Here is a 58,065-nt window from a genome sequence, read left to right as displayed (position 1 = left end):
AACAACAACCATCATGTTTTCTCTCTCTAAAAACCCAAAACCGCCACACCTCCTTCTCTCGTTTGCAGCCGCAAACCACCATCTGCCACCGCCACCCTACACAGCACCAGAGATCAGAGGCGGTAACAGAATAAAAATATTAGAGGGGGCAAAATTAAAAATTCCATGAACTATAAATATAAAAGGGGTCAAAATGTTAAAAAGCTATAAAAAAAATTTAAAATCGTTGAAAATTTTTAAAATACATGACAAAATCTAAATTTTGAAGGGGGAGGGGGGCAATTGCCCCCTTTGCCCCCCCCCCCCCCCCCCCCCCATGTGGTACCACCCCTGCCAGAGATCTCATCCACCACCACCCGTCACCATTAAAACCGCCAGGGACAAATTAAAAAATACGTAAGTTTTCAAAGGAAAGAATCTTCTTTTTACCCATTGGAATTGTGTCACACCCCTAAATCCGGGGGCGTGACGTTCATGAGATCACAACACAAGATATAGCGAACGACCACAAAACGCGTCGTTTTTGAAATACATTTAGAAATAACATTGTTTGACAAAGTTGACAATACAATACTTGAAACGAAATTCATTATTTGAAAACATCAGATTATTATTAAACAATATAATAAAGATAGAGACTTTAGCAAATTGATAAGTCAATTCCTAAGGTCTGAGCTATGGGGCAGCTTCCTATAATGCATGCAAATAGAAAGCTTTCCAAGTCATAGCAAATCGTCTAACTACCTGAAATACATGCTAATGAGTGTCAACATAAAGTTGGTGAGTTCCATAAGTTTTTATATAAAAGTAAGTATTATGAACCACAAGAATTTACGTAGCCATTGTCTAATTACAACGCTAAAGAAAAAGTACGTATACATTGAACTAAGCTCACGTAACGAAACTCGACAGTGGTGTGCCTCAAGTAAGTACTTGTTCAGAGTACTCAAGTTTTCCAAATATATAACATCCGTTCGACCCTGCAGGTCAAGTTGGAGCTACCAACCCGGACGGGGAGTGTCAATCCCAAATAGTACTATTCAATATATCTATGTTTAAGTCCATAACTAATCGTTTGATGATAGTGAGGCCTTAAGTGAACAGTGCGACTTAGTACAATCTATGCATACGGTTTTTAAAGTACTTGCGTTCATCGTAAAAGTAAAGAGCATGCATTTCACCCCAAAAATAAATAAGTAAACTGGGGCTATGAAAACTCACCGTGAAAAGTAGAGAATGTGATAAAATGCAAAAGATATCCGAAGCGTGACGTTAACCTAATGCACAAACAAATATATATTTCCTCTTAATAATGTGTATCAATCAAAGTTATTAATTTGGTCATTATTTGAATAAAAGGTTGATATATCTAATGTCTAGTTAATTTGTATAATGTTGATAAGAGGGAATTGTATTTTTTTTTTTTAAATTGTTAAGTATACTTTTATATGTGATAATAGCTTTTGTTAGAATTTTTATTATGGTGGACTCTTATAAAAAAAAAATTAATAATTTGTGAGTAGATTATGTTTAGGAAATGTCGACGGCTTCATATACGAGAATTCAATTTCGCTTAAATGATGATGTTTTGTGTGAAGAGTTTTTATAAATTTTGTACCCAAACCAGGTAGTATGAATAGTTTGTATAAGATTTTTAAACAATGTAATAAATATATTGTTTATCATTTTTGTAAAACATTTATATGCATATACTAGTATTTATATCCACGAGAGCATACATAAGTGTCGATATTTCAACACCATTGAGTAGGTATGCCATGTATAAAATACACTCGTGTACTTGGACCCTGACTGTTGCATATCGACCCCTATTAGTTAGGGATTTTTGATAACAAGTGTTGGGTTATCCTTATGTACACTGAGTTGCTTTTTGTATATACACATCCCAATCCAGCCGTCACTTCACTTTCCAAAAGAGATTTTAGGTTTTTTTTTAAATATTTGTTACTGCCGAGACATTTCCGTTTCTAGGGAGTATCGATTTTGTCGCCAACTTTCTAAAAAAAAACAATTGGGATAAGAAGTATCCTCATTAAAAGTATGTCGCTTATTTTAATTTAACGCCCTCCATATCCCAACCATTCTTTTTTAGTATCTAGACCACTACCACTTTTTGCAGCGACCCTCGCTGCAAAAAGTGAAAAAAATGCGGACCCCCATGTCTATAATGGTAAATATGGCAGAATAAAAACGGGCCCCCTCTCTAAGTCGCTGCAAAAAGTCTGGTCGGGTTACCAAAAAGTGGTCGGATTACCAGGCGCCTAATTTAAATATAAAACTAGGTGACCAAAATATAGTTCCTTCCATTAAAGCTAGTTAAGTAAGCTGAACATATTTCCTTGTCCCCCACCTTCCCCCATAACAACTGATAAAAATAAAGAGTATGATCAAACTCCTCCATATATACGTGGCTTTAAATTATGATTTTATGGAATATTTATTATTAAACTTTCACAAGACTTCCATTAGACTATAGACAAAAAGAACATGACCCAATCTGTATACTTTTTCCTTTCCTCATAGACAAATCTTTCTATAGCGTCATGGACAACAATTTTCTATTTCCTTTATAACTAGTAGTAATAATAAGACTTTTGATATATATAGTTTAGGGCGATAGAAAACTACAGACTCATATATAAACTTTGATTAATTGAAATATGTGAACAATACGTATTCCATTTTTTTATACAACTTTTCAAGTAAAAAGTCATGGATTAAAATACCTTAATATATAATATTATGAGAAAAGAAAATATATGTTTTTTTTTTATGGGTCTTGTATGGAAGGTAAAATAAGTAAGTAGAAAAGATAAACTGCCTGAATATAAAAGGGTGTTGTTGGGGATGTGGTGGAGACTTGGTGGAGTCCTGGTGGTGGTGTGGCGGCTGTCCGTTGTGGTCCTGGCGGGGCTGTCAGAATTCAGTGGGGAAGAGAGTATAGATAGAGTGAAAGTGTTTTTGTGTTTTGTGATAAAGTAAGGGGGACCATTATGGCAGTATGTATACATACATAATATAGTTGGTTAGTTTCTAGTGGGGTTGAGTATGGTATGGGATGTATATGTAATATAGTATGGACTTTTATTTTAATTTATTAATTTATTTGTGTACGTATTTATATTTGTTAAAAGATCCTTGTTTATACTTCACAATAATAGTCCTAGACATGTAGAATTTAGATGGGTTTAGTTATCAAGTGGGTTTGGACTTGGGTGGTAAAATGGACAGAACATTTTGGGAAATTTATAGACTAGTAATAATGGTCATCATTTTATATACACACTTAGACGTAGTACGTATTTAGTTATGTGTTTTGATTTTTAATAACTAGTATTTAGTGTCCTATAATGTTATTAGAAGTTGTAATTGCAATATTAAGTAAATTAATTATTTCTTATTTAGTCATTATATGTTATTATTTTCTTTCAAATAATTGACATGCCTATAGTACGGTATGTCTTAAGTCTTAGTGATCTATTAATAATTACTAATATGGACTAAATGTATTCATATTAAAACGCATGGGCATATAATGGTACATTTATCTAAATGGATGCATATAATAATTTATTTTCTAATTATAATGGACCTGAAATTTGGTGGTTGTCACAAATTGGGTTATATATCAGGTTTTGATTATGAAAATCTTTTGGGGAGGAAAATTAGAGAGAGAAATATATATACAAAGTTTTTAGATCTCAAAAATAAAATAATGTAAAGATAAACAAACAAAAACAACCTCTGTGAAAGATTTAATGGAACTTCATTAACGGACGTTAAAATGAGAGGTGTGTAATGAAGAAAAAAGTTACTTTACGAAAATGTAATGACAAAATGAAATAAATGTTCCGAGGGTATATAGTGAAATTAACTCATATATGACTTTAACGCTCATTAGTCAAAATTATTATTTATATAATCAAACGACTTCCATAAATACTAGCATTGTAATGTTTTTTATGGTTTAAAAAATGGTTAAATCCATAAAAAGGTAACATATTTATCTGAAATTCCTAATAAAGGGGATCTATTTAGGTTTTGATTATTAAAAAGAGTGTATTTTCAAATAATACTCAGTAAAGGTAATATCGTTAGTTTTTAACATTAGATATCCGTTAAATGACAACATTAATGTCACGTCATAAAAACAAATCCAGATGGACATCTGAGTGGGCACCATGCCCCCGTACGTTATCATCATCTTCAATTTTGGGTTTTATTCTTTTTTCTTTATTAACTTTGGGCTAAATCATTCATTCTTTCTTTCTTTCTGTATCTTTGCATCAATTTTATTCCTATCTTCTTGATAATATGACTATAAATTTGAATCAAGAAAACCTATTTCAAACTAAAATTTTTTGAATTTCGCAGTCTGTATTTGTGGCTGATATATAGATATAGATCTTGTATCTGATATGTATATCTATAATCTTCTAAGGGTTTGAATCAAGAAACTTGTTTGAAAAAAAAAATAATCAAGAAACTTGTTTGAGTGAAAAACATTGAAGATTTTTAAGATCGCTGATATATAGATACATACTATATACATATAAGCTCTGTATATCATCTAAATAATCTTTCAAGGGTTTCGATCAAGAAACCTAAAGGTGGGCGACTGTACGAGCGATGACATTAATTAACTAATCCAATCAATCTAATTTAAATTAACTAAATTATTCCCCAAACAATTTTTGGATCAGTGAAAATTAAATGTGGCAAGTCGGAGTTAAATTATTCGCCGACGTCAGTTAGTGGGTGGGTTAATTCATGGGTGGCTGCAATCAAATTAGTTCGACTATTTAATTCTTGGTTGCCAAAAATTCTTCTTTCTTTATTGCGGTTAGGTTTGTTTATTCCGGATTCAATAAAGTCTTCGAATGGGTTTGTTCCGGACTATAGATATCACATAGAGACTAGTTGAAGATGATGATGACGTGGATTTTTTTAATGACGTGGCATGTTGCATTGGCACTTAACAGATGCATAACGTTAAAAATTAACGATGTTACCTTTATTGAGTACTGTTTGAAAATGTGCTCCTTTTAATAATCAAAACTTAAATAGATTCCCTTTATTAGGAATTTTGGATAAATATATTACCTTTTTCTGGATTTAACCCTTTAAAAAAACATACTAATATTTTTTATGATTTATATTTATGGAAGTTGGTTTAGTATGTGAGGGATTTTGTACCTAAGTTGGGTGTCTAATACTCACTTTTTCATATATATATCTATATCTATATATACTCTATCTACCAAGAATTATAAAAGAGGGCATAAAAATATTTTTTTAAAAAGCCTAAACCCTTGGATGAAAAAAAATATTGAATTGTGACCTTAGATCAAATAGATGACATCATGTACCTTATTTAGAATCAACATATATTAATATATTAATTAATATTAATTAATACCATATATAAAAGTTAAGTATTATATGTAGTACTTTAATTTATTATATATGTGATTTTCAATTAAGAGATAAGTTTTACTTGTAGTACTTTTTGGTAGATATTTAATAAATTTAAAAATCCATTCATTTAATAAATTATTTTAATTAATAAATGATTATACACCATTATTTTTCAGATTAATTATACGTAAATAAATATCAAAATACATATGATAAATATCACATTATTTATAGCAAAAAATTAAATTATAGCAAAAAGTAGGAGAATTAATATAGCAAAAAAAAATAAATTATAACAAAAGCTATATCACTAACAAGTATTTACTATGATATACTTCGTCCAGATCATACTTTTTTTTAAATGAATTTCGCTTGAAATTTTGTGTCGCGATTCGACAGCAGAAGTTTAGCATACGTTGATTTAACTGGGTCCACATTAGAGAGCTCTTTTCGAAGTAAAAATGTCAATACCGAATGGTGATGAGAGGAAAACCTCACACTAATCCGCCCGAAGGCACAAGACTAAAAGAGGTAACCCTTACCGCCGTTGCCGCCACCATTACCACCCGTTGCCGCCGCCGCCGCATTGCGCAGATACCCATCTCGTATATATATATATAGCATTGTGAAAGTATATTGCAACGTTAACAAGAGGATTTTCAACATGGTTTGTACAAAAACCAAGTTGTTGTTTGCCTTACATATTGTCCTCTCATCATCAGTCACTTGTACACAATCCGTAAACACCTTGTCTGTAAATCAAACCATTAAGCACGGTGAAACCATCGTTTCACCAAAAGAAACATTCGAACTTGGTTTCTTTAGCACACGTAACTTTACAAATTATTATGTCGGGATTTGGTACAAGAAAATATCCAACAGGACCAGGACTGTTGTATGGGTAGCCAACAGAAACACGCCAATCACAGATAACTCCAGCGAGCTAACTCTCACCATCCATGGAGTTTTAGTGATCCAGGATGCAATGAACAATGAGGTATGGTCCTCCGCAAACTCATCAACGAGGTCGGTGAGGAATCCGCTTGGTCAGCTTCTAGACACCGGAAACTTTATAATTTGTGAAGAAGCTGACACCTTACAAGAAAATCGTATATGGCAAAGCTTTGACTATATGACTGACACTTTACTTCCAGGAATGAAGCATGGCTGGAATTTGGTTACCGGGTTTCAAACTTATTACACATCATGGAAATCCGGCGATGATCCTGCTGCAGGTGAGTTTACTGCATGGTTTGATAAGAAAGGTTATCCTCAGATAATTGTAACAGATGGCGAGGGAGTAACGTTCCGATCTGGTCCATGGAACGGGATCAGGTTTAGTGGAATACAAGCACTGAAACATAACAAAGTTTTCAGCTTTGAGTTTGTTCTAAACCAAAAAGAATTTTACTTCCAATATAATCTTTTAACTGATTCAGCTTACACAAGATTGGTGCTGCAGCCTAGTGGCAATTTGGAGCGTTTGTTATGGATTGATAGCAAACAAGAATGGAATATTTTTTGGGCACTAGAGAAGGATCACTGTGACCATTACAATGTGTGTGGCCCATTTGGGAGCTGCGACATTAACAACAACCCTGTTTGTGATTGTTTGAAGGGTTTCGAACCCATTTCTCCAGAACAGTGGAGGGTTAATGATTGGTCACTAGGCTGTCGCCGTACGACCCCTTTAAATTGTGGGCCTGGGGAAGGATTTAAGAAGTACTCGAATTTGAAGTTACCCGACACTCAATGGTCATGGTATAACCAGTCCATTACTATTGAAGAATGTCGAAGGATGTGTAAAAGCAATTGTTCCTGTACTGCTTACACAAAGTCGAATATCTCTGGGACTGGAAGTGGTTGCTTGCTATGGTTTGGCGACCTAATTGATATCAGAAGTTTTGACGACAATGGGGACAGTCTTTACATACGATTTCCATCTTCAGAGCTAGGTAAATAAAAAAAAACATAGTTTATTTAATATCTGACTATATATGCATGTCTAATAAACTTATGTTTTAACATACACTCAACAGAAAGCCCAGGTGCTGGGAGACGAGTACGTGTTATTGTCCCTATAGCCTCTGCAGTTCTGGTTTTACTAGTCATGTTATATCTGCTTTATCGGTCTAAAAGGATCAGGCAAAAGCAAGAAGGTAGGAGCTGAGGTTGATATGTTTTATCTCCTAAGAATGAAAGCAAATAGCTTTAGGAAACAGGTCAAATTGTTTCCAAAAGTGTATTTAGACTGCATAAGACCAATTTATAAAAAGAGAATGACTTCTATTTATTTAAATATTGAGGCCGTTTGTTTTAAAGATTTTAAAGAAATTTGGCATAAAAGAAGTTAGAATTTCTTATGTTAACTTTAGATGACAAGAAAGAAAACTCAAATTTCATTCCCCCAAATTCACATAGATCAGTGACCAAACAACCCCTTAGAGATATAACCTATTATTTATAATTTATTTCTGAATAAAATGTATTTCTGGTTAACCAATACAACTTATGTTTTCCAACCCCATAAACAAAAAAAAGTTATTGCCTTGACCCGTTACCCTAACTACCCACCCAATTTGCCACTTCAGTGTATAAGCATTAGTAATCCTATTTAATGAAGATAAGCTTATACGCTTTTGCAGATAAAAATGGAAACGAGTCTGGACATGATCATGAAAATAATGACGGTAATGATCTAGAGCTACTACTATTCAGCTTGCCTACATTAATCAAAGCTACCAACAATTTTTCAATGACAAATAAGCTCGGAGAGGGTGGTTTTGGACCAGTTTACAAGGTATGAAATGAACCCATGAACTTGTGTGAAGTACATCTGATGATCATGCATTACAATAAGTTTTTATTTCTATTTTCCTTCTGGAAAGTCAATTATTCACACACATCAGTTTCACATATTTGGCTTTAATGTGACTCGAACTCACAATATACTGTTTGTTTTGGCCACCTCATATACCAGTACGTTGTATGGGTGAGCATGGGTGGATTTAGGTTGGATTATCGGGAATACCGAAAAACTGAATGGCCCTTGTGGTGTCCTTTGGTCTATGAGATTAACTTTGAAGTTTAATAGAAGGAATTTTATGCCAAAAGCTTAAGAAGTTATATTTCAGGGTGTACTTGAAGACGGACAGGAAATAGCAGTGAAGCGGCTAGCAAAAACATCCAATCAAGGACTTCACGAATTCAAAAATGAAGTCATGTTCATATCTAAATTGCAACACCGAAATCTCGTCAAGCTCCTGGGATGCTGCATCAAGGGAGCTGAAAAGATGTTGATATATGAATACATGCCAAATAAAGGACTTGACACCTTCATATTCGGTAAATGCAATTATAAATCAGTAATAAGGGATAATAATATGAAATAACAAGATATTTTTCCATTTGTTTATTTTTCTTTACCATTTCACTTCTTTCTTTTTTTGGGTTATCCGATATATAAAATTATCTCTTTAAACTCATTATAGTAATATGAGAATTTTCTAAACCTTACCATTTTTTATTTTATACAAATCATTTTGAGAACCTATATTGTATGGAATTATCATCATAAGGTAAATTTTGGCACGTCTAACATAATCTAAGAAGAATTTATCGTTGCATTCGGTATTTGAGTTGCACACTATCGTTAAGAGAGATACAACTGAAAAGTTTGTTAGCTAACTGGAAAAAAAAGGGCTAAAATTCCAAAGATTTACAGATAATACTCAAAGCAAACTACTTGATTGGTCTGCACATTACCGCATTATCAACGGAATTGCTCGTGGGCTTCTTTATCTTCACCAGGACTCTCGGCTCAGAATCATCCATAGAGATCTCAAAGTTAGTAATATTTTGCTTGACTCGGATATGAACCCAAAGATATCAGATTTTGGCATGGCTAGAAGCTTTGGAGGAAATCAAATGGAGGCAAACACAAACAGGATAGTTGGAACATAGTGAGATTCATTGACCCTAACCACATTCCACACTGATTTTTTATACTAATCGCTCACATCAACTTAATTTTCTGCAGTGGCTACATGTCTCCCGAATATGCAGGGAACGGTATCTTTTCAGTAAAATCTGATGTATATAGCTTTGGTGTTTTAATGCTGGAACTTGTGTGTGGAGAGAAAAACAGAGGATTCGTCCACAAAGAACATAGCAACGGCCTTATTGGACATGTAAAGTGCAAATAAAGTTGGTTAACTAAGCAAAAAATGAGAACCCCCCGCGTTTTTTGAAATTTTCAATACAACAAAATAATGATTATATTTGTTCTGTGTTCTTGATAGGCATGGGTACTCCATCAAGAAGGCAGATCCCTGGAACTAGTTGCCGATTGTTTACGTGAATCAATCAATGCATCTCAAGTTCTGCGATCAATCCATGTGGGTTTGCTGTGTGTTCAACGTCGACCAGAAGACAGACCGACTATGACTTCTGTGATTATGATGTTAGGGGGCGAGAGCCCATTGCCTTCGCCCGAGAAACCAGGTTTCTTCATAGAAAAAGTTACAGAGGATGCCACACATTCTTCAAGCTCACATGGAACAAGTTCTACAAATGAACTTAGCATTACAATGTTGGATGGTAGATAATGACTCTTTTATTTCGCATAGCTTTCCAATTGATTTCATTATATGGTCTAGTCCACAAATGTCCTTCAGAGTATCGTCTTTTTTGTAAACTATCTATATAACATTCGTGATCTTTGACTTAGTTGACTTGTAATTGAACGTAAATGAAAATGAACGATTTTATTGGCTTATATGGATTATCAAATGTTTTGTCATATAGTAACGTAACGTTAAGTCTAATTGTGTTTACGGTCTTGTTTTAGCGTTTAAATGGTTAACGTTTAGCTATTTGTCGAATTTAGTGGAGCGGAAGCCATTTTGGAAGCCCCCTAGGCCGGCCCCCATCTCACACTCCCACACCCATTCTCACATTTTCCCCTCCTTATCCTTTCCCTATCCATCTCTCTCACCTCTCATTTACTCTTCCTTTCTTCTGTGTTGGTAATGGCGTATGGAAGAGGAAACTGTCCCTTTTGTTTAGTATTTTGCAAAAAAAAAAATTTTGAACGGAAAGTATTTTGCATATATGTGTTGGGTGGTTTTATCTTCTCCTACCAGGCGCCACTTTCCAGGAGGATCCTAGGTTCGAGTCTTGCCAAAGGCAATTTTGAGATAATCAGGGGATTATTAAGTGGTTGAGATTCACCTGGACACTCGCCGGACTGGGGATTAGTGGGTACTAAATGGTGCATGGGATTAGGGGGTTCCATCCAATTACCATTTTTTAGTTTTACCTTCTCCTAACCCAAAGTCATCCCACATCGGTTGGACAAGGAGTTGTTCTCCTTATAAGAGGGTGGACTCCTCTTCCTCACAGGATGCATTTTAAACCCGTGCGCTGGTGGCTCTGCTGTTTGAAGCGGACAATATATATATCCTCGTGGCGGTGTTGCTCTCGTAAGGTGGCACTGTGGCACTTAGTTTCTGCTGCCGTTTGCGTCAACTGTGTGGTGTCATAACTTTTTTTTATGCACACCTGTTTTCCCTGTGCTGTCCATTAAATGTAAGTAGTGTTGGATATTGATGTGTAATTGATAAGAACAAAACCAATCCAAGTCGGCTGTTAAGTTACAATGAAAAGCAAAACGAGTAATGCATGATGCCGTTATCTTCTGGGTTTTCTACCTAGCTACACATTTAATCAAGCTCAATGAAATACAAACTAGATCTACCTGTCCAATTAGATAAATTGGTCCAAAAACCCACTGCTGCTCTTATATTATAACGTTGCTGATCATGTGTATAGGTTGGAGTCCATCACCATTTTATATTCATAGCATACAACACAAATTGCTAATGGTTAATTATGGAAAATTCGTTCATCTATGATCGAGCTTATATGAGATGAATAGAGAGTGTAAGTCTAGGGTGACGACTCAAACATTTAGTATGAGTTATTGATCCAAATTGGAGTAAGTAAAGAGTTAGATTAATTAATTAGGGTAAGACTTGAGCTGCAATAACAATCCTATCGAAGATAATTAGGGTAAGACTTGAGCTGTTATTGAGTAAATTACATAAACCGTCTACGTACTGTTCGTTTATCTTTTCACTGTCGGTAGAAAAATTTACAAAAACCATCCCTATATGAATAAACTAATAACACAAACCATCCTTCACCAAGCTTTAATGACTAAATTACCCTTTAATATTTTAGTAGTTACTTATAAATTATATTTTAAAATCTTTTTACATATTATAAAATTTTCTTTTCTTCTTTCCATCTACTAAAACATTTTTTTCATCACCTTCTTTCTTACAAAAGCTTTCATTTTCAATATTATTTCTAATTATAATTATTGTAAATCCAAGAAAAAACCACAATATATTATTTATTTAAGAAAAGAAAGCTATATGATTTGATTAACAGAAGCTAATGTTATATAATTAATAGAATCAAATAGAAAGAAAAAAAAAAGAATCTTAGCTGAATAAAAAGGTCATGTTAAATTTATAAAACTCGACTATATTTTTGGGTTTGTAAATGAATGACTCATTTTATAATATCTAAAAGAGAATTAAAAATGTAAGTAATTATTAAAATATGGAAAGGAGGATATATCAGTCATCTAAATTGTATAAGGATGGTTTGTGTAAATATTTTTAGCAACAGCAGGGCTGGTTTATGTAATTTACTTTAAAAAATGGGAAAATCTTAAATGTTATTAAAAATATAAAAAACTCAGTCCCTATTTCACACATGTTAAAATAAAAAACCCACCTGTATGTAAGGGCAACTCCTGGTAGACACCGCTTTATTTTCTTTTTAAAATAAAAGTATAATAATGAGAAGAGGGATACGTGTGAATGCCAGCCGCTAAAACAGTGATGACGAGAGAGAGAGGAGCCACCAAAAACTCAAAAAGGAACCCTCACGACTCGCGACGTCGGGTGAGTAGTCGGTTGAGCTGACGTGTGGGTCCTTGGATTTGTCGAAATCAACAGCAGCCCGAAAAGGGCTTTGATTTATATTTACAGCTTGTCAATCCAAAAAGCAGCCACTGTTCGTTTTCTTTAAATTACTCCGTATCTTCTTATTAGGTTAGAATTGTGTTTTCTATAATACTAGTCATATCTTCCTTGATTATTTTTATATTTGTTAGATAAATTATGGACCAAGTCAGATAAAACGCGATGGTTGTAAGTGTTTTAAATTCTAGTTGATACACTAAATAGTTTTTGTCACGCATGCATATATGATTTCTTGTTATCTATTACGAGTATTATATATTAATTAATTTGGTGTATGGTTTTAATGAAATTACGTCAAACGTGACGTAAGAAGATTTTATCACCATTTTCGGTATTTAAGTTGCACTCGATTGTCAAGTGAGACACAGCTGAAATGTTTGTTAGTTATTTAAAAATAAATAGAACAGCTACAAATAGATGAGTAAAAAATAAGGTGTCATTTTAAATCATTACCCATAATAATGGATCATAACGAACACAGAGACTAAACTTCAAATGATTTACAGATGAAACTCAAAGCAAACTACTTGATTGGTCTGCACGTTACCGCATTATAAATGGAATTGCTCGAGGGCTTCTTTATCTTCACCAGGACTCTCGGCTCAGAATCATCCATAGAGATCTCAAACTCAGAAATATTTTGCTTGACTCGGATATGAACCCAAAGATATCAGATTTTGGCATGGCCAGAAGCTTTTGAGGAAATCAGATGGAGGCAAACACAAACAGGATAGTTGGAACATAGTGAGATTCATTGACCCTAACCACATTCCACATTATTTTTGGTACTAATCACTCACATTAACTTAATTTTCTGCAGTGGCTACATGTCTCCAGAATATGCAGGGAACAGCATGTTTTCAATTAAATCTGATGTATATAGCTTTGGTGTTTTAATGCTGGAAATTGTGTACGAGGAGAAAAACAGAGGATTCGTCCACAATGAACATAGCAACAGCCTTATTGGACATGTAAGTGTTTGTGCTGGTAGTTTTAAAGTACTTTGGTTTGTTTTGGGTACTATCTTCGCTTTCACGGGTCAAATAAAGTTGGCAACCTAAGCAAAAATGAGAACCTCCTGCTTTTTCTGGAATTTGTCAATTACACCCTGATAATGCTTATTTTTGTTCTGTGTTCTTGATAGGCATGGGTGCTCCATAAAGAAGGCAGATCCCTGGAACTAGTTGCCAATTGTTTATGTGGATCAATCAATGCATCTCAAGTTCTGCGATCAATCCACGTGGGTTTGTTGTGTGTTCAACATCGACCAGAAGACAGACCGCCAATGACTTCTGTGATTATGATGTTGGGGAGCGAGAGCCCATTGCCTTTGCCCGAGAAACCAGGTTTTTTCATAGAAATTGTTACAGAGGATGCCACACATTCTTCAAGTATGTAATGGTTACATATGTAAACCGTTCATGGTTCTGTTTCACATGTGATTGATTTTTCGGAGATCATTTACTAATTTGTTGATAATGTGGTTTTTGTTACGCTATTTCAAATGTCTGCACTTTTTTCTGTTTGTAAAACATCATAAGAAACAATATATCATGTTCTTAGACTTGTTTTCAGAAACAATAGTCGTCGGATTGTCCACAAGTAATGAAATTAGAAACCCTAAGCACAATATCTTAATTGGTACAGTACCATCTTCTTAGACCATGAATTTGAATGAACAGAAGGATCATAAACACTCATCCTCTGTGAAGTTTAAACTATGCTTTACAATTTAGAAAATGTCGTTCACATGTTTAATCTTGGAACCTGTTTGTGTAAAAGTTATATATAGAAAATGTATATATAAACACAAAAAGAAGGGGCATACACTATCTGGGTTCAAGATATGTGACACTTAAGTGGTTTGATGAACTCCATTCAGGGTTACTGGATGAAGATTCTGCGTCTTGTGGTCTCCTCCTTTCGGTATAAAAACCCGGTTGTATAGGTTCCGGCAATGGAATTTCACTTCCTAGCATAAGAACCACCATGGGCATGTCTGGCCTGTCTTCGGGATACTTTTGCACACACAATAAACCAATATGAATTGCTCGGTTTACTTGAGACTGCACATAGGAACCTTTAAGAATGCCGTCTATAAGTTCCAATTGCTTCCCCTGCTTATACAGCCTCCAAGCCTGACCAATGAGTAGATAGATACAATTATGGAAGAGAGACATAAATGACACGTCTAACTACTAAGTATCTTGAGTGTATTGTAACTTGTAAGTAAAAGGAGTTGAAAGTATTTAACATTTGAAACTTACATGTCCAAGAAGATTGAGATCGTGATTGGCATGACGAAATCCTCGGTTTTTCTTTCCACTTATTATCTCTAGTACTAATACACCAAAGCTAAAGACATCAGATTTGGTGGAGTATATTCCATCAATTGTATACTCGGGTGCCATGTAGCCGCTACATACAGGAAATGAATGGATAAATCAGTTAGATTTTTCTTCTAAGGAAGACAATTATACACACGTCTGTCATTGATAACCATTAGGCCAAAGCTCTCTGGTTCAATAAATAGGTTTATTTGAAGTTATATATGATGATTAAGGATTAATGTTTATAGAAATTCTTACTAAGTTCCCATTACTCTTCTTGTATTGGCCTTAGTGATACTTCCTTCCATACTTCTTGCCAAACCGAAATCTGATATTCTCGGATTCATATCTTTATCTAGTAATATGTTGCTAGCTTTTAAATCTCTATGAATGATTCTAAGTCTGGAGTCTTGATGGAGATAGAGAAGCCCCCTTGCAATCCCAATGATAATACTGTACCGCTTTGACCAGTCTAGTGACTTCCGTTTTCCTTCATCTGTTCAGCATACCAAACACATTATATGATAAGTACGTTACATTCAAATTTCAACTTATGTGACATTAAAACAAAAAAAGAATAAAGAATCAAGGACACAATGTGAAGCTTGGTTATGAGGGTTCAAAAGAAACACACCAAATATGAAAGAATTCAAGCTTTTGTTGGGCATGTATTCATATATCAACATTCTTTCCCCTTCTTCGATGCAACATCCTAAAAGCTTCACAAGGTTTCGGTGCTGTAGTTTAGCAATACATTGAACCTCATTTTGGAACTCGTCTAGTCCTTGTTTTGATTTTTTAGAGTGCCGCTTCACGGCTATTTCTTTCCCTTCCTCTAACATTCCCTGCAAATTATTTGGTTAAAGATGCATATAACTTGGAACCAATCCAATTATAAAGAAACTTGTGTCCATGATATTCATTTGCAGAACATCACAAACAAGAGATGGTAATTCTAGATGAATTTGTAGTAGTAGGATTATAAAAAGATAGACGTGTAGTTTTACCCTGTAGACGGGCCCATAACCACCTTCGCCGAGCTTACAATCATCTGAAAAGTTGTTAGTTGCATTGGCTATTGTGTTGAACTCAAACAATGGCAATTCCCAATCTTCCTTGTCATTCTCAATGCCAAAGTTGCTATCACGAATAACATTGTTGAAGCCTGTAAAGACAAAATTGAGGACCTTAGTACTTGCATGGGTGTTAGCTGTATAGAAAGATTATGGGTCTCGGGTAGGGTGGGGCAAAGATAGATGTCACAGTTTTATCTATTTGCCATATGAATGGTCGATCTGGGTTTGGTTTATCAATCCTGGCCAACTTTTTCGTGTACAAAAAACTATCTGTTTTGACCCATTACCCACCCGCCTGACCCGCCTATAGTTCCACCTCCAATCAAAAGCATTACCTTTCTTCTTATGCTTCCTCCTCCGGTAAACAAACAGGCATATGAAGAGTAGCACAGTTACGCCCACAGATATAGGAATAACTATGATTCTCACTCTTCTCTTTGCTTTAGCTTTCCTGTCTGTTGCATAAATTAAAGTTGACTAATGAGTTGACTAAATTTGGATTATCATATATTTGCATCATATCACATATCTGATACTAAATGAAGTACATATTGCAATATCGACCCATTTTTTTATGAATGTGTCAATCTGGGCTATGATTCATCTTTGATGAGTCAAGAAGGGTACATTGCAACTAGCTTAACAGAACATTGGTGATGGGTAAAAGTAGCCCAGAATGTATTTAAGTTATTCAAAACAAAAAATATTTATCGAAATAATGTAAATTTTCTATATCAAATTTGAAATACTTGCTACTGGGTATTTGTTAACTTATTTCCCATTTTTTACTCAAACACACATTGACCCGTTACCTGACCCGCCCACCCGCCCATTTTACCATTTTTATTGAGATAGGATGAAGTTGTGATCTTACGTAATTCTGAGGCAGCCATTCTTATATAAATATCTTGCCCTTCAGCATAGATTCTGACATCAACCAGATCACCTAACCAATTTAAGCATCCAGTTCCAGTCCTCACATCTATATTTGCATAAGCTGTACAATTACAGTTTCTCATACATACTATCTCACATTCTTCGAGATTCATAGTCTCGTTAAACCATGTCTTTCTCGTATCCGGCAACTTCACATTAGAATGCTTCACGAACCCATCGCCAGCACAGTCCAACTCAACTTTCCTCACACACCCGTTTGACCAATCCGCCCTTGTCCACTCTTCTGGAAATTGAGGCTCAAACCCTCTTAAACACCCACAAGCAGGGGAATCATTAATGTTACAAATACCATATGGACCACATAATCCATACCGGTCACAGTTATCCATCTGCCCAGTCACATAAAGCACCCATTCTTTAGTCCGCTCAACCCAAATAAACCGTTGTATCATGCCAGTTGGACTTAGAATCATCCTAGACACAACAGATTTATTAACAAGCTCATATTTATAATAAAGTTCCTTGTCATCAAACTCAAACCCGAATGTATAAATATCATTCGGTTTTAAATTTGGCATACCACTAAACCTCTTCCCATTCCAAGGCCCAGAATTATACCTCACTTCAGAACCTTTTCTCATAAGAATTTGCGGGTAACCATTAGGATCAAATCGATTTGTATACTCGCCTATAGAAGGATCATCAAAACTTTTCCATGAAGTTAAATACTTATCTACACCTCTAACAAAATCCTTCCCAAACTTCATGCTTGGTAAAAATGTATCACCAGGGTGATCAAAACTTTGCCATAAATAATTTTCGGTATCTACATCATTCTTATCTCTAATCACTAGATTCCCTGTATCTAGAAGCTGTGCTACTTGATCATTTCCTCGTGTTATAGACGAGTTTGATGACCAAATAATTCTATTAGTATGATTTGTAAGCACTAGAGTTCCTTTGTCATTAAGTAGCAACACACCTGAATTATCAAGTATCGGGGTTTCTCTATTGGCGACCCATACAACCGTCATGACTGATATTTTGTTGTACCAAATACCAAAATGCCGGTTTCTTGAGCTAGTCGAGGGGCTGAAAAAGCCCATTTTAAAGGCTTCATCATCTGAAGTAATGGTTTGGCCATCACTTATGCTTTGGTTTGGAGTAATTGTGCTTATGGCAATTGAGGACAAGATGAATGTAAAGATTGTGTAGGCAGATATGAACAAGGAAAGAATTTGCATATTGAAAGGCAGCTAATGAATAGCATTTTCACAAATATTTTGCTTTGTAGTTTATATAGTTGACTTAGTAAAATGGGTATGTCCCATAAATACCCCTTGTTTATTGCAAATATTTCTGATGATTTTTATATGGAGTACAGAGATAGTACAAAGTCAGTGGCTAACTTACATTTGTATGAACCTAAATTAATGTCTATCTTACGTGATCTGGGACATGACAAACGTTTATTGCCCTTTTCGTCATCAACCCGCCTTCTATGATATTTATCGGCAAACTTACTCCCAGCATACTTGTCAGCAAACTTAGTTCCACAATTTTGCCAAGTTTCAATACCTTAATTTACCACAACTTACTTCCATATTTTTAAATATTTCAATCCTTTTATTCTAGCAACTTATAATATGTCAATGGGATTGGTAGCCTATTGGTAAGGTCTTTGACTTGGGGATCCACCTGGGTTCGAGTCTCACAACCTACATTTGTGGAAGTGGATTAATAAGGTTTTTTCGAGAGTCTTGAATTTCATCTCAGACATGCGTGTAATTTAGGAGTAGGAGTAGATTAAAATGTTGTTTAAAAAAGAAAATGTGTATAAATAACAAAAATCATATGTGTATACCACAATACAAAATTTCTAATTGTGTTTGATAGCTATTTGTTATACTAATTTCCGTAATATTGACATTATACATCCTATCAATGGTATGTACCATAACGAGTGGATTGTGGATACCATGTTATTACTTCTAATATATTAAAAACTATCTTAAAATGAAATTGAGTAAGTCCACATATTGCATATTTAGGACCTGAATACCAAGACGGATTTTTTAACTTTTTTTTATCTCTCCAAAAAATTTTACCTAATGAGGTTTTGAATCTTCAATCTCATGATATTACGACACCTTACCAAACGGCAACCTAGGTGGTGGTCAACCCTTTTTGAATTATTATATGTTTATAAATTCTAAATAATCAAATGTGTATGCTATTAGTATGTGATTATTAATTTTATCATTATGGTTGTTTTGTGCTTTGTGACTAATGTGATGCAAAAATATACGAGTATTTGAATGCACATCTTCTCTTAAAGCTGATATAGCGTATAATTTTATGAAAATGATTAATCCTCCTAACTAAATAGCCTAATAATCCTTCTAACTATGAGATGGTGACATGTTGAAAAATCAAGGGGCAAGATTAGGAAAGAGACTTAGTGGATACCACATGTCACATTCTTAATGTATTAGGAGGATTATTAGGCTATTTGGTTAGTAGAATTTATCGTTTTCCATTATTTTATACTTTTATGTCATTGTATGATTTATTAGTAGTACCAAAACAATTGAGTTAAGGTTAATGATAATCTTTTAAAAATGAATTTTTTAAACATACAAAACACATGTTATATAGTGTAGGGGTGTTGAAAAAACCCAAACCCAATTAACCCGACCCGATCTAAATGGATTTGGGTTAAATGGGTTGAGTTATTCAGGTTTCGGGTTAGTTATTCGGATAACCATATCCATATAAATTTAATTGGTTTGGGTTGTGGGTGAAAAAGTTTTATTTCAGGTTAACCCGAACAGCCCGAATAAATTCTCTAGATTTTCTAATTATTATAATTTATAAATATGTTATGGTTACCAATAATACTAACTAACTACTAAATAGTATCTAGTTCTAGTTTCATAAAACCCATCCAAATCCAATGAATCCCATATCTATATACAATTATCGACTTGACATCTTAAGGACTTGACCACTAGAGTATGCTACTACTGCAGCTACTGATGTACCTATAATTGTATATATTTAAAAATCAATTAAAATTATAATTCAAAATTTGTCTTTTAACCATTAGATATTTTTAACTCTTTTCTATGTCTCTACTTCTCTTGCTTATTAGTAGTATTTACTTCTTAGTATAATAGGTAAATACTAACGACCAACTCACCAAGTTTCATCCCATCTTGATTTTTAATTGCTTTGAAAAATTAAAAGGTACTTTCCAATTCCATGAGTTCACTATAATATAGTGTTAAAAATAAAGGCAATTTTTCTAATAAGCGCAAAATTATTGACCCTAAAATAGTAAACGTAAACGTAATAAAAGATGTCACTTGTATGTGACTTGCCTTCTATCGACCGGCCTTTCTGTTTTGCTACTTCTACATATTTGTGTACATATGCTTAATTAGCAATTAATGTGAAGAAGGATGATAAATATATCATAACACGAATGACATTATCTATGTTCAACTAAAGACTTCGATCTCTATAATGATATGGTCAAAAGGTAATAGTCGACCAAAAACAAGATTATGGGTTCCACCAAAACATATAATTGTTTAATCTCCTAAATAACTTTTATTTGTGGTGGTGACAAAAGTGATGATTGTAAAGCCACATTGCATTGTTTTCCATTCACGCGTTTAATTAAGGCCTAAAACTAGATTTTGTTAAGTTCACAAATGTGAACATGAAATTTAAAAAGCTACAAAGCTTGTATTAATGTCAATGCTTGCTTATGATATTGAATGTTTCAAATAAGTTTCCACCACACTAGCTTTATCAAATACTTTGACTTTTCAGAGTTCCGTCATTTGACTTTTCACATCCAACTCATCCAAGTATATAGTAGCATAAAATATGAAAATCATCACAAATTAAAAAAATATATATATATATTGATCTCAGCGTATTATTACATTTTAACAGTAGCATATTTTTCATCCAAAATTTCTAGTGATGTTTCCAACATCTTTTGTAAGGACTTTAATCGACAGATAATGAGTATCGTGGCATAATGTGAAACGTACACTTTATTTTTCAAATAGAAATCCATTGGTATTCATGCACATGACCTACATTGACCGGCACTACATTTGTGAGTATGATTTTACGACCGCATTTATGATAATAGTTTCATAATGACATACATCTCTTCCTTTGCTTGTATCGGCTTAAATTTGACGTAAGATACCAAGATTTGATGTTTGTGATAGTTAATATCGAATTTTATATCCGCCGGATGTGTTATTATAATTAGGAATACTTGGTCTTCCATGATATTATATGGGTATGATTGGTTCCAATTATTGAATAAATTTTTTTTCGTCTGGAGACTCTCTGATAACGAATGTAGCCATTTTTTTCAACTAACACGGTACTCGCGCAATGTAACGGTAGTTGTGGTGGCAACGGTGTGGTGGTGTGGTCGATTGTTGGTGGTGGTGGAAACAGCGTCGAGTGATTTAGATAATTGATGTAAAAGGTAAATGGAGATATTTTAGATAAATGACTGATATTGTAATTTAATTGAACATTATTTTAGATAATTCATTCATAACTTTTAAAGAGCGGGTTGTCTTATTTATCAAATAATATAAAAGTATAGATTAGGTGTATAGGGAATTAAGATTAAGAAATAAGGGTATTTTGAGTATAAAAAAATGTTGAATTTTTTAAAATAAGAAAAGTCAATATGCTTTATAAGGGGTTATATGTACATTTGGCTTTTGGCACGAACGGAGCCTCAAATCAATATAATTTTTAAACTCAAGCTTAACTTTAAACTCAAAGGTTGAGCCGATCTCGGTCTCAATGATTTAATTGCCACTTTCGAATTTGAATGAATTCGATTTTATACCAGGGTAATGAAGTATCTATAAACACCATAAAAATGTGATGCTCAATAAATTTGCCAGTTTCACAGGGTGAGTATATATATAGTACTCGTACTCGAAAGCAAGGGCGGATCAGTTAAGGAGTCTGAAGGGGCCGGGGGCCCAATTTTCAATCGTTCGTGTAACTTTATCGTATTTAATTCCAATTATTTAAAAAAATACAAAATTTTCTTAATGTTATTTTTAGATCCTGGTGATTTTCGGGCCCCTAATTATTTCTCTAGCTCTCGAGCCGGCTTAACTTGATTATAACTATGTACTCAACTTCCTTTTTTAGCCTACTTACGTGGCATAAATGTTTAGAAAAAGTAGATTCGTTTAAGTCCCAAAATCTCACAAATTTATCCGTGGCTTAAAGGTATAGAAAAATTGGATTCCGTTGAGTCCCAAAATCTCATAAATCCTTGTTGTCAACGCTCATGAGATGAGGCCAATGGTTCATTTTCATCTACAGATGATGGGCCCTAGTTGAATACTATATAAAACGGATCTTGGAGATTATATATTTGACATTGCCACGAATTTCAGTCATGTCAATATGCCATGGAGGTCCACCCATGACTTTTAGTTATTAAACGGTTCATTCGGTTCGGTTGTAGAGGCGGTATTAGAAAAAAATTTCAAAGGGGACAAATTTAGAAAACTTATGAAAAAAAAATCTAAAAGGAGGCAAAATGTTAAAAACCTATATAAATTTTTTTAAAATTTATGAAAAATTTAAAAAAAACATGACAAAATTTAAATTTGGAGGGGGGCATTGGACCCCTCCCCCTAGTACCGCCCCTGTTCGGTTGTCAAGTATATAATAGATATAGTTTTCTAAACTTTGTGAAGTTATTTAGACATTACTATTAATTAGTATTAGTAGTTTTAAGTTTTAACTATATGTTAACATGTTTAAAAGTGATATTTTGAATCATTAAATTAATATACTAATCAACAAGCAGTTAAATTGTTTAAAAAAAAGTAGAAAAAAAGAAAAGAAAGGAAAAGCACATGTGATTGGGTCAACCCCAATAACAATCAGAGGATCAATGGGCAAATAACAAAATCAAAAGATCCGCCAGCCTTTGTAAGACTTTTTATAAGCAATCAAGATTTGGCTTATTATTCTTACGGTAGTAAGTAGCCGCGTGTTGCGGCGGTGAGATGGTGGATGATAGGTCATAAGTGTGATATTTAACCGAACGAGTTCCGCTATCAGATTTAAAAGATTTTGAACGAATTGGAGGAATAAATGATTTATGGAGGAGAGAGAAAAAAAATGATTGGTTGAGATTTGAGGAGAGAGAAAGGGTCTTTGGTAATATAAAATTGATAGAAAGGACATTTTGAGAAAGTAAATGTTGAAACTCACAGGAGGAATCTGCTTTTATAATATCGTATAGATATAAATGCTTTTATAATATCGTATAGATATAAATAGTATAGATATAGATATAAATATAGATAGATATAGATATAAATATAGAAGTATAGATTATTCTTATTAAAGCCTTTTTATAAGCACGAATAAGAAAGTTCAAATTATGTAGTCATCTGGTCTCATGAAATTAATTGCTATATTGTGAAAAAGGACTACGTCTACCAATGATGAATACATAATAGTTGGTCGTCGATCAACACCTACTCCAGAAACTTAATTATAAGGGCATCTCGTGATTAATTGGGAATTTGCCAATTTGGACATAGTCTCTTTAGTTCTTTGTGGTATAGCACAATAGATCAAAATATAAGTCTCTTAGATGGGAAGATCGATTTGTGAACAAAATTTACCTTTAACTTGTTTATTCCTAAGGCCTCACCCCGTAAAGCTGACAAACTTATTAATGGACCAACTTATAAACAAAACTCACATAAGTCACGCACGTATATAAAATAGGCCTTCAAATAAACAAGTTAACGTCCGAAATCGTGTATGGATCAAACTTAATTTGCAAACAATCCAACTCATCTATAATACCTATTAGAAGGTCCTAACAAAAGGGTGTGAGGGTGTCCACTCACTTTATAGAAGCTATGTACTATATATGTACGTAACGTACGTGTATTAATTCGTATAATCTTTTTTAATATAAAAGATTACCATTGTCAATTTGTCTTACACCTCCACATGGTATATATGCAAGTGTGCAAGTGCAAGTATATATGCAAACCCCGTTTTCTAAGTAAGTCCTCCACTATGTTTTTTAGGGGTGGCAATTTCAACCATGTGCTTATGAAAGTCTAAGAATGTACTCGTATGTAACTACTCGTATTTTTTTTCCACTCATAGCAAAGTCAATTTCAGTTTTTACCTAAATGATAGAAAAGGCCCTACAACCTTTGCATGGGATAAGGATCGAACCCATGACCTCTGTCTCCAGAGACAAAGGTGTTTATCACTGATCCAACCATCCTGTTTTCATAGCAAAGTCAGTAGAACTGTATTTGAATTTCGTCAAAAATTAACTGCACAAGGGTCAAGGCCCAAGTTCCAAGAAAGCCCATTTGTATCCAAATATGTATAGACATGGTTAAAAAGTTACAGCCCAATTAAAAGGCCCAGTGTATATTACACATTTATGTTTACAAATCGCAGCCCAGGATTTGTTCAAAACAAACGCAGCTGTCATTGTCAATGGCGACAATGATTTGTTTTGTTCAAAAGATATATTCAATCATCAAATATTCAACTTTTTGTTGATTATTTTATTTTTCCATAAATTAATGTCATTGTTCTTTTAGAAATCCCGGACCTTATCCGCATAGAGGTATGATTGAGTATATAAAATGTCATTGTCTGCATTTTCGGATTTATTTTGTTACTTTTTATTCTATATATAAACTATAGGTGTCGGACTGTCGGATGATGTATGTGATCTTTTACATGCTTAGATAGCCTACTTTGTACTAATGGCACAGAGCCTTCGACATCCACTGTACGGACATTGTGAAAGTCGATATGATTCACGCACAATATGTATAGCTAGTAAAATCAAGAATAGGATGCTTGAAAGGAAATTGGTCAACAGCTGACTAATTACTTATTTTTTTTAAAATTAAAAGTGAATTAGATCAATGTTAAAATATATACCCAAGGTGCCAATAGCCCAACTACATATATAGAGGTGACCCAACAATCTGGGTTGTTGGTACGAAGCATTACTAGGAGACTAAAACTATATCTATATAATTATTAAAACAGTAATTAATCGAGCTTTTTAAAAGCGTTCTCAAAACTAAAACTATGTTCAAACATTGCCACGTAAGATTTTAGATTATATGGCATCTCTATGTTTTATAATAATATTTATAATACATAAATAAATAAAATTGATCTTAAAAGATTTGGCAACAAAATTTTTAATCACAATTAATTTTAACTATATTTTAAAAAATAAATAATAGAGAATTATCTAATCTTATATTAACACGTACTAACCAAAAATCATATAGAAGACTATTTATATTTATATCCATAATTACAAATGAATTGTTACTTAATAATATTTAAAAATTATAAATACAAAAACCTCTAAATCACGTACTTTTAATAATTTTCATATTGTATTTTTTTTAACATGTATTTATCTATTACATTAAATTTATGCTAACTAAACTAATTTTATTGGTTATCAATCTCAATATCAAAAATTTTAAACCGCACAACGTGCGAGTAAAAAACCTAGTTACTATATATATGAAAACTAAATGTACGAAAAGACGTGCCACAAATATTTTATGTTTCTATTTTCTGGCAACATTAACCTCTTTCGTTAAAACTCTTGTAATAATGGTCCTGTCGTTAAAATATTTTGCAACATTAACCCCTTTTGTTAAAATTGTTGCGACAATGGTCTATATTACAAAAGCTCTAACCATCTTTACTATTTACTTTTTCTTACATAAATTTACTAAAGTTGTCGCCCTTATATTTTTTTGCCACATATCTTTCATTTCTTTTACTTTTTGCACGAAAGTTTTGTTTTATTTACTTTTTGTACGTTTATTTTTCTAACTTTTGCCAAGAAAGTTTCATTATCTTACTTTCACCACATAACTTTGTTTTTTTAACTTTTTGTCAAGCAATAACCTTTTTACTTTTTGTCACATAACTTTACTTCTTTTACTTTTTGCACCAAAGTTTTGTTTTATTTATTTTTAAACTTTCATCGTTTTCACTTTTGTCACAAAAGTTCTATTCTTTTACATTTTAAGTTTTCACCCTTATACTTTTTGCCATATAACTTTCGTTTCTTTTACTTTTCGCACAAAAGTTTTTTGTTTTACCTTTTTTTTTTAAACTTTTGCCACGAAAGTTTCATTATCTTACTTTTCACCACATAACTTTGTTCTTTAAACTTCATTCAACCAATAACTTTTTGGCTCTTTCATTTCTGTCACACAACTTTTAACTTTTTTACTTTTTATTACATAACTTTAATTCTTTTACTTTTGGCACAAAAGTTTTTTTTTATTTAGCTTTTAAACTTTCATCCTTCTAACTTTTGTCATGAAAGTTTCAATTTCATTACTTTTTATCGCATAAATTTACTAAAATTTTCGTCCTTTTACTTTTTGTCACATCGCTTTCATTTCTTTTACTTTTCACAAGAAAGTTTCGTTTTTTACTTACTTTTTATACTTTTATTTTTTTTAACATTTGCCACGACATTTTACGTGTCGTTATTTTTCCCGATACAAAATCTAGTTATCTATAAATGGAGTATTTATCTAAAAATTATTGCTGTGCAACTGTGCAAGTCTGTTCTGCAGCAAATCCATTGATTAGGTGTTAAGTTCATCTACGCCGTTGAATAACGTTTTGCCTAAAACGAGGATTAACCTTTGCGTGAAGTTGAAAAACATTCTGCAGTGTATTATTAAGATATACAAATGAAGACTTTTATATTAAGAGGATTAATTAGTGTTTATGAAGGTGTTAATTTCTTACAAGCAGTTTTTGAATGATTCAGTGATCAAGTCTAGCCCGTCCTTAATTAGTTTTTTTAAACCATCATATGTAGTTCAGGATCACTGGCACTTAAAAACCATATTACGATGGTGTCGGATTCATTTTAAAGCCTGCTATACTAATTTATCATCTGCGAAACCAGATATATGGCAATATACTAATTACGATGTATGATATACAATTTGCAGTTTGGCATTGAGGAAAAGGATTGGACGCTACTCAGGGAATTCCTCTTGACGCTGTATGTAACTTTTAAGCATTTGGTTATGTTACTCTCTTGGATATATTATCTTTTTAGTTTGTTTGGAAATCAGCAAATATTCCAGTCAACTTGGTCCTTTATATGGAGAAAATTTCAAGCAGAATAAAGATATCATATTATAAGAACACTCACAAGGTCTAGAATAAGGGGTTATGTTGGTGCCTTAGGCAGTAGGCACATGGGACTAAGGGGTTCCTATCAACTTACCCTTTTTTTCACAAGGCCTAGAATAAATGAGATAGTTCTCCAACACACAGTTGTAATAAACTGTTTTTAAGTACAAAAAGACTATATAGTATGACTGATTGAGTGAATAAGTTCTTGCTAATGTGATAAAAAATAAATATCTGTTACAATATTCTACGCTGCCCAAACTATTAGTTAGTATTCGTATGCAAAGATATGTATGGTACTAGAAATGCAACATAAAGTAGGCAGCAATTTCTAACATTTGCATTATGTAAATGGTTTGTATAAACATTATATACAAATACTTAGATATAAACAAAGGGCAAATACTATCTAGGTTGAACATATGTGATACTTATGTGGTTGTATGAGCTCTGATTAGTGGATGGAGATTTTCCTTCATGTGGTTTCCTTTCTGTGAAAAAACCGGGTTCTACAGGTTCCGGCAATGGAATTTCACTAGCTAGCATAAGAACCACCATCGGCATGTCTGGCCTGACTTCAGGATACTTTTGCACACATAGTAAACCAATATGAATTGCTCGATTCACTTGCGACTGTACATAGGAGTCCTTGATAGTGCCATCTATAAGTTCCAATTGCTTCCCTTCCTGATACAACCTCCAGGCCTAAGCAATGGAGTTCATGTTAATACATAAAAGCGGTATATGGAACGGAGTACATAAATGATATGTTTACTGACTCCAAGTATCTTGAAGTAGACTTGTGTTGTATATAAAAGTGGCATTAGGTGTTACATTTGAAACTTACATGTCCAAGAAGATTGAGATCGTGATCAGTATGATGGAAGCCTCGATTTTTCTTTCCACTTACTATCTCTAGCACCAATACTCCAAAGCTGAATACATCAGATTTGATGGAGTATATTCCATCAATTGTATACTCGGGTGCCATGTAGCCGCTATATATATACAGGAAATGAATGAATGGGATAATTTTGTTACAATTTTCTTCTAAAAAAAGCTCTGTGGTTAAAATAGTTAGGTTCATTTGATAGAAATTCTTACTAGGTTCCCATTACTCTTCTTGTATTTCCCTTAGTGATACTTCCTTCCATGCTTCTTGCCAAACCGAAATCTGATATTCTCGGATTCATATCTTTATCTAGTAATATGTTGCTAGCTTTTAGATCTCTATGAATGATTCTTAGTCTGGAGTCCTGATGGAGATAGAGAAGCCCCCTTGCAATTCCAATGATAATGCTGTAACGGTTTGACCAGTCTAGTGACTTTCTTTTTCCTTCATCTTTATCTGCTCAATATACCAGCCAGATTATGTTGTAAGTGTTCAGTGTGTTACTTTAAAACTATTAGGAAAATATGAGACAACATATAAGATATAATCAGGAAATCTGCATAGATCCACACCAAAAATAAAATAATTCAAGCTTAGATTGGGCATGTATTCGTAGATTAACATTCTTTCTCCTTCCTCAATGCAGCATCCTAAAAGCTTCACAAGATTTCGGTGCTGAAGTTTAGCGATACATTGAACTTCATTCATGAACTCATCTAGTCCTTGATTTGATTCTCTTGAGTGTCTCTTCACGGCTATTTCTTTCCCGTCCTCCAACATTCCCTGCAAGTTATATGGTTAAGTTACATTCAACTTGAAACCAATCTGACAAAACTTATGTTATATCTATGACATTCATTTGCACAAATGCACGTATAAGAGATGGTCATTCTATATGAGATTATATAATTTGGATCTTAAAACATAGATGCATATATTGAAGCTGTTTTTATGAGTAGTATTACCTTGTAGACAGCCCCATAACCACCTTCTCCAAGCTTACAGCTATGTGAAAAGTTGTTTGTTGCATTGGCTAATGTGTTGAAGTCAAACAATGGCAGCTCCCAGTCTCCCCCCTCATTCGCATTGCCAATACGAACAACACGACTTAACCCTGTAAAAGTAAAATTCTGACCTTAGTGCTTTCCGGATTTGAGACTAAGATGATTAGGAAACAACTGCTAACCATTCTTTATTTGATAGTAATTAAAAATGGATAATGAAACTACTGAATATAGCCCACAAATTAGAAGATGTGTTTAAAAAAAGGGCAGGGGTCTGTAGCAAATATTGACCGGTAGCCTGTTTTACATCAATTATGTGAATTTCGTCCAACTTTGAACTCAAAATCAATTAGACTCTTTTTGGAATGATGATGTCATCAAAGTTCCTTGCCTCCTAATGATGACATCATCATTATTAAACCTGTCAACTAACTCTTCAATTTTGTCCTCATCAATTGGTTAGTAAGTAAGTTAGGGGTCTTGGATATGGCAGAAGTTTCTAAACATGTATCACCTCTTCAATCATTTTGTTTCATTCCAAGTTAGAACTTAGAAGTAGACCACTATTGAAAATTTTAGTTTTTGCAACTATATTTGTCACTCTCTTAGTATAGAATTCTTCCCTGGCCTGGCTTATTTTTACTTGAACCAAAAGACTTGCTTATTTGACCCGTTAACTACCTGACCTGACCATGTTTCCACCTCTAGTCAGAGGCCTTACCTTTCTTCTTCTTCTTCTTCTTCATCCTCATGTAAACAAACAGGCATATACCAAGCAGCACAGTCACACCCACGACTATAGGAATGACTATGATCCTCACTCTTCTCTTCGCTTTAGCATTTCTATCTGTTGCATATTTCTAAGTTAACAATTTTGGAATTTTACATATTGATGCAAGGGGGCACGTTGAAAATAGATTGACATGAAACGGGTCAAAAGAAGCCCAAAACATATTGTAAGCGTAAAACATCCTAAACCATTAATTGAAAGAGATAAATATTTGTTGAGATAATGTAGATTTGTTTCTACTTATCATATTTGCAATTGTAACTATCTGTAAATAGATTACATATATCTTACTCAAACCCGCTTTGACCTGCCTCCCACCCATTTTGCCATGTTGACGAGATAGGATGAAATTGTGACTTACATAACTCTGCAGCAGCCATTCGTACATAAATATCTTGCCCGTTTTCAGCATAAGTTCTGATATCAACCAGATCCTCTGACCAAATCAAGCATCCAGTTCCAGTCATAACATCTAAATTTGCATAAGCTGTACAATTACAGCTCTTCCGACATTCTTTCTCGCATTCTTCAAGATTCATGCTCACGTTAAACCAAGTCTTTCGCGTATCTGGCAACTTCACATTAGAATGCTTCACAAATCCATCTCCGCGCGAACAGTTCAGCTCAACTCTCCTCGTGCACCCGTTTGACCAATCTGCCCTTCCCCACTCTTCTGAAAACTTTGGCTCAAACCCATTCCAACACCCACAAGCAGGGGAATTATTAATGTTACAAATGCCATTCGGACCACATAATCCATAACGGTCACAATCATCCATCTGCCCAGTCACATAAACCACCCATTCTTTAGTCCGCTCAACCCATATAAGCCGTTGTATCAAGCCAGCTGGAGTTAAAATCATCCTAGACACAACAGATTTATTAAAAAGCTCATATTTATAATAAATTTCCTTTTCATTAAACTCAAACCCGAATGTATAAATATCATTCGGTTTCAAATTTGGCATTCCACTAAACCTCAACCCATTCCAAGGCCCGGACCTATGCTTCACTTCAGAACCTTTTCTCAAAAAAACTTGAGGGTAACCATTATAATCGAATCGATTTGTATACTCGCCTATAGATGGATCATCAACACTCTTCCATGAAGTTAAATACTTATCTATACCTCTAACAAAATCCTTCCCAAACTTCATGCCTGGCAGGGATGTATCACCTATGTAATCAAAACTTTGCCACAAGTAATTTTCGTTATCAATATCATTCGTATTTCTGATCACTAGATTTCCTGTATCCAGAAGCTGTGCTACTTTATCATTTCCTCGTGTTATGGACGAGTTTGATGACCAAATAATGCTATTAGTACGATTAACGAGCATTAGAGTTCCTTTGTTATTAAGCAGCAACACACCTGAATTGTCAAGAATCGGAGTTTCTCTATTGGCAACCCATACAACCGTCATGACTGATATCTTGTTGTACCATATACCAAAATACCGGTTTCTTGAACTATTAGAAGGACTGAAAAAGCCCATTTTGAAGGTTTCATCATCTGAAGTAATGGTTTGGCCATCAGTTATGTTTTGGTTTGGAGTAATTGTGCTTATGGCTGTGGAGGTTAAGATGAAAGTAAAGATTGTGGAGACAAATATGAACAAAGAAAATATTTGCATGTTGACAGGCAGCATTTCTCAAACGTACTTTGCTTTGTAGTAGTTTATATAGTTGACTTAGTAATACTCTAAAGTAAGGTAATAGTGTAATACCAATACTGTTCCAGGTACACGTAACACGTGTAATTTAAGCATAGGAGTTAGATAAAATGGTGTTCTAAACAATAAGTACCTATATTGTCTTTTATGGGTTATGGGACTCAATAACAATGTATGAAGAAGGTGAGATGTAAACAGTCTTACTCTTGCCTATAATAGAGATGCCGTTTCTAGAGAATGACCTCCGACCTACCAAGAGTAAGGATCCAGAACAAATAGGTTAAGCTTAATTATTTAGCTTTTACATAATGGGTTTGGGTCAACAAAACACATGTTCTAGTGCATTGAAATAAGCCAGAAAAAATATCTTTAATTCTGAAATAGTAGAATTTATAAAAGGTTTTACTTTTGTTTAATGTGTTCCATCTCGTCTCTATGTGTACACGTATTAGAAAAACTCAAAAGAAGTTATTACGATTTAGCTCAACCCTATGCGTTCTATCGGCTGGCCCCTCTATTTTGCTACACATATTTTCCCGTTGTACATATATCTATATCTATATATGACTATATTATAAAGAAAAAGGTCCAAATGGCCCCTCTATCTATTTTATATTTACCTAAAATAACTATAATACCTTTTCTCTCTCCTCAAATTTCAAGTTCTCAACTAATCATTTTTTTTTCTCTCCAACATAAATCATTTTTTCCTTTAATTCATTCAAAATCTTTTCTTTCAAAAACTGTACATCGATAAATTATAAAAGTTATATGGGTGTTCTTAAAATTTCATGCTCTTTCATTAGAGATGTTATTCGATATACTTTCGACGAATTTTTAAATCTGAGGGCGGAGCCCATACGGCTAAGGCATTTGACTATCATACTCTATGACATATCACACTCTATGATCTAGCTATTACCCCTACTATCTCACTGTCTCAACGCGCGGATACTTACTCTCGTCATACATGATTGGCTCTTTAAAGAAGGATAAACAAATCATATTGCTAAAAAGGTAATATATAGTCGACAAAAATGATTCTAGACCCACATTGCGTTGCTATTTTCTCTTCATGAATTTAAGGCCAAAAGTAGATTTTTGATACTCAAATATGAACTTGAACTTGTATTGTCAATGCTTATGAAATTGAATATTTCAACATGACATTTATCTCTCTTTCAAAGACTTTGACTTTTGACATCCAAGCGGCACTACTATATGACAATCAGTCAATCATCACACCTAAAAAATGTGGTGCAATATTATTTTTCAAAAGGTTTGATTTCAGCAATATTACTCGTATTATAGTAAAATGGTTACCACAATCTTAAAAGTTTTTGTTAATATATATATATAAAAATTATATCTTTGATATCAAAATTTCATCTTTTAAATTTTAAATCTTATGATGAATTACAACTATTTATACACGTTAATAATAGCTCGATCATATGACTAGTCATTAATGGAACCCATTACTATATGATCATGATTTTAGAACCGCACTAATGACTATGATTGTATTGCATACCTTTCTTCAATCTTCATGTATGTCTATCTGACTTAAATTATTAAATAGAAATTTGTTCAAGATATGATTATTTATGACTCATTTAGGGGTAATGATAAATGTACCACAAAATAGGATAAGTGTATCATAGTGTACAAGTTTCACAACATACTGTACAAATATGTATTACGCAGTTATGATAGATTCATTAATTGTTGTGATATGAATATCACCTCCCCTCATTTAGTGGTAGAAAATTATATGTGTTTTCTTTTTAAATATTTTTTTTAATATGAAAAACAAGAATCGTGTTTAAATGTGATAAGGAAATGATAAATGTATGACAAAATAAGATAAATGTACCACAATGTACAAGTTTCACAACATACTGTACAAATATGTATTACGCAGTTATGGTAGATTCATTAATTGTTGTGGTATGAATATCACCTCCCATCATTTAGTGGTAGAAAATTATATGTGTTCTTTTCAAATATTTTTTTTAATATGAAAAACAAGAATCGTGTTTAAATGTGATATTTTTAAATAATTCTTAATGAAAATTTTAATTTAGGAGGATGTATAAAAGTAAATATCTTTTCGAGGTATTTATCAAATGATCTTTGATCTTAAGTTACTTATTGTAGGATGTTTAAAAGGAAACATCTCGTTTAATATAATAAGTGATCTTTGGTCTTGCCATATTCAATGTAACATGATCAAGTAACCAACGGATTAAGATGAGATCGTAACATGTATGAAACATTTGTCTATCAAAAAATTTCCTACCATCAAAACTAGTGAAATTTGCCCATCAAAAATTTAAAAAAAATATAAATAAAACAAAAAACACTAGTGACATGCATTACTGCCATGTAGCCCAACACATATATTGCAGATACCAAAGTTTATGGTTCGTTTAATTGTAAAAAGTTGCGAGTATTTATCTAGAAAAATTTCCAAGAAAAAACACATGAAAAACAAAAAAATAAATTTAATTACTTTTTTCCGAACAAATTTTCAATGAAAACAGAAAGTAAAATTAATTTTCCAACTAAAATAAATATATAATTACAATTTAAAGGTGTCATATTTTGTATTAAGACATGCCAACTTGCCGAGTTATTATAATTAGCCAATTAGGAATACCTGGTCTAACTCTCCAACTATTGAATATCCTTTTGTGTCGAGAGACCATGTGACCATGAATGTAGGCATATTTTGCAACGTCTAATTGGCAGGAATGTAATTGTGCCTCGAATCAAAACGTGAGCTCAACTTTTAGTTGAGCTTGAACTCAGTCTCAATGAGTTAATCAACATCTTTGTACTCGAGTTAATTAAATTTGATAGCAAGAATTATAATAATGTAAAATAACACATGTTCAATAATTAAGCTTGTAAAATTTACGAGGGTGAGTATTTTAGTACTCCGGTATTCATGAAATATACCCGAAAGCAAATGTCCTACTTAAATATCTAGAGGTCAGTTTAATTGAGCTAAATCAAGTGGACTTCCAATAGTTTTATAGTCTAACTCGGCTAGCACGTGAGCCGACTTGATTTGACTATAAATACGTACTCGATCAACTTCCATTTTGAGCCTTCATGGCTTAATAAGTTAATACTGTAGTATGTTTGGTTTGAGGGTTTGGGAACGAACATGTCATGTATTGTTTGGTTTCACTGCAAAATATTTGTTGTTTGTACGCACCCTTTTTTAAAAATGCGAAAAAATTTTCTAAGTTGTTCACACTTAAAATTGTGTACAAACAGGGCCGTCCTTAAAGATTTATAGATGTAGGCCCAGAGGAAAAAATAAGGGTCTATAAGCTAAACGCAACAAATTATACCATATAAATTAATCTTAAAAAATGACTATAAATGTTTATCAATAAATGAAATATAAATTCCAAAGACAAATAAATTTCCAATAGGTTTAAAACAACATAGAAAGGCCTGAGGAAATGACAAACAACAAACAACTATGTCATTATTTTTTAAATAACAATAATGATTTATATATCATTTAATAATAATATATTATTTATATGCATACATATTACAATAAGTAATAAAGAAAAGTAAATACTTGTCATGTCAAATATATGAAAAGTGGAACAATGAAAGTTTGAAAAGACGCTCCTTGATCCGTTCCGAATTTTCGATAAGTAATGATAATTCTTTTTTAATCCAATAAAAGTATATACGTGTGTTTTTTATGGGTTAAATTATATGTTTTAGTTTTTAGATAATTGTTAGAGTTTACAATATACATATATAATTACACACGTATATACATAACAATAAAACTAGAAAAAATCGGGCCCCTTAAAAAATTGGGCCTCGGCCCGTTGGCCACTTTGGTCACCCTCTAGACCGCCCATGTGTACAAATAATCTACACTAAAAAGTGTGAAATAAGTTACAAGTTTCATATTTAAAAGTGCGAAGAAAATTTTTACACAATAATAAGTGTGTAAAATATTAGATTTGTACGCACTTTTAAATGTAAAGATAATTTCTTCGCGGGTGATTTCTACGCACTATAAAAATCATTTCTTCGCAGGTAATTTTTACAGAAGTGCGAAGAAATCGCCCGTGAAGAAATGATCTCCACACTTATAAGTGTGTAAAGTATACAATTTGTAAACACTTATTAGTGTGAACATTTTTCTTCACACTTTTAAATGTGAAGCTTGTAACTTTCTTCGCATTTTTTAATGTAGACTATTTTACATAAATTTTTAATTGCGAAGTATTCTAACAAAATTTTACTAGTGTGTAGAATAAAGTGTGTAGAAATGATTGATAAAGGAATCAAGAATGGGTATGAAACCCAATTGATATATTCTTCCCCCGATAGAAAGACAAAAAAAAAAAAAAAAAAAATCGCCAAATAACGAAATTAATCTCATTTCCATTGCTAAAGGCAAAGAAAACAATAGAAAACTATCAAACTTTCGGGGATGAAAATGTTTCTCAGAAAAATATTTTTTTATTACTCCAAGTAAAAATATTTTCCCGACAAATTTTTGGAGATGACTATATGATTTTTTTCAAAAATTTTGTGCTTTTTAATTCCTTCCAAATAAAAAAAACTTCCCTTCATAAATTAACAACAAATTAAAAAAACATTTGAAAACGGCATTCTCGACAACCGGAATTTCTTCTTGTATAAAATCTTATAAATCATTGGTGTCACTTATGATGTAACTTCTTTTTAATTTTTTGTCGACCAAGATATTAATACCACCTTAAGCGAGTCACTAGTCAATGAATTAAAATGTCTATATATGCAAAATGTAACGTGTAATGCGCTCAGCACATGAGATGATATATATATTCCGATCGATGGTTCATTTTCATTTGCAAATGATGGGCCCGAGTTGATTTGTTGATCAATAAAACCTTTCTGGTTAACTTTCAAAGGTGACTAGCTGGTATATATGAGTCACAGAGCCACGATTTTCAGTCATGTCAAAAATATGCCATAGAGGCCCACCCATGACTTTTATGAGCTTCTGATTCATTCGGTTCATTTTCTAACAAGGGGTGTTTGGTACAATGGAATAGAAATGGTGGAAAGAAAATGAGAAAGATTTGGTTGCAATGAAGAATGAGAAAGATAATCGAGAAGTGAAAATCGATTTCATGCCCTCCATTCTTTCTATACATTGTAGAGAATGAATGGGAATTGAAAAAAAACTTTTCTTTTTTTTTAATTGATGTTATTGTATTAAATTTAATATTTATTTAAAATTTTGTATTTTTCATAAATTCATTCTCTGTTTGTACCAAACGATAGAATTCATTCTCTTTTTAAATACTCACTCTTTTTCTCACTATATTCATTCTCTATTAAATTTTCATTCTCTTTGATTCACTCGCACCAAACACCCGATACATTCATAGTCGACAATTTTGTAACTAGTATCGTTTTCCTAACTTAATAAAGTTCTTCAAACATTAGTACATTACTATTAGTAATCTAACAATAAATTACCAAAAAATTGTTAAACCAAAAAATTTAAAATAAACACTTATAATAGGTATTACTCATCTCATATCATTCTTTAAAAGCGAGGGAATTTTTTAATGTATATTTACAAAAGTTAAGGGGTGTTGAATTCACAGTTAATTTTTTTGGAGATGGTCTATTTAGATATTAATGTTGTCGTTGGGATTATCATTTTCCTTTAAAATAAAAGAGAGGATGTATTGGTCAGGGTCATGCGAGGTCTCGTGTCCAACAATGCCAGTCTTCTCGATACCAGTTGTTTGGGCCAACATTGAGCCACCCACAGTGAGAAAAAACAGTTGTTTGATTTTGTTCAGTTGTTTTTTAGGTATTTGAATATAAAAATGACAAATAAACCTAAAAACAAATATGCCTAGTGTATTAGATGATTGACATATGGACCAATCATCAATAGATTGATACATAATGGGGAGGACTTGAAACTTTAAGGCTATGTTTAAATTCATGTGTGAACAAAATGTTTTGAGACTAAAGACAAAGATTTTTTTGAAAATAACCAGGTCTTCTCTAGAATTGAAATTAGACTAAATTTGCTATTAAACAGAAAATGCCGTTAATTCTAAAGTTGCTATTAAAAAAAAAGTGACATGGATTATAAATTCTTCTCACTTCTCATCATCATTGTCATTGATCATATTATATAATTTGATTATTTTAAATATCTTTATCATTTTTTATTATGTATGTATATATTGACTGAATCTGCAAAACAAACGAAATAAACGCGAATTTTGTTTTGTTAATTTTTTATGTGATCCTTAAACATGTTAAATTGGATACTTGAAATATTAAATAAATCTAATTTTAGAAAACGAAACACATATAATTTGGGTGAACCCGAATAACGAAATTAAGCAAATGTCAAAATCAAAAGATTGGTATTTTTCCCATACTTAACAACCAAGGTTTTGCTTATTGAGGATTTTTTTACTTGCAAGAATAAAAAATTTCAAATTATAGTCACTTGGTCTCATGAAATCAACTTCTATTATGAAAAAGTCTCCAATAGTTGGTCGACGACTCCTCCAAAAGCTTACAACAGCATCTCGAATGATACCTATCTGGCTACCATGATCCATTGATCCTTCCTATCCCATTGGGTATCATGTCAGCAACTCATTTGGGGTCAACGTGATGACCATTCCGGGCTTCAAATTGGTGGTGATCACCTTCACACGCAGGGCCATACCCGTGATTACCGCAAGAATCAAACTGATGCCTTAACTCAATGATAACCAGTGACGGAGCCAGGAATCGATGTTTTTGACTCATTGGAGGGGGTCGTATTATATAAACTTCGAAAAATATTTGGTCGAGCTATAGAAAATCCGTTGCGTTTACGCCTATTGGGGGAGGCTAGGCACCACCCAGCCCCCCCCTTGTCTCCGCCTCTTATGATAACCTAAGGTTCTATATGTACCTTAGCTTAATTTGCAACAATCCAACTAAATTTTTCTTAGAAATTTTAGTTTTAGGTGGACCAATTACAAATCGATGTGGCAAATTAGGTGAACCAATTACATGTAAAGTTATTTTTTTTTCTTTCATTTTTTTTTTATTTCGGTGATAACACGAGTTTATAGGGAAAAAAATAAAACCTTAAAACTTAGCCCACACGTAATTTGACAAAGATGTTATCATTGAAACCCCCCAAATTTATATATATTGATATAATAAAATCCGAATCATATAAATTATAAACTGTAAAAAGTGAGAAATATGATTTTAAAATTGGTCGTATTTGGAGTCTGCATCTTGTAAAACTTGGATTCAAAAAAAGTCAGGCTCCATTGCTACAAAAATGCAGAGATTGATCGTAGAAACATCCAAATAGTAGCATTCCAATTTATATACTTCACTGATACTTCAGTAGTAGCTTTTTATCAAAAATTCAATATTTAGCCATCTGAAAAAATCTCACCACCACAGACCAATAAGAAAATAGAAGGGAATGATTCATGGAAGGAGGACAACCAACCCACCAGCAGCCCCACGTTTCCAACACAAAAGAAATTTCAAATGAAAGACAAATTAGTGTGCACTAGGGATGGCATGTCATTTACACAGCAGCATAAAACCATACAAGTTAAAGAACAGGTGCAGGTACATAGATAAACACAGTTATTTTACAATCGGGTATTATGTCACAGATAATCCAGTTTTACATAACTGGCAGACGCAACACTTACTCAACAGAAAACTAACATCAGTTCTACACATACATTGCTCATATATCATGTCCAAATCCAAACACACACAAAAATGACTAGCTAATTTCAACTTGACTCTGCAAACGGCAATGCATTCTGGTCATCCTGCAAGTTACAAAAACAGTTAAAATAATCAAAAGACTAACAATTATCTAGAAAGATGGAAGGCATATACAGTAACATAAACAATCCTGTAAGCAGCCAACAGGAAGTTGGGGGTTTAGCAAGTTCATGAATTAACATATACGGTTAGATAAACAATCCTGTAAGCACTCTTATTAATACAAAACTTAATTTTAAACAGTATATTGTTTATGGTCAAGACAACCCTTTTTCATCACACCAATACCAATTTTGCCGCCACAAATAACATGGATTGAATCTCTTAAGACAGATGGGTTATCGATACAAAGCAAAGTTAGGATACCTGAACGCTTACCTTGAAACGGAAGATTCATACAAAGCGCGTTCCAAATATGCTTCTGCAAAAAGATAAAAGCAAGACGTAAGACAAGAACACATATAAGGTAACAGATGCATATCTAAAGCCCAGCTTTAACATAACCTACTGCATACATATAGTAGTCAGAGTCTTGATAATTCAATAAATTTAAGAGCTTAACTCCCAGTCGACTTGGTTCCATATAATTAAGTCTTACATGAATGTGAAGCAAGTAGCTGATGATCATGTTAAAATAAACTATGATCATTAAGGTGAAAAAAGAAAAGCGAAAACCCATTTCGTCTAAAATGATATGACCCCTTTTTAGTGGTCAATACCGGCTTGGAAAGATGAAAACATCCTAGGGAACAGATGTCTATCGTAACTAAACCTGCCATATGCATCTAGATTTACAATAGGCTTCTTGGAGAATACCATAGCGAACTTACAAAACAGGAAGACTAAACGCTTAGAGTGGTATAGAAGCAAACACCATAAATTATGTAGGCAACAACTTAAATGCTCTTAATGAGGCCAAAACGTGTACCCACGACAAAAAGACAGAAGGAAGAAACATGAAAAAAATTCACGAGGAAGCCAATAATAGTTTAATAACAGTAGCATCACTGTCTTCTTTTCAGTAACATTATTATGTTTACAGCAAAAAAAAAAGTGTGAAATGATCGGAAACATTGTTTACACATTTAGGATGAGTATCGAATCTACAAGGTTTACTGTGTTAAAGAAGAATGTGACTGGCAGCTCTGGCACATCACCAAGTGACAGACTGGACATGAGAACTAAGTGTCACCAACAGGCCGTCATCGTTTATCAGAAGCAAAAATACAAATAAATACATCCATATAAATGAAATACATGTATATATCATTGAATTGGGATACCCACCAACAAATATCTGTTGTTATCACATTACAAGGCTCACTATTTCACAGATTGGCAACAATTAAACTAGTTTACAAGCATCACAGTTGCAGTAGAAACCTGGCCACAATAATATAGGTGGCAGATACAACTACTCAAATAAATAGTGTCAACAACCATGCACAAAATGTAAGAAATAACAATACCAAAAAAAAAAACAAAAACATGGACACTTGGACAAATGGGACATGTGTTGATAAGACCCAGAAAGTAACTAAAGGATAATGATATAGAGGCAAACGTCTATCCTGATGACCTACTTTTGAGAGGTAGAGGACTCTCCAAAGAGACTTGATTAAAACTCCAAACAATTATTCAACTCCCAGCCTATTATTCATTGGATCTTTAAATCTTATCTTGTACACTTACTTAACAATAGAAACTATACATTTACTAAATTAACAGTTAAAAGCAGCTCTTCTTGGGTGTGGGCCTATAAGATGGTCTTGGAAAAACCGAACATTTCTACTTGAGTCAAAATAAATAGAACTAAAGACAGTCAAATGAAGTATTTTAAATACTACTTGAAGCAAATTCAAAACCAGATAAGGCTAAGCGTGAAATACAACCTCACACTTGATCATACCCTAAACAATGCCCAACATAAGTTTTCACAATCGCTAGATAATATGTCCTTGAAAAATTTACATGGATACATTTGACTAGGTAAGTAGTTTCGGTTGTTATTCAAGTGTTTGGGGGTCCGATGATGATGAGAAATAGGAAACATTGAGCCGTAATCATAATAATAACAATAGCTAAAAGAGCAATTCAACCATGAAATATCCCAAAATAGGAAGCACAGCAATATTCCCAAATGAAAATTGTGGCAATATTCCATAACCAATGAAATAAAATCTCTCGACAAAAAGGAAAAAGCAATAAGAGTATAAAGAACTTAGTTGATCGAATCACATACAAATGCATTGTTATGTCACATTGGCTATATACATTTGTGTAAATGGTAGCAAAACATTCAATTATGCAACAACCAACAGCTATATGATATAATCAAATGCCACAAACCTAAAGATTCTTTTATGCCATCTAGACGTTCCTGAGATAGGGCCCAGCAAAAAAAAACCATAAACCACGGGTAATCACGGTTAAGTTCACAAAATAGTTGGATGAACTTTGACTTTTGATATATACACCTCCCTACCCATTAAAATCATAGTGTTCAACTAGGTATGTAATTTCTATGGCTTTTCAAATGTCAACGGTCCTATAATGACACACAAAAAGAAAAAAGAATGATGAAAACTTTGATAATCAATACCAGTAAGTAGTGATAATAGAAATGCCCAAACAGTCAACTCAACTACGAAAACTTCCCAAAAAGAATAGCATTACAAAAGATTTCCAGACATCCCAAATGAATATTGTCACAAATTTTCATGACAATAAAAAAATCTCTGGTCATAAATAGAAAAAGCAATAAATTTGTAGAGCTTATTGGATTAAAATAATATCCCTATCATTTTTGAGTGTGTATAGATCGAATTATCCAATTGCAAATGCCGCTAAACTCAATGCACACTACCTTAAGGAACTTTGCTACATATAGTCCTTATGCTTCGTTTGGCAGCATACATTACCAGCTAAAACCAACTAAAGTAACAGTTAACCTCCATAATTCACAGAACATAAATGATCATTTCACCATTTAGTAAACTGCCCATGAAGATAGCACACTAAGCATATAACCAATACAGCAGGAATGTTAAACAGACAAATTGGTACCAAAAGAAGGTAAAACATATCACCAACAATTTCGCTCATCAGTTTCATCAGGAAGTTCATACAAAGTGGACAATGCTATAAAGTTTCAAGACCATTTATATACAATCTCTAATCAAGTAAGACCAAAGTAACAAGATGTAGATAAAAATTACCTACAGATGCATGCTTATGTCTAATTGGCCATTCACATAGTGTATACTTGTAGTAAAACATTCAAATAAATTATTACTAAACACAACTTTTAAACACCAAAACTATTGATCTAAATGCAGCCTGCCTTAAGGAACTCTTTATATGATACTTTAACACAAAATTCTGCATGATTAACTTAGCACTATCTAGTTAGAGGCATAAGACCCACATAAATAAAAGTATGAATCATATATAAAAATGTAAAACAAAGCCTAACTATTTCAATAACATCATGGAAACTCAAGTTCATAATTAATGAAACTTATCTTGATGGAACGCTTCTAAGTAACATCTTAAAAAATTCACTCACGTGTATTATAGAGGGAAAATAGGACAACTTATTTGGAAATGTATTGAACTTTACCCCTTTTGCTATTGGCTATTGCACATATCATATCATACGTTCAAACTTCCTATTGTACATATTAAACTTCCAAAGCTTGCTATTGTAAGTACCCCATGACCTCTCCATCATTATAACAGGCTCCATGTCACCAATTTACATATTACACCCTATAGGAGTTCAGATACATACAATAGGAACACTTGAAAGTATAATACATACGATAGTGCATTTTTTTTTCCCGATACACACACTAGTATAAGGCATAAAAGTCAATACATTCTATAGATGTCTCGGTCTATTATTATATAAACACTACATACTAAACACAATACCAATGCATAATAATATCAAACACTCAAACAAGCAGTCAATACGATAAACAGACAACGGAAAAAAACGTCAAAACAAAACAAAAACTACCATTTCCGTTCATCGGAAGCATCATGAAACTCAGCATCCTCGTCATCCTCATCGACACCTTTAGCAACGGAAACAACGGGTTCAACAGCATCTTTCTCATCAGGGTACCTAACAACAACAACAGGACAAACACAATGCCTAACACAATAATCACTGACACTTCCAAGACGTCCATCACTCGACTTTTTCATGGCACCGAAACCTCGACTTCCCATGATGACAGCACTCAATCCAAGCCTCTCAACTTCCAAACACAACCTTTCTTTCATATCATGATCCTTAACTATATGTATCTTGTACGGAATCCCTGCCTCAATTAAAGGGTATGCTAAAGATGCAGACTTTGAGTTTGTAAAGTTATCAAAATCGTCTTCCAGTTTGTTTTTCGATTCGGGGTTTTCGGTATCGATGATTGTGAGGTCAACTGAACCCCAGTCAGCACCGTAAAGTACGGAAGTTGGTCTGACGTGGATCAAGATAACGGCGTCACCTGGACGGAGGTATTGGTGGACAGCCCATTTCACGGCGAAGGCTGATTCGTCGCTAAGGTCCACGGCGATGCCGATTCGGCGTTGTGCATTTGACGTTGGGGTTTCGGTTGATGACGGTGAGGAAGATGGTCGGAAACGGGGCGATGATGATTTGACTTTGATTGTTGCAAGTGATGGCATGTCTGATGATGATTCTTGGGTGGGTTTTGATGGTTGCATTTTTACTTCTTTTTTTTGTTGAAAAGAAATTAGGGTTTGACTGTTTGTTGAAAATTTGGGGGGTTTGTGTGCGTGTTTTATGTGAGTGTGTGTTTTTTGGGGGTTTAAAGATATGATGAATGGATGATGATGATGGAGGTTTATTCGGGTCAGATATACCGAATTGTTTTCATTGGTTTTTTAGTTGCTTACGTTCTTTTTAAGTTAACCACTACAATCCATTAACTTGGTGATTAAAGATAGGATAATCATCAGAAATGATTATAGAATTGTATATAAAAAAAACTTTATTGTTTAATTTTGAAGATTAAAAAGCAGCTATGGGTCAATAAATAGTTTGATCAGTTAATTTATATTATACTAAATACCTATATGATTGTAAAAGTATTTTATGCGTGGAATGTACAAGTTTTATTATATATGGTTTGTTTAATTTAGGTCCATGATGAAAATAAGTTATTAATTAATCTGACCAAGCTCTTTTTAGTTGTTCATTCGACTCTATATATGCCGCATTTAAGTTACTTTCATTATTTTGATAGATGTTAATAATGAAATACTTTCTGCTTGTCTATATATCCATCCATTATTAAGTAATTATTATATCATGAGTGTTAGGGAGTTATATCTGTGACAATATGTAAAACATTTATATCATGATAGCACTCGTTACTATATGTTACACTTACTCAAATGATAGGCAAACAAAATAACTAAATATTTAAAAATTAATAACTTATATATCAAATCAACACTTACTTTTTTAACACCAACATTGGTTACATGCTTACTCTGATACCAAAGATATTAAAGCCCATGTGTTTTACGAGATAAAGAGGAATTATCTTAAAGGTTTGAATTTTTTAGTAAATCCCTTAAGTGTGGAGATAAGAAATGATGGATTACGAATAAATGTGGGATTTGTTTTTGACAATGATAGGTGAAAATCCCTACGAAAGTATGAGATTCGAAAGCCCTTTATGAAATGTTCGAAATAGTAAATGGAAGGGTATTAAGAGTCCGAAATAAGAAGAATATTAACTAGGTTGAATGAAATGCTTTATGGCAGGAAATGTCGAACTCCCATTTGTTGGGGAGAAATGGGTCAATGAGAGCTTAAAGGAATCGAAGTTGTTCTTATGACTATGCAAAAGATAGATGAAATTCGTGAAAGATTTAAAGCGGCTCATAATAGACAAAAGTCGTATGCCGATGTTAGAAGGAGACCCATTGAGTTCGTGGTGGATGAACAAGTTATGTTAAAAGGTATCTCAATAGAAAGATTTGCTACGATTTCGGAAACATGGAAAATTGAGTTCACGATTCATTGGTCCTTTTCGAATTATAGCTCGTTTTTACTATATAAAGAGATAAAAATAAAGATGTTCATTTGAAGTAGATGAATAAGAAATTTTTTAATCAAAAATTTTAATAGTTTTATTAATTTTTATTTTTTTTTAAGGATATGTCCTCGCTATATTTTAGAGGAGAAATGATGATATATTAAAAATCTTACTAAAAAAATTCTTAAAACCATCAAAATATACCATCAAAATATGGTGCTTGGATTCCATTAAATCTTTATTCTAATTTCATCTCATTTTCCCTCTTTTCTTTTTAATCCAATTCCTTTGCCTATCTCTTCTTTTAATTTTGCCACATGTCATGATTTGTAGTTTAGAGAATTTTCAAAAAATTAGTTAAATGGATACATTTTCATCTTAAAAGTGTTCTTACTAATTATGCATTACGAAAAAACTTATGACGAGTCTCTTGTGAGGACATATGACCGCTAAATAGCTAATGTGAGGTTATATGTCCTCACAATTGAAGGGAAAGGAACTTAGGGGCCTGTTTGTTTTTTAATCATTAAGTGACTGAATTGATAAAGTGCCTAAATGGATAAATGGATTAAGTCAATACAATTATTTTTTGTTTATTAAGTCGTCCTTCACTTGCTAGCGCACTGGTTGGACACCCCGAATGTTGTAACAAGGGTCACATGTTCGAATCACATCTCGAGCATTGTTACTAGCCAATATTCTTGGCGCACGAGTTGAATTTACCGGGTGGGCGGGCGGGGGAGGGAATCGGGTAGGTCCTCAGTATCCAGTCCGGATATCCGTGGTCTGGCCCCTTGCTGTTCTAAAAAAATAAAAATAAATAAAAAAAACATTTGTTGACTTATTGTATTAAGTATTTTTGATTAAGTCACGACTTTTTTATTAAGTCATAAAACAAGCACCACCTTAATATATCTAATATTCTAATGTAATGTAGTCATTTGAGTTATTAATTATACTATATGGATTTAATGAGAAATTAATATTTTGATCTATGAATATGACTTGTTGTTAACTATTTTCACATGAATACAACTCTATAATTTAATGAATTATAAGGGATTTATGGTTTCAAATGTTATCAAGATATTTTTCATATATAGTTAAAAAAAAATTGTTAAGTACAACCTTTAGACTATAATTGAAATGGATAAATATTTATATATTTACCATAAAATACATGGGTAACTTTTGATAAAAATCTGCAAGTTAACTACAGCCTTTGTATTTAACAATTTTTCTTTAATCCTTATATAATATAAAAGTTAGGTTATGGAACATTCTAAAACTTAAATAATCTTTCTTCATAATTGTTATAATAGCTTTAATTGCATAGTTTACAAATATATATAGCATGAGTATTAAATTCTTCATTTGATATGTGGTTTATTCGTGTATGTGGTTTATTATTAGTGATATGTGTATTACTAAAAGAGTAATAATTGATTATATTAATGATGATTAGAAAGTTCAAAGGGGAGAATGTGAAAGAGATATTGGAAGAGTAGTAATTCATTATGTTGATGATGATTAGGAAGTTGAAAGGGTGAAATGCAGGAAAAAAAAAGTTGAAAGGGGGGAATGTGAAAGAGATATTAGAAGAATAGTAATTCATAAAACTGATGATGATTAGGAAGTTGAAAGGTTGGAATGTGAAAGAGACTAAGTGATGTATATATATATATGTAAATAAACGTGAGGTTTGTGATAAATAGATAGATGTTTAATGAGAGTTTATTCAGTTGGGGGTTATAGAATTTGTTGGTTCCTAATGAAGGTCTATATATATATATATGAAGAATTCATCATTCATTTTCCACTTTGCATTCTTCCCTCATAAAAACATTTAGTTTTTGTAATTTTTTTAAAACCAAAAAAATACCTATTCAAATGGAGAAGAGTAATGATATTATCATATGTCATGGCTTCTTAAGTTCTGTGTTAAAAGGGTGTTACATGTAAGGGTTTGCGCGGTGTTGAGTTGGTAGATGAAGAGCCGAATAATCATATGATTCATTGTGAGTGTTACTATGATCTTCCATATACCAAAAGATAATTGTTTTCCCCTACCTCCCAACCACACACCACCATGCATGCTATAGTTATAGCTATAGCTTCTTTTTTTTTTTTCCTTTCTTATATATTTTTTGAATTTTACCAACTAAAATACAACAACATTATCTTATATATATTGGTGATTTCCTAATCAATTATATGTAAAATGGATTGCCTTAATCGATCCCCAATTATGGTTGATTTTAACTACCCACTTTTATAGATAGCAAAATGTGCTAACTACCAAAATATGGTGTCATGAGAGTACAACATTTGTTATTATTTGGATTTTGTTGTTATACTTCTCGATGTTGTTGTCATGAAAACTGGATTTTGTTTGTTTTTTGCTGACTTTTACTCTCTTTCTCTTTCTTGAAAAATAGACTATATATTTCAATTGCATGCCTTGCTTCTAGGGGTGTTCATCGGTTCGGTTTTTGGTTATTCGGCTTATTTGGTTCGGGTTTTTCGGGTTTTTTATTTTTAATTTTCAAAACCGAAACCAAACCAAAACCTAATTCAAAATATAAAAAACCAAACCAAAAACCAAATTACAATTCGGTTCGGTTTCAGTTTAAATCCGAGAAAACCAAATATGAAAAACACAAATTCACCATTTTTTTTTGTCTAAATTGTGTTCAAACTAAAATAGGTTCATAATTTCAATTTTCACCAAAGTAGTAAATTTAGACTTTAAACACAATATGGATAAATAATTAACATAGTCATCGGCAAAGAAACTAGTTTTAGAAAGTAATGAAACAACTAAACTCTTGTTTGTCATCATTATTAAAAATTATTCATCAAGTTCTTCATTGTTTGTCACTTGAATTTTTATAATTTCGAGAAAAGCTAATTTAATAAATAAATAGACTTAAAAAGTAAAAAATACATTAATAATTACCCATAAAAAAGATGTGTTAAATATTTTTAAAAATACATAATAATAATATTAATTATTCGGTTTTTTCGGTGTAACCAAATTCATTATCATGTATCCATAACCAAACCATAAACCAATTATATAATTCGGTTTCGGTTACAAACCCAAAACCAAATTTAAAAACGGTTTGGATTTTTTCGGTTTTTTAAACGGTTCGGTTTACAGTTTAACCGGTTAAAAACCAAACCGCGAACACCCCTACTTGCTTCCACGGTCACGGTGTCGGTCAGTTACTTTAGAGCAGTCAAAACTAACACATAGTGAGTTTGACAAGCTTTCAATATCCAACATTCCCGGATCAAACAGGTATTTATTGAAAGATCATTTAATGTACTTAATTAATTAGTTTACTCGGATATTTTGTTTGCCTTTTGTTGGAACATGTATAGCATCTGACCTTAAAAATTGGTGCCAGGTTTTTGACTCATATAGTCATGGTTTATGCCTTTACTTTTTGGACCTGCTATATATATATTGAAAAGAGAGTATGAGATAATTGCATCAATGAGCTAGGTTGCATTTTATTGCATCAAAACCACGAAAGACTGATCAAGTTATTGTAAGATCACCTTTTTGTGTTTAATCTTGAGTTAATAATGTTGTATTGCTAACTTGCTTTTCTTCAATTTCCAGATTCGAAAATGTTTTTATCTATGAGTCTTAAAAGTAGTTCATTGTTCTTGAATTCTCTAGCTTCTTACATGTAAGGAGTTATTTTTTAAAATTTCGTTATTTTATCTACCTTTGTGCCTTATTTTTATTTTTTTTGTACCTTCACAAGTCGGTTGTACAGTGTGGGTGGCGTTATGGGAACCTTTGTTGGATTTGCTTCACAACTTAGGCTTTTGGTTGATGCATTGGCTATGTCATTGGACATGAAATGCAATGGAAGATTTTGTGTCGGGTTACTTAACATTTTTTAAAAAATATCAGGCCATCTTTTTTGGGGAAAAGCCATTATCTTTTGAAAGTGAAATTTTCAAATTTTGTATTTACGTGATAGATACTCAAAAGTGGTTACATTAACATCCAAAAGCATTTCACACACAGAAACGGTTCCAATTGATTTAGTTATAAGGGCATATATATAAGCATCAAGTATTGTAACAAGGCATGCAACCCACTAGGAAGGTACATAGGAATTAATATAGGATGTATGCTCCTCGGCCATTTAACCAGAATTCCTAGCTATGTCCGATGAAGCTGAATCAAGGTTCATATTTGGCAACGATTTAGGAAACCGACAAGCATATACATGCGATCAATTAAAATTCGTTCATATCGTGCAACGCACGGGTCTTAAACCCTCGTAAAATTGCATGATCTGGTTATAAAATTTAGGTGCTTAGTAAATCGTATAATAAATTCGAGACTTGTTACCATAAAACTACAGAAGTTTTAAATACGCGCAAGTGGTAATTTCTTTTATATGCTAGACTAGATACAATGTTTTTGGCGGTGTGAGTGTGTGACAGATCTTACCGAAGCCATGAGGTCTTTCACGAGAAGTTTGTAGTGTTTTATATTCAGAATATATATACTACGAAATATGCAAATTGTATAGATGGTGATAATTCACTCGTTTAAAAAACAATATTAATGAAACTAAGAAAATTGTGCTTGATTTGACATATGAAATGGGTATATATAAAATCAAAGAAGCCATTTATATAACATAGCATTACTAGCAAAGACTATACACAACACTTTCTAATCTACAGCCTACCACACCTTTCTAGTGTAGAATTAACTTATAATTCTGAAATCGAGCTCGCAAATGCCACCCTCTCAGGAAGAACAAATGATGCACATAACATCCATTTTCCGGGGGCGACAAGACGCACTTTATGCATTTTAACTTCAAAGGCCACCTCCGACAATGCAATTCTTATCCGCTAAATAAAACCACAAAGGAAAAACAAACATTAAAATTGATCTATAAATAGTTACTTATTAAAGAATCTATAGACAGACAACGTTTCCTCAATAAAGAAGACAAATTCGATCCACTTTGCTTATAAATGGGTTGACCTGGGTTGTTCATCATCTCTAATGGGTATTTTTACAATACATTAGCTAAAACAATATGGGTCAAAGGTCAACGTGTCCAACTTTTTCGATTGTTTTGTTAAAATCTCTTGTTATTATTGTGATACCGAAGTTTTTGTAATCATATTTAAACACATGGACGCTTTACAAAAGATTAGAAAAAAATGCATCAATGTCAACACCCCCACCCCCATTTAGCAATCACTACATTTCTATATAGAATATATTAATATGATACCTCATGAAACTCGAACTCAGGATCTTCAGCTTTGGAAAATCCATAGACATGAATATTTGGCAAGGTTAACTCTTCTTTCCTGTCAAGATCTCTGAATATTCCTTTGAATGCATCTGCCACCAAATATATATGAACAATTGAGCATAATAGAATGGAACTTTCTGAGACCTACAATAGAATTGACAATACAAATTGATGCAGTATACCATAAGCATATATTATTTAGATTTTAGACTGCAACCAACTGGCAATTACCACATATAATTTGTTATTAAACGAATATGAAATATGAAATGGATGAACAAGATAAAAGGAAACTAACTTGAATGTTACCCATTAAGGATCAGCAAAAAAATAAGTGCCATAAAGACTTAACAAGATAATGTACGAGTTACATGAATGAGTCAGTGGGAAGTATGAAACTGTACATACCAAGATACTCAGCTGCATCCTTGGGCAGATTCATGACGACTTGTGTGATGGGCCGGGTGCTTTGACTCTTAAAGATGGCATCAATGAATCTTCTGCCATCCATGTTGAAAACCTTCAAAATTCATGACAGATACGAAGATGCTTAAATGCTCAGCACATATGATGCATACAACTAGGAATTCATATCTTGCAAATATGTGAAATATTAAGAGATGCCTAACACATTACTCCCTCCATGGCACAATGAATTGAAAAATCGACTAGTAATGGATGTTAAAGGTATTATCATATTATGCGTAATTCCGAGGAAAAAAATGTTTGTGGGTTAACTCAAACCTTGGCAGCTTGAAAGCTTTAAAAGTTAAAACAGAGATCGTACTTAATTATATGATTGGCAGAGAGGGAGGAAGAATTAAGAAAAAATTTAATGAGTAATGGTAAATTAATCATTTTATTCCAAGAATTTGCCACTTAATTTATTGTTGTACTTAGTATGCACGCACTATACAGAAGTCGGCACTTGCGTTAGGATGGGGAGGGTATATACGATATATATATAAATTGGAAAAAAAAAGGAAAGAAAAAAACAATCATGTTTAAGAGCAAACCTCAATCTTTCTTTCTAGTTTGTTGAGCACACAATTTCTTTCCATGTAGTCAACTGCATGGGGATTTAAATCATTTGCATACACATGCTTAACCTTTTTTGCTGCAGATATGGCTAAAGGACCGACCCCAGCAAAAACGTCACCTGTTTCCGGAAACTATCAGATTCCACAAGACAAACAATTATTGTCATGTTCATATGATGTTTCAAAAAAAGCATCAACAAATGCAAACCACAAAAATCTGAATCTTTTAGGAATGCAGAAGTTTCGATAGACCTTGGAATGTTTAAACGTAACACTGAAATGAAAATCATAAGTTCACTCATATAAGATCAAGAATGAAAAACATACAGACAACATCACTTCGTGTAAAACCATTCAGAAGTCTTTGCCTCTCTGTTCCCAACTTTGAGCTCCAGTACCTACGTAAGATAAAGGAAGTCAACAATACCATATCTGACTTTATTATTTTCAATTTTCACCAGCTGCAATTACCTCCAGAGCAATAGACACATACATTTAAGTAAATAGAAATAAACAAATGTGCCTTGGTCATCAAAGTTTTAGACATAAACTTACACTGCTGCTAAATCAACATGAAATTGGAGTCCATTCTCTACTACTTTCGTCACAAGGGAATGATTTCCAGCCAAAACTTCAAGCTGCATTGTTCTAAAGTCATTATTGATAGCATCTAGCTTATTGACAACTGTTTGTATCTTTGGCTTGTTTTTGTCCAAAACAACCTGGCAAAATGTTAATGCCCAGTAGATAAGTCCAAAGAAAAAGTTATTTCCTTATCAAAATGCTATAAAGGTGTCAAAATAGGCTTGCCAGTGAATGGACTGACGGGTCACATCAGAACAGGTAGGTTTCTTAATGGGTTGATCCTTAAGCAGTTTTTTTCCCTTTTCCTCGAACATCGTACATAACTTACATGGTAGATATTTAACCAGTGCTCTTGATAACACTTCGAGCGATTAGTGCATGGAGCATCATTATACCATGGGTGGCAAGACTCAAGAGAGAAACAACAGGGTTTTTAAGAAAGAAAAGACAAAAGAGAAAAGGAAATCAACTCGGTGAAGGTGATTAAGGAGACTGTGAGATTCAAACTTTGAATGCTGTAATTTAAGCCTTCACTTGATACTGGTAAAGGCGATGCAGAACTACGGAAAGTTCGAGACTTTGATACCTAATTTTCAGGTTTCTAAGCATGCTACATGATTCTGTTGATATGTGGAGCTTTTTTATTGACTTGAATTACTTGAAAATTGGGCAAAGAGAATAGAGCATATCGCTATGAGGCGTGTCTCATATAAGCTAGTTTTGTTTTTGATTTTATTTATGGTTTTGTTTTTGATGAGTGTCCCATTCTTTATTGTATTTATGTTTCAGAATTTATAAAGTTTACCAGGATACACCCTTTACTCAAACAAAACTAACACTAAGTTTCAAACCATTCAACCAATATGGCCCATTTCATTTTAGACTAGACCTTAGACTTAACCCATTTAACCAGATAAAGACTTTTAGGTAAAGAGTGACCCCAATTACCCTGTTCAAAATTTGCTTCGAGAGTCAAATACCTTTGCTATAATCTTCTTATATGGAAGGTGTTCGTCTCTTAAGTTCAAATGGATGATATGCCCAACAGTCTCAAAGGATGAAGGGACAATCATGCCATTTGGAAGAAAAGCCTCTAAGACCTGCAAAGTTTTAGTACATAATCAAAAAATGATTAAAAAGGCCACATCAAAACTTACAAAGCCGGACAGGAAAAATCAAATTACCTCATTCATCTGCCAATAAGTGTAAAACAAAGTCAGCTTGCATCTCACAAGTTCAAATAATGATTCCTTTAAACAAGCCTGTAAGAAATAGCAAGCTTAAATACACAAGAAATTGGCTTGAGCTATCAGTACCACTTAAGGGCCTAAGGCTACTAGCAATATGGTCATACGAAATTTGTGATATATCATAGCAAATACACACCAAATGATGAATAGCAGTGTCTTCTCCAACCAAGAAAGAGGTCGCACAATGCAATGGGTTATGCCCACTGATATACCTATGCATGAACTCATGGATACAATTCAAGTCGATATCATACCAAAGCATAACCAGAAACTTAATAATAATGAGACCAAAAGCTGACTGATTTAAATTGTTTCAGTAGAACCAACTAGAAAACCAGCTTGTCCCCAAAATGGAAGGTAAACATTAAACAATATACAAAATCAAGGTTTACAGTTTGAAAGGTACAAGACTACAAATATAAACCCTCTTTTCAAGTTTCAAAAATTTCTAAACCAGTAACTGGCTTTTCAAGTACTTCTGAACCAAAAACCGAACAGAATATATCCAGCACCGATTTGGTTATTTGCTTTTGTAAGTCTGAATAGACTTTCATATAATGCAATACCTACATACATCAGTCCACAATCACCATGTCTACTGACTCGCAGTTTACATTTTTACCCATTTTCATCATCCTAAGTATCATATATGAATTATGCTACATAGGACAGACCACTTCCCCATGGGCATGTGAAGCCTTCTATATAATAAATGCAGTGAACAAGTTCGAGGAAACTAAGGTTAGTCTTAAACTAGCAGCCTCTACATTCCTACTATGGCACATATATCCAAATTAGAACTATTAAAGGTAGTTATCCCCAATTATGAACACCATAAACTAACTACTCCCGCAACAAAAACATGTCCAAATACATATAATCAACTCAAAAATCAAATTAATTATAAGTATTAAAAATCAACCATTTTACCTTAATCGCCTGAGGCAACTCGTCTATCGACTTATCAGCATACCCTTCATCCAAAAGCAACAATCTTGTCGAACCTCTCCACTTCCCAACTCTATATTCGTCTCCAATCAACCGACTCAAATCCTCCTTATCATCCCTATCTTCCTCAAAAACCTCTTCCACCAAATAACACTCATTCTTCCCACTCTCTTTACCTTGACTCATTTTCGTCTCCTTTTCCGTTCTCCCATTCCTTTTCGGTCTCGATAACTTAGCCAAATTCCTAAACTTTTCAAAACCCCTTGAATCAAAACTCTTAACAAGCTTATCTCTATACAAAACCGGGCTCAACCGTTCCCCATCTCCTCCCCCCTTTCCATAAATCCTCCTATCTAAACTGTTCTCATTAAACGCTTTTTCGGACTCGAAATACTTTTGCAATTCCGGGTCTATTTCGTCTCCGGGTACTCTCGCAATGTTCCGAATTCTAGGCCAGTTAAGCAAGTGACCACGGAGTTGACTTTCTAAAACATGGCATTGGCTTGCGTTGACTTTAAGAGCTGAGATGTTGTATACCCGAGTGAAGTGGGCTTCGTCGAAATTCGATAATGAATCTTGGTTGTTGGTTTCTTGTTGGGTTTTTGAAATGGGGTTTATGCCTTTGGATAAAGAGGGGCCGTACGGTTGGGTGGTGAAAAGAGGTGTGGCGGCGGAGATGCGACGGAAGGTGACGGCGGTGGAGTGGTGGAAGATGGTGGGGGTCAACGGAGGAGATAGGGCGATGGAAAAAGGGGGTGATGGCCGGAAAATGAATTTGGTGAACATGGAATTGGATTGGGATTTTGCCAAGGATTTTTAAAAAAAATTGGAGGGTTTTAACTTTTTAAGGGTTTGGACTGGGGTTTCGGATTAGCAACCCATATAAAAAAGTTGATTTGGGGATAAAAATTAATGAGATTATTAACTATATATACGTAAGTAAGTATGAAAAAATGTTTGTCTTATTTAAATACTAGTAAAATATTTTATGTAATGTAATGAATTTCCAAATCATGATTATTGAATATATTCGGGTATACGTGACAACCATATAAGATACCACGTGTAAGTTTTTGATTGGTTGGGTACATCCAATAATCAGGATTTGAAAGTTCATTACATGACATTTTACAAAATCTTTACATAATTTAGACATTTTATCATGGTTAATTACATACGAATAATCCCAAAATTAATTTGAGAACCCATATGAAAAATTGTGATAACCTTTATAAAAATGATTGAACCATTTGATCAATCGTTATACACTTAAACTCAAACTTGCATTTTGGTAATTATATGAGATGTTATTAATAGATAATTGTTGCAGAGGTTAATTTACTCATATCATATGAGTACAAACCCTAAAAATTACTAAATTATTTACAAAATTAAATTTTGTATCAAATATATAAAAAATTCACTCATTATTTACAGAAGGTGTTCAACGCTTTAGATTGAACTTATAATGAAAACTAGATGAATATAAAAATTCAATCTAAGGTATGAATTATCACTAGTTAAAATTAAAGTCAGTCTTGTTAAGACTTAAGATTGAATTTGACCAGGCTATGATATGACACAGTAGTACTATCAAGTTCATCTTGAAAGAAAATTATATTTGGTGAAAATCAATTATACAGGTTTTGTTTTATATTATCAACTAAAAAATTTGTAACAAGCTGCTCTTGGAATTTGAGTTAGAAAATACATGGATGGTTACATAAACAAAAAGAAGTAATTTTATAGTAAATAAAATCATGTAGACAAGGTGTTTGATGATATGCCTCAAAGAAAGTTTAATTTTTAGAAATGGGTCATATTAGCTAGGGAATGTTTTAAAGAAGCAGTAGACTAGAGAGGATAAATGATTATGTTATAACCTTATGTGGCGTGATGTATGGTTACATAACCTTACGTGGCGTGATGTATAGGTTATACATGGTGAGTAACGGATAGAATAGAATGATAGATAATATCCGGAATGCATCTAGATATGTATGAGGGTATGTACCTATCACATTACGAGAAGGTTATTTTATACAGGATTGATCTAGATATCTCTCGTATGAGTATGCCATTTATTTCATGAATGTTGAATGCATAGAATTACCAGAAAAGGAATTCCTTACATACTAGAATGTGACTCTGAATCTGTTTCAGATCACAACAGAAAGATTTTAGATTATGCATTCTTTACATGCTAGAACTCGTTTACTCACTAAGTATTAATACTTACCGTTATATATTATGTTTTTCTTTTTAGGTGAGACAGGTGGAGATCGAAAAGATCCAGGGAAGGTTATAGCATATCACTAGCGGTGTTGCTCGTTGGATGGGTAACGAGTATCTCTTATGCCTTTCTTTGATACTAGTTACGCCCTTTCTGTGCAACTTATAAAGTTGCAAATTAAACCAGTTGGTTAATAAGCTTTTTGAACAGATTTTATCAAGCATGTATGATCGTTTGTAAGTAAGTAAGAATGTAGTTTTGTACTAGTTTGTACAGATGGTCCTGGTCTGAGTCTGGTCTTAATTCTAGTTATGGTCAAGCTTAAACTTCTTGTGTCTTGAACCTGGATCGTCATTCTGTATGTAAATATTTTGTTGAAAGTAGTCCTGAATGTTTTGTACTTTTGTTTTAAGCTGAGATACGCCAAGGGTCAAATCGACTAGTTACAGAGATCTAATTCTAGAGCAGGTTAACTACTTGTCTTCCTGGTCACTCCAATACCGAAAGATAACCACCTAATTGTTTGTCAAGTTCATATCCTTGGCTTTTGATCATAAAATACGAGCCGCATATATTAGTTTGTATAGCTTCCATTGGCAGTCCATGTTAAAAACCATCTGATGTTTTTGTCCAGATTCTACTTCAATTTTTGGTCATAAAATGAGAAGTACATACATAGTCAACTTGGTTACGTTTCCCTTGCTAGTTGAATTTAAGCCACCTAATGGTTTTTTTGAAGTTATATCTAGTTAGTACTACGTCATAAAATGGAAGCTATTTTACACTCTATTCTTGAGTTTTAAACAAATAGAAAGGAAAGGAGATGATTAGATAGTGATAGAAAAAAAAATAATAATAGTAAATAACATGCATTCTTGAGTTTATGGGGAAAGAAAGGAAAAAGCAATACTTTTACAAAAGTAACATTTTGATAATATTTATAAGACTTTGTTGAGTGCTAGAATTGAAGGCTAGTATGGTAATTACACACAAAGGTTTTTTCCTTTCCTTCCAAATCTTGTCAATTTGGCAAGAAAACTTTTGGGGTTAAAACCTTAAAATTATCCTATCTTTTCTTTTTCTTTCTTTGATTAGGAAAACTCAAGAATGAAAAAACAAGATTTTTTTATTATCATTCCCTTTCTTATTCTTTAAAAATAAACTCAAGAATGTAGTGTTAGAAAATTTTCTTTGGTGGTCTATGTGAATATCTCCTGTGCCTTTTATCCAGTTTATATCTAGGCTTTTTGTCACAAAACGAGTTTATACATGTTTAAGTTTTGGTTGTATTGCTTGCTAACTCGTATTAAAACCCCCTGATGGCTTATAGACCAACTATTCCTAGTGGTAGTCGTCTTCCATTATTTGATTTAA

General features: G+C 33.1%; 5 protein-coding genes and 1 pseudogene across 8 annotated transcripts; 2 read left to right on the top strand and 4 right to left on the bottom strand.

Moving 5' to 3' along the window:
- Positions 1–6,103: 6,103 nt before the first annotated feature.
- On the top strand, positions 6,104–10,216 carry LOC122591961 (annotated as a pseudogene).
- Positions 10,217–12,303: 2,087 nt separating this feature from the next.
- Positions 12,304–14,081, top strand: LOC122592316 (G-type lectin S-receptor-like serine/threonine-protein kinase SD1-1). Of its 2 annotated transcripts, XM_043764519.1 has the most exons (4): positions 12,304–12,566; positions 13,004–13,241; positions 13,318–13,468; positions 13,642–14,081. In XM_043764519.1, the coding sequence occupies exons 2-4, from the start codon at positions 13,207–13,209 to the stop codon at positions 13,894–13,896; spliced, it is 441 nt and encodes a 146-aa protein (XP_043620454.1). In that variant the 5' UTR covers positions 12,304–12,566; positions 13,004–13,206; the 3' UTR covers positions 13,897–14,081. The 2 variants fall into 2 exon arrangements, with proteins under 2 accessions (XP_043620454.1, XP_043620455.1); XM_043764520.1 differs by lacking the exon at positions 12,304–12,566 and having other exon boundaries at positions 12,911–13,241.
- A 169-nt stretch (positions 14,082–14,250) lies between these two features.
- LOC122592307 (G-type lectin S-receptor-like serine/threonine-protein kinase At4g27290) lies at positions 14,251–18,046 on the bottom strand. The gene is made up of 7 exons (XM_043764510.1): positions 16,778–18,046; positions 16,239–16,358; positions 15,835–15,992; positions 15,462–15,672; positions 15,086–15,323; positions 14,765–14,915; positions 14,251–14,635 (listed from the first exon to the last, which is right to left on the bottom strand). Exons 1-7 carry the CDS (start codon positions 18,042–18,044, stop codon positions 14,327–14,329), a joined length of 2,454 nt encoding a protein of 817 aa, XP_043620445.1. The 5' UTR covers positions 18,045–18,046; the 3' UTR covers positions 14,251–14,326.
- Positions 18,047–27,326: 9,280 nt separating this feature from the next.
- LOC122592309 (G-type lectin S-receptor-like serine/threonine-protein kinase At4g27290) lies at positions 27,327–30,924 on the bottom strand. Its single transcript, XM_043764512.1, has 6 exons — positions 30,060–30,924; positions 28,924–29,027; positions 28,531–28,741; positions 28,171–28,408; positions 27,914–28,064; positions 27,327–27,771 (listed from the first exon to the last, which is right to left on the bottom strand). Exons 1-6 carry the CDS (start codon positions 30,907–30,909, stop codon positions 27,472–27,474), a joined length of 1,854 nt encoding a protein of 617 aa, XP_043620447.1. The 5' UTR covers positions 30,910–30,924; the 3' UTR covers positions 27,327–27,471.
- An 8,140-nt stretch (positions 30,925–39,064) lies between these two features.
- On the bottom strand, positions 39,065–44,073 carry LOC122593353 (universal stress protein PHOS32). Of its 2 annotated transcripts, none has more exons than XR_006322827.1 (3): positions 43,274–44,073; positions 39,616–39,670; positions 39,065–39,293 (listed from the first exon to the last, which is right to left on the bottom strand). XR_006322827.1 is itself a non-coding variant. In XM_043765744.1 (3 exons), coding segments are annotated over exons 1-2 (711 nt in total). In that variant the 5' UTR covers positions 43,984–44,073; the 3' UTR covers positions 39,065–39,293; positions 39,628–39,669. The 2 variants fall into 2 exon arrangements, 1 of the variants encoding a protein (XP_043621679.1); XM_043765744.1 differs by having other exon boundaries at positions 39,628–39,670.
- Positions 44,074–49,920: 5,847 nt separating this feature from the next.
- Positions 49,921–55,321, bottom strand: LOC122592755 (tRNA (guanine(37)-N1)-methyltransferase 1). Of its 2 annotated transcripts, none has more exons than XM_043765052.1 (9): positions 54,441–55,321; positions 53,445–53,522; positions 53,241–53,360; positions 52,231–52,397; positions 52,003–52,073; positions 51,652–51,794; positions 51,044–51,155; positions 50,612–50,724; positions 49,921–50,219 (listed from the first exon to the last, which is right to left on the bottom strand). In XM_043765052.1, exons 1-9 carry the CDS (start codon positions 55,242–55,244, stop codon positions 50,076–50,078), a joined length of 1,752 nt encoding a protein of 583 aa, XP_043620987.1. In that variant the 5' UTR covers positions 55,245–55,321; the 3' UTR covers positions 49,921–50,075. The 2 variants fall into 2 exon arrangements, with proteins under 2 accessions (XP_043620987.1, XP_043620988.1); XM_043765053.1 differs by having other exon boundaries at positions 52,231–52,313.
- Between the last annotated feature and the right edge of the window lie 2,744 nt (positions 55,322–58,065).

Source organism: Erigeron canadensis, chromosome 3 (assembly GCF_010389155.1).
Source record: "Erigeron canadensis isolate Cc75 chromosome 3, C_canadensis_v1, whole genome shotgun sequence".
Classification (NCBI taxonomy): domain Eukaryota; kingdom Viridiplantae; phylum Streptophyta; class Magnoliopsida; order Asterales; family Asteraceae; genus Erigeron; species Erigeron canadensis.
This window is presented reverse-complemented; position numbering and strand designations above follow the sequence as displayed.

Coding starts and splice junctions, on each gene's coding strand:
- LOC122592307 (XM_043764510.1), bottom strand. CDS start 18,044: ATGCAAATTCTTTCCTTGTTCATATCTGCCTACACAATCTTTACATTC. Junction 15,673..15,834: donor GTTATGGGCCCGTCTACAGG/GTAAAACTACAC, acceptor AATAATTTGCAG/GGAATGTTAGAGGAAGGGAA. Junction 15,324..15,461: donor CTTGAATTCTTTCATATTTG/GTGTGTTTCTTT, acceptor TATGCTGAACAG/ATGAAGGAAAACGGAAGTCA.
- LOC122592755 (XM_043765052.1), bottom strand. CDS start 55,244: ATGTTCACCAAATTCATTTTCCGGCCATCACCCCCTTTTTCCATCGCC. Junction 53,361..53,444: donor CTTATTGGCAGATGAATGAG/GTAATTTGATTT, acceptor AAAACTTTGCAG/GTCTTAGAGGCTTTTCTTCC. Junction 52,074..52,230: donor CATGTTGATTTAGCAGCAGT/GTAAGTTTATGT, acceptor TATCTTACGTAG/GTACTGGAGCTCAAAGTTGG.
- LOC122592316 (XM_043764519.1), top strand. CDS start 13,207: ATGGAGGCAAACACAAACAGGATAGTTGGAACATA. Junction 13,242..13,317: donor AACAGGATAGTTGGAACATA/GTGAGATTCATT, acceptor AATTTTCTGCAG/TGGCTACATGTCTCCAGAAT. Junction 13,469..13,641: donor GCAACAGCCTTATTGGACAT/GTAAGTGTTTGT, acceptor TGTTCTTGATAG/GCATGGGTGCTCCATAAAGA.
- LOC122592309 (XM_043764512.1), bottom strand. CDS start 30,909: ATGAAGTTTGGGAAGGATTTTGTTAGAGGTATAGATAAGTATTTAACT. Junction 28,065..28,170: donor AGAAGAGTAATGGGAACCTA/GTAAGAATTTCT, acceptor GTATATATATAG/CGGCTACATGGCACCCGAGT. Junction 27,772..27,913: donor ATCTCAATCTTCTTGGACAT/GTAAGTTTCAAA, acceptor TCCATTGCTTAG/GCCTGGAGGTTGTATCAGGA.
- LOC122593353 (XM_043765744.1), bottom strand. CDS start 43,983: ATGCAACCATCAAAACCCACCCAAGAATCATCATCAGACATGCCATCA.